This window comes from Salvelinus fontinalis, chromosome 33 (genome assembly GCF_029448725.1).
Source record: "Salvelinus fontinalis isolate EN_2023a chromosome 33, ASM2944872v1, whole genome shotgun sequence".
Lineage (NCBI taxonomy): Eukaryota > Metazoa > Chordata > Actinopteri > Salmoniformes > Salmonidae > Salvelinus > Salvelinus fontinalis.
In genome coordinates this window covers 11,638,554-11,710,642 of record NC_074697.1, presented here as the reverse complement: position 1 = coordinate 11,710,642, position 72,089 = coordinate 11,638,554, and the positions used below count along the sequence as shown (strand labels likewise).

Here is a 72,089-nt window from a genome sequence, read left to right as displayed (position 1 = left end):
CTCCAGTAGGAACACTATTCTCTCTTCACCTCCAGTAGGAACACTATTCTCTCAGTACCTCCAGTAGGAACACTATTCTCTCTTCACCTCCAGTAGGAACACTATTCTCTCAGTACCTCCAGTAGGAACACTATTCTCTCTTCACCTCCAGTAGGAACACTATTCTCTCAGTACCTCCAGTAGAAACACTATTCTCTCAGTACCTCCAATAGGAACACTATTCTCTCAGTACTTCCAGTAGGAACACTATTCTCTCTTCACCTCCAGTAGGAACACTATTCTCTCAGTACCTCCAGTAGGAACACTATTCTCTCAGGACCTCCAGTAGGAACACTATTCTCTTTTCACCTCCAGTAGGAACACTATTCTCTCAGTACCTCCAGTAGGAACACTATTCTCTCAGTACTTTCAGTAGGAACACTATTCTCTCTCCACCTCCAGTAGGAACACTATTCTCTCTTCTCCTCCAGTATGAACACTATTCTCTCAGTACCTCCAGTAGGAACACTATTCTCTCAGTACCTCCAGCAGGAACACTATTCTCTATTCACCTCCTGTAGGAACACTATTCTCTCTTCACCTCCAGTAGGAACACTATTCTCTCTTCACCTCCAGTCGGAACACTATTCTCTCAGTACCTCCAGCAGGAACACTATTCTCTATTCACCTCCAGTAGGAACACTATTCTCTCTTCACCTCCAGTAGGAACACTATTCTCTCTTCACCTCCAGTCGGAACACTATTATATCTGTACCTCCAGCAGGAACACTATTCTCTATTCACCTCTAGTAGGAACACTATTCTCTATTTACCTCCAGTAGGAACACTATTCTCTCTTCACCTCTAGTAGGAACACTATTCTCTCTTCACCTCCAGTAGGAACACTAATCTCTCAGTGCCTCCAGTAGGAACACTATTCTCTCAGTACCTCCAGTAGGAACAATATTCTCTCTTCACCTCCAGTAGGAACACTATTCTATCTTCACCTCCAGTAGGAACACTATTGTCTCAGTACCTCCAGTAGGAACACTATTCTCTCAGCACATCTAGTAGGAACACTATTCTCTCAGTACCTCCAGTAGGAACACTATTCTCTCCTCACCTCCAGTAGGAACACTATTCTCTCAGTACCTTCAGTAGGAACACTATTCTCTCAGGACCTCCAGTAGAAACACTATTCTATCTTCACCTCCAGTAGGAACACTATTCTCGCCGTACCTCCAGTAGGAACGGCAGATCTATTCTCTCAGTACCTCCAGTAGGAACACTATTCTCTCTTCACCTCCAGTAGGAACACTATTCTCTCTTCACCTCCAGTAGGAACACTATTCTCTCTTCACCTCCAGTAGGAACACTATTCTCTCTTCACCTCCAGTAGGAACACTATTCTCTCAGTACCTCCAGTAGGAACACTATTCTCTCTTCACCTCCAGTAGGAACACTATTCTCTCAGTACCTCCAGTAGGAACACTATTCTCTCTTCACCTCCAGTAGGAACACTATTCTCTCAGTACCTCCAGTAGAAACACTATTCTCTCAGTACCTCCAATAGGAACACTATTCTCTCAGTACTTCCAGTAGGAACACTATTCTCTCTCCACCTCCAGTAGGAACACTATTCTCTCTTCTCCTCCAGTATGAACACTATTCTCTCAGTACCTCCAGTAGGAACACTATTCTCTCAGGACCTCCAGTAGAAACACTATTCTATCTTCACCTCCAGTAGGAACACTATTCTCGCCGTACCTCCAGTAGGAACGGCAGATCTATTCTCTCAGTACCTCCAGTAGGAACACTATTCTCTCTTCACCTCCAGTAGGAACACTATTCTCTCAGTACCTCCAGTAGGAACACTATTCTCTCTTCACCTCCAGTAGGAACAATATTCTCTCTTCACCTCCAGTAGGAACACTATTCTCTCTTCACCTCCAGTAGGAACACTATTCTCTCAGTACCTCCAGTAGGAACACTATTCTCTCTTCACCTCCAGTATGAACACTATTCTCTCAGTACCTCCAGTAGGAACACTATTCTCTCAGGACCTCCAGTAGGAACACTATTCTCTTTTCACCTCCAGTAGGAACACTATTCTCTTTTCACCTCCAGTAGGATCACTATTCTCTCTTCACCTCCAGTAGGAACACTATTCTCTCAGTACCTCCAGTAGGAACGCTATTCTCTCTTCACCTCCAGTAGGAACACTATTCTCTTAGTACCTCCAGTAGGAACACTATTCTCTCAGTATCTCCAGTAGGAACACTATTCTCTCAGTACCTCCAGTAGGAACACTATTCTCTCTTCACCTCCAGTAGGAACACTATTCTCTCAGCACCTCCAGTAGGAACACTATTCTCTCAGTACCTCCAGTAGGAACACTATTCTCTCTTCACCTCCAGTAGGAACACTATTCTCTCAGTACCTCCAGTAGGAACACTATTCTCTCTTCACCTCCAGTAGGAACACTATTCTCTCTTCACCTCCAGTAGGAACACTATTCTCTCAGTACCTCCAGTAGGAACACTATTCTCTCTTCACCTCCAGTAGGAACACTATTCTCTCAGTACCTCCAGTAGGAACACTATTCTCTCTTCACCTCCAGTAGGAACACTATTCTCTCAGTACCTCCAGTAGAAACACTATTCTCTCAGTACCTCCAATAGGAACACTATTCTCTCAGTACTTCCAGTAGGAACACTATTCTCTCTCCACCTCCAGTAGGAACACTATTCTCTCTTCTCCTCCAGTATGAACACTATTCTCTCAGTACCTCCAGTAGGAACACTATTCTCTCAGGACCTCCAGTAGAAACACTATTCTATCTTCACCTCCAGTAGGAACACTATTCTCGCCGTACCTCCAGTAGGAACGGCAGATCTATTCTCTCAGTACCTCCAGTAGGAACACTATTCTCTCTTCACCTCCAGTAGGAACACTATTCTCTCAGTACCTCCAGTAGGAACACTATTCTCTCTTCACCTCCAGTAGGAACACTATTCTCTCTTCACCTCCAGTAGGAACACTATTCTCTCTTCACCTCCAGTAGGAACACTATTCTCTCAGTACCTCCAGTAGGAACACTATTCTCTCTTCACCTCCAGTAGGAACACTATTCTCTCAGTACCTCCAGTAGGAACACTATTCTCTCTTCACCTCCAGTAGGAACACTATTCTCTCAGTACCTCCAGTAGAAACACTATTCTCTCAGTACCTCCAATAGGAACACTATTCTCTCAGTACTTCCAGTAGGAACACTATTCTCTCTCCACCTCCAGTAGGAACACTATTCTCTCTTCTCCTCCAGTATGAACACTATTCTCTCAGTACCTCCAGTAGGAACACTATTCTCTCAGGACCTCCAGTAGGAACACTATTCTCTTTTCACCTCCAGTAGGAACACTATTCTCTTTTCACCTCCAGTAGGATCACTATTCTCTCTTCACCTCCAGTAGGAACACTATTCTCTCAGTACCTCCAGTAGGAACGCTATTCTCTCTTCACCTCCAGTAGGAACACTATTCTCTTAGTACCTCCAGTAGGAACACTATTCTCTCAGTATCTCCAGTAGGAACACTATTCTCTCAGTACCTCCAGTAGGAACACTATTCTCTCTTCACCTCCAGTAGGAACACTATTCTCTCAGCACCTCCAGTTGGAACACTATTCTCTCAGTACCTCCAGTAGGAACACTATTCTCTCTTCACCTCCAGTAGGAACACTATTCTCTCAGTACCACCAGTAGGAACACTATTGTCACGCCCTGGCCTTAGTATTCTTGGTTTTCTTTATTATTTTAGTTAGGTCAGGGTGTGACATGGGGAATGTTTTTGTTTTGTTGGTTTTGGGTGTTGTTTATGGTAAAGGGGTTGTGTATAGTATATGGGTTTGTGTGGAGTACATGTTTCTAGTATTGTCTATGTATGTTTAGTTGTCTAGGAGAGTCTATGGTTACCTGAATGAGTTCCCAATTAGAGACAGCTGATTTCGGTTGTCTCTGATTGGGAGCCTTATTTAGGGTAGCCATAGGCTCTCATTGGTTGTGGGTAATTGTCTATGTAAGAACGTTAGTAGCCTGTATGTTTGTGCACAACGTTTGTAGCTTCACGGTCGTTTTGTTGTTTTGTTAAAGTGTTTTTGTGTCGTGTTCATCTTCATGTTATAATTAAAGAAGATGGCTTATTTTCCAACTGCTGCATTTTGGTCCGTTAATCCGCCACACGATCGTGACAACTATTCTCTCTTCACCTCCAGTAGGAACACTATTCTCTCAGTACCTCCAGTAGGAACACTATTCTCTCAGCACCTCCAGTAGGAACACTATTCTCTCTTCACCTCCAGTAGGAACACTATTCTCTCTTCACCTCCAGTAGGAACACTATTCTCTCTTCACCTCCAGTAGGAACACTATTCTCTCTTCACCTCCAGTAGGAACACTATTCTCTCAGTACCTCCAGTAGGAACACTATTCTCTCAGTACCTCCAGTAGGAACACTATTCTCTCTTCACCTCCAGTAGGAACACTATTCTCTCAGTACCTCCAGTAGGAACACTATTCTCTTTTCACCTCCAGTAGGAACACTATTCTCTTTTCACCTCCAGTAGGATCACTATTCTCTCAGTACCACCAGTAGGAACACTATTCTCTCAGTACCTCCAGTAGGAACACTATTCTCTCTTCACCTCCAGTAGGAACACTATTCTCTCAGTACCTCCAGTAGGAACACTATTCTCTCAGTACCTCCAGTAGGAACACTATTCTCTATTCACCTCCAGTAGGAACACTATTCTCTCTTCACCTCCAGTAGGAACACTATTCTCTCAGTACCTCCAGTAGGAACATTATTCTCTCTTCACCTCCAGTAGGAAAACTATTCTCTCTTCACCTCCAGTAGGAACACTATTCTCTCAGTACCTCCAGTAGAAACACACATAGATAGTACAGTTTATCTGTGTATCAAACCAAGTACATGTGTCAATTTGCCGTATTAGCTATTAATTCCTTGGTTTAGAAGATGTTGACCTGATTTGAGGAATATGTATATAGGCTTACTAACACACACAACCCATTAACTAGAGATTCCACACACACACACACACACACACACACACACACAGACACACACACACACACAGACAGACAGACAGAAAGACAGACAGACAGAGACAGACAGACAGACAGACAGACAGACAGACAGACAGACAGACAGACAGACACCGTGTACACATCTATTAATATACCATCCTCTCTAGAAACATCACCTTAGTGGGGATACCCCTCTCCCCCCTCTCCCCCCTCTCCCCCGTCTCTCTCTGTCTCTCTGTCTCTCTCTCATTCTCAGGGGAACATCTTTCCTGTAATAAACCTCTGTGAATACTAAACCTCTTTTGTACTTTAACTATTTGCACATCGTTATAACACTGTACATAGCCATAATATGACATTTGAAATGTGTCACTTCCTTTGAAACTTGTGAGTGTAATGGTCACTGTTCATTTTTATTGTTTATTTCACTTCTGTTTATTATCTATTTCACTTGCATTGGCAATGTTAACATATGTTTCCATTGCCATTAAAGCCCTTTGAATTGAATTGAGAGAGAGAGAGAGAGAGAGAGAGAGAGAGAGAGAGAGAGAGAGAGAGAGAGAGAGAGAGAGAGGTGTAGTTATAGTGTGAGCTATGAGTACAGGTCTGTTTGCCCTCAGAGGGGGGTCATAAAGAACCTGAGGCCCTCGATTGATCTCATAAACTTTACAGATGAGAGAGATGAGATCGCATCACAGGGGACCGATAACACACACACACACATTCTCTCTCTATATATATCTCTCTCCTACACAAACACACACACATACACATACAGATAGCCACCATCTCACTCTCCCTCCCTCTCTGTCTCTCTCTCTCTCTCTCACTCACCCTCCCTCTCTGTCTCTCTCTCTCACTAACACTCCCTCTCTGTCTCTCTCTCTCACTCTCACTCTCCCTCTCTCAATTAAATTCAATTCAATTCAATTTGCTTTATTGGCATGACGTAACAATGTACATTTGCCAAAGCTTACTATGGATATTTACAATATGAAAAATAATGAGAATCAAAATTGTCAACGGGACAACAGTAACAACACTAACCAAGTGTCAAAATAACCATACATTGAACAATAACAATAAGCATACAGTAGAGAAGATGTGCAGGTTGACTGGTCTGTCTCTCCCTCTGTCTCTCTCTCTCACTCTCCCTCTATGTCTCTCTCACACCCTATCCCTGTCTTTCTCTCTCACTCCCTATCCCTCTCTCTCTCTTCTTCCCTCTCTTTCTTTCTCTCTCACTCTCCCTCTATCACTCCCTATCCTTCTCTTTCTCTCTCTCTCACTTTCCCTCTATGTCTCTCGCTCTCTCTCTCACTAAATCGCTCTCTCTGTCTCTCTCTCTGATTCACAGTATTTTCCTACTATCTCTCTTTCTCTTTGACACACAGACCTTCCTTTATCTCTCTCTCTCTCTCTCTCTCTCTGTCTCTGTCTCTCTCTTTCTCTCTCTCTATCTCTCTTTCTCTCTCTCTCTCTTTTTTCTTCCCCTTCAATTCCCAAGTGTTTAATTACATGCAGTCCGTTATTCTGATGTTCAGCACAGAACATATTGAATTTCCATTATTTTACAAATTAAATGACATGAATCAGCGCTACTTTAATCAAAACTAAATTAACAAGCAAATGATAACAAGCTGACTGGAGAGGAGCATTAGAGAGAAACGGCCCTGCTTAAGGTAACCTGCCTAAATGACTATCGCCCTGTAGCACTCACTTCTGTCATCATCATCCACGGACGACGCACTGCACACACACACACACACACACACAAACACACACACACACACACACACACACACTTCTGTCATCATCATCCACGGAGCACGCACTGCACACACACACACACACACACACACACACACACACACACACACACACACACACACACACACACACACACACACACACACACACACACACACTTGAGCTGAGGCTGTTAATCTCTGCTCTCACCGTCGCAGTAAAGGCTGATCTCCACTGAGGATCTTGCATTATAAGGGAAGACATTCTATGACGGTGCCACGTTGAAAGTCACTGAACATTATTCTGCCAATGTTTGGCTATGGAGATTGCATGGACATGTGCTCAATTTTATACACGGGTCTGACTGAAATAGCCGAATCCACTCATTTGAAGGGGTGTCCACAGACTTTTATATATATAGTGTACCTCCACTACATCTGCAGCTAAATATTAGCATCTGACCTTGGTAGCATATTAGCCTTACCTGTCTGGATAGCAGAAGGGAAGAGAAATTCAGAACACAACCCACTGGGCACACACTGGATGAATCAACATTGTTTCCACACAATTTCAATGAACTTTGAATTGACGTTGAATTGACGTTGAATTGACTTTGAATTGACGTCAGCGCCCAGTGGGCACTGTATCTCTCCAGACACTAACGCACAAAATGCACACACACACACACACACACACACACACACACACACACACACACACACACACACACACACACACACACACACACACACACACACACACACACACACACACACACACACACACACACACACACACACACACAAACACCGACTCACAGAAACACACACACATCCACACTGTATAACTCCAGCAGTGGTGTCAACTATCTCTCCAAATATGGAAGGTAATATTTCCATGGCAACTAAAGGGCAGAACAGAACAGAGACTCCTCAGGATGATTCTCAGATTCTTTGATTCCATCTAATCTAAAGAAATCTTTCACACACAAACACACACAAACAAACACACACACATCACACTAGTGGTGCAAGTGGTGCGAGGGTCAGCTGTTTGTTCACCCGCCCGCAATTGCTAATAACCCATCCGCAACCACCCGACTATATGTGATAAAGTGAATATCTGAGGCCCTCACCCGACCCCAACCCGCTAATATAGAAAATGTGTTGTAGACTACAGTCAGAGATGGCTGCACCTTAACCCACTAATATAGTAAATGTGTTGTAGACTACAGTCAGAGATGGCTGCACCTTAACCCACTAATATAGTAAATGTGTTGTAGACTACAGTCAGAGATGGCTGCACCCCAACCCACTAATATAGTAAATGTGTTGTAGACTACAGTCAGAGATGGCTGCACCTTAACCCACTAATATAGTAAATGTGTTGTAGACTACAGTCAGAGATGGCTGCACATTAACCCACTAATATAGTAAATGTGTTGTAGAATACAGTCAGAGATGGCTGCATCTTAACCCACTAATATAGTAAATGTGTTGTAGACTACAGTCAGAGATGGCTGCACATTAACCCACTAATATAGTAAATGTGTTGTAGGCTACAGTCAGAGATGGCTGCACCTTAACCCACTAATATAGTAAATGTGTTGTAGACTACAGTCAGAGATGGCTGTACCTTAACCCACTAATATAGTAAATGTGTTGTAGACTACAGTCAGAGATGGCTGCACATTAACCCACTAATATAGTAAATGTGTTGTAGGCTACAGTCAGAGATGGCTGCACCCCAACCCACTAATATAGTAAATGTGTTGTAGAATACAGTCAGAGATGGCTGCACCCCAACCCACTAATATAGTAAATGTGTTGTAGACTACAGTCAGAGATGGCTGCACCTTAACCCACTAATATAGTAAATGTGTTGTAGACTACAGTCAGAGATGGCTGCACATTAACCCACTAATATAGTAAATGTGTTGTAGACTACAGTCAGAGATGGCTGTACCTTAACCCACTAATATAGTAAATGTGTTGTAGACTACAGTCAGAGATGGCTGCACCTTAACCCACTAATATAGTAAATGTGTTGTAGAATACAGTCAGAGATGGCTGCACCTTAACCCACTAATATAGTAAATGTGTTGTAGACTACAGTCAGAGATGGCTGCACCTTAACCCACTAATATAGTAAATGTGTTGTAGACTACAGTCAGAGATGGCTGCACCTTAACCCACTAATATAGTAAATGTGTTGTAGACTACAGTCAGAGATGGCTGCATCTTAACCCACTAATATAGTAAATGTGTTGTAGACTACAGTCAGAGATGGCTGCACCTTAACCCACTAATATAGTAAATGTGTTGTAGACTACAGTCAGAGATGGCTGCACCCCAACCCACTAATATAGTAAATGTGTTGTAGACTACAGTCAGAGACGGCTGCACCTTAACCCACTAATATAGTAAATGTGTTGTAGACTACAGTCAGAGATGGCTGCACATTAACCCACTAATATAGTAAATGTGTTGTAGACTACAGTCAGAGATGGCTGCACCCCAACCCACTAATATAGTAAATGTGTTGTAGACTACAGTCAGAGACGGCTGCACCTTAACCCACTAATATAGTAAATGTGTTGTAGACTACAGTCAGAGATGGCTGCACATTAACCCACTAATATAGTAAATGTGTTGTAGACTACAGTCAGAGATGGCTGCACCTTAACCCACTAATATAGTAAATGTGTTGTAGACTACAGTCAGAGATGGCTGCACCCCAACCCGCTAATATAGAAAATGTGTTGTAGAATACAGTCAGAGATGGCTGCACCCCAACCCACTAATATAGTAAATGTGTTGTAGACTACAGTCAGAGATGGCTGCACCCCAACCCACTAATATAGTAAATGTGTTGTAGACTACAGTCAGAGATGGCTGCACCCCAACCCACTAATATAGTAAATGTGTTGTAGACTACAGTCAGAGATGGCTGCACATTAACCCACTAATATAGTAAATGTGTTGTAGGCTACAGTCAGAGATGGCTGCACATTAACCCACTAATATAGTAAATGTGTTGTAGACTACAGTCAGAGATGGCTGCACATTAACCCACTAATATAGTAAATGTGTTGTAGACTACAGTCAGAGATGGCTGCACCTTAACCCACTAATATAGTAAATGTGTTGTAGACTACAGTCAGAGATGGCTGCACATTAACCCACTAATATAGTAAATGTGTTGTAGACTACAGTCAGAGATGGCTGCACCTTAACCCACTAATATAGTAAATGTGTTGTAGACTACAGTCAGAGATGGCTGCACCCCAACCCACTAATATAGTAAATGTGTTGTAGGCTACAGTCAGAGATGGCTGCACATTAACCCACTAATATAGTAAATGTGTTGTAGACTACAGTCAGAGATGGCTGCACATTAACCCACTAATATAGTAAATGTGTTGTAGACTACAGTCAGAGATGGCTGCACATTAACCCACTAATATAGTAAATGTGTTGTAGACTACAGTCAGAGATGGCTGCACCTTAACCCACTAATATAGTAAATGTGTTGTAGACTACAGTCAGAGATGGCTGCACATTAACCCACTATTATAGTAAATGTGTTGTAGGCTACAGTCAGAGACGGCTGCACATTAACCCACTAATATAGTAAATGTGTTGTAGACTACAGTCAGAGATGGCTGTACCTTAACCCACTAATATAGTAAATGTGTTGTAGACTACAGTCAGAGATGGCTGTACCTTAACCCACTAATATAGTAAATGTGTTGTAGACTACAGTCAGAGATGGCTGCACCTTAACCCACTAATATAGTAAATGTGTTGTAGACTACAGTCAGAGATGGCTGCACATTAACCCACTAATATAGTAAATGTGTTGTAGACTACAGTCAGAGATGGCTGCACATTAACCCACTAATATAGTAAATGTGTTGTAGAATACAGTCTGAGATGGCTGCACCCCAACCCACTAATATAGTAAATGTGTTGTAGACTACAGTCAGAGATGGCTGCACCTTAACCCACTAATATAGTAAATGTGTTGTAGGCTACAGTCAGAGATGGCTGCACCTTAACCCACTAATATAGTAAATGTGTTGTAGACTACAGTCAGAGATGGCTGCACCCCAACCCACTAATATAGTAAATGTGTTGTAGACTACAGTCAGAGATGGCTGCACCCCAACCCGCTAATATAGAAAATGTGTTGTAGAATACAGTCAGAGATGGCTGCACCCCAACCCGCTAATATAGTAAATGTGTTGTAGACTACAGTCAGAGACGGCTGTACCTTAACCCACTAATATAGTAAATGTGTTGTAGACTACAGTCAGAGATGGCTGCACATTAACCCACTAATATAGTAAATGTGTTGTAGACTACAGTCAGAGATGGCTGCATCTTAACCCACTAATATAGTAAATGTGTTGTAGACTACAGTCAGAGATGTCTGCACCCCAACCCACTAATATAGTAAATGTGTTGTAGACTACAGTCAGAGATGGCTGCACCCCAACCCACTAATATAGTAAATGTGTTGTAGACTACAGTCAGAGATGGCTGCACCTTAACCCACTAATATAGTAAATGTGTTGTAGACTACAGTCAGAGATGGCTGCACCCCAACCCACTAATATAGTAAATGTGTTGTAGACTACAGTCAGAGATGGCTGCACATTAACCCACTAATATAGTAAATGTGTTGTAGGCTACAGTCAGAGATGGCTGCACATTAACCCACTAATATAGTAAATGTGTTGTAGACTACAGTCAGAGATGGCTGCACATTAACCCACTAATATAGTAAATGTGTTGTAGACTACAGTCAGAGATGGCTGCACATTAACCCACTAATATAGTAAATGTGTTGTAGACTACAGTCAGAGATGGCTGCACCCCAACCCACTAATATAGTAAATGTGTTGTAGACTACAGTCAGAGATGGCTGCACCCCAACCCACTAATATAGTAAATGTGTTGTAGACTACAGTCAGAGATGGCTGCACCCCAACCCACTAATATAGTAAATGTGTTGTAGACTACAGTCAGAGATGGCTGCACATTAACCCACTAATATAGTAAATGTGTTGTAGGCTACAGTCAGAGATGGCTGCACATTAACCCACTAATATAGTAAATGTGTTGTAGACTACAGTCAGAGATGGCTGCACATTAACCCACTAATATAGTAAATGTGTTGTAGACTACAGTCAGAGATGGCTGCACATTAACCCACTAATATAGTAAATGTGTTGTAGACTACAGTCAGAGATGGCTGCACCTTAACCCACTAATATAGTAAATGTGTTGTAGACTACAGTCAGAGATGGCTGCACCCCAACCCACTAATATAGTAAATGTGTTGTAGACTACAGTCAGAGATGGCTGCACATTAACCCACTAATATAGTAAATGTGTTGTAGACTACAGTCAGAGACGGCTGCACCTTAACCCACTAATATAGTAAATGTGTTGTAGACTACAGTCAGAGATGGCTGCACATTAACCCACTAATATAGTAAATGTGTTGTAGGCTACAGTCAGAGACGGCTGCACATTAACCCACTAATATAGTAAATGTGTTGTAGACTCCAGTCAGAGATGGCTGTACCTTAACCCACTAATATAGTAAATGTGTTGTAGACTACAGTCAGAGATGGCTGCACCCCAACCCACTAATATAGTAAATGTGTTGTAGACTACAGTCAGAGATGGCTGCACCTTAACCCACTAATATAGTAAATGTGTTGTAGACTACAGTCAGAGATGGCTGTACCTTAACCCACTAATATAGTAAATGTGTTGTAGACTACAGTCAGAGATGGCTGCACCTTAACCCACTAATATAGTAAATGTGTTGTAGACTACAGTCAGAGATGGCTGCACCCCAACCCACTAATATAGTAAATGTGTTGTAGACTACAGTCAGAGATGGCTGCACATTAACCCACTAATATAGTAAATGTGTTGTAGAATACAGTCTGAGATGGCTGCACCCCAACCCACTAATATAGTAAATGTGTTGTAGACTACAGTCAGAGATGGCTGCACCTTAACCCACTAATATAGTAAATGTGTTGTAGACTACAGTCAGAGATGGCTGCACCTTAACCCACTAATATAGTAAATGTGTTGTAGACTACAGTCAGAGATGGCTGTACCTTAACCCACTAATATAGTAAATGTGTTGTAGACTACAGTCAGAGATGGCTGCACCTTAACCCACTAATATAGTAAATGTGTTGTAGGCTACAGTCAGAGATGGCTGCACCCCAACCCACTAATATAGTAAATGTGTTGTAGACTACAGTCAGAGATGGCTGCACCCCAACCCACTAATATAGTAAATGTGTTGTAGACTACAGTCAGAGATGGCTGCACCCCAACCCACTAATATAGTAAATGTGTTGTAGACTACAGTCAGAGATGGCTGCACCTTAACCCACTAATATAGTAAATGTGTTGTAGACTACAGTCAGAGATGGCTGCACCTTAACCCACTAATATAGTAAATGTGTTGTAGACTACAGTCAGAGATGGCTGCACCTTAACCCACTAATATAGTAAATGTGTTGTAGACTACAGTCAGAGATGGCTGCACCTTAACCCACTAATATAGTAAATGTGTTGTAGACTACAGTCAGAGATGGCTGCACCCCAACCCACTAATATAGTAAATGTGTTGTAGGCTACAGTCAGAGATGGCTGCACCTTAACCCACTAATATAGTAAATGTGTTGTAGACTACAGTCAGAGATGGCTGCACCCCAACCCACTAATATAGTAAATGTGTTGTAGGCTACAGTCAGAGATGGCTGCATCTTAACCCACTAATATAGTAAATGTGTTGTAGACTACAGTCAGAGATGGCTGCACCTTAACCCACTAATATAGTAAATGTGTTGTAGACTACAGTCAGAGATGGCTGCACCCCAACCCACTAATATAGTAAATGTGTTGTAGACTACAGTCAGAGATGGCTGCACCTTAACCCACTAATATAGTAAATGTGTTGTAGACTACAGTCAGAGATGGCTGCACCCCAACCCACTAATATAGTAAATGTGTTGTAGACTACAGTCAGAGATGGCTGCACCTTAACCCACTAATATAGTAAATGTGTTGTAGACTACAGTCAGAGATGGCTGCACCTTAACCCACTAATATAGTAAATGTGTTGTAGACTACAGTCAGAGATGGCTGCACCCCAACCCACTAATATAGTAAATGTGTTGTAGACTACAGTCAGAGATGGCTGCACCTTAACCCACTAATATAGTAAATGTGTTGTAGACTACAGTCAGAGATGGCTGCACCCCAACCCACTAATATAGTAAATGTGTTGTAGACTACAGTCAGAGATGGCTGCACCTTAACCCACTAATATAGTAAATGTGTTGTAGGCTACAGTCAGAGATGGCTGCACCTTAACCCACTAATATAGTAAATGTGTTGTAGACTACAGTCAGAGATGGCTGCACCTTAACCCACTAATATAGTAAATGTGTTGTAGACTACAGTCAGAGATGGCTGCACCTTAACCCACTAATATAGTAAATGTGTTGTAGACTACAGTCAGAGATGGCTGCACCCCAACCCACTAATATAGTAAATGTGTTGTAGGCTACAGTCAGAGATGGCTGCACCCCAACCCACTAATATAGTAAATGTGTTGTAGACTACAGTCAGAGATGGCTGCACATTAACCCACTAATATAGTAAATGTGTTGTAGACTACAGTCAGAGATGGCTGTACCTTAACCCACTAATATAGTAAATGTGTTGTAGACTACAGTCAGAGATGGCTGCACCTTAACCCACTAATATAGTAAATGTGTTGTAGACTACAGTCAGAGATGGCTGCACCTTAACCCACTAATATAGTAAATGTGTTGTAGACTACAGTCAGAGATGGCTGCACCTTAACCCACTAATATAGTAAATGTGTTGTAGACTACAGTCAGAGATGGCTGCACCTTAACCCACTAATATAGTAAATGTGTTGTAGGCTACAGTCAGAGATGGCTGCACCCCAACCCACTAATATAGTAAATGTGTTGTAGACTACAGTCAGAGATGGCTGCACCCCAACCCACTAATATAGTAAATGTGTTGTAGACTACAGTCAGAGATGGCTGCACCTTAACCCACTAATATAGTAAATGTGTTGTAGACTACAGTCAGAGATGGCTGCACCCCAACCCACTAATATAGTAAATGTGTTGTAGACTACAGTCAGAGATGGCTGCACCCCAACCCACTAATATAGTAAATGTGTTGTAGACTACAGTCAGAGATGGCTGCACCTTAACCCACTAATATAGTAAATGTGTTGTAGGCTACAGTCAGAGATGGCTGCATCTTAACCCACTAATATAGTAAATGTGTTGTAGACTACAGTCAGAGATGGCTGCACCTTAACCCACTAATATAGTAAATGTGTTGTAGACTACAGTCAGAGATGGCTGCACCTTAACCCACTAATATAGTAAATGTGTTGTAGACTACAGTCAGAGATGGCTGCACCCCAACCCACTAATATAGTAAATGTGTTGTAGACTACAGTCAGAGACGGCTGCACCTTAACCCACTAATATAGTAAATGTGTTGTAGACTACAGTCAGAGATGGCTGCACCCCAACCCACTAATATAGTAAATGTGTTGTAGACTACAGTCAGAGACGGCTGCACCTTAACCCACTAATATAGTAAATGTGTTGTAGACTACAGTCAGAGATGGCTGCACCCCAACCCACTAATATAGTAAATGTGTTGTAGACTACAGTCAGAGATGGCTGCACCTTAACCCACTAATATAGTAAATGTGTTGTAGACTACAGTCAGAGATGGCTGCACCTTAACCCACTAATATAGTAAATGTGTTGTAGACTACAGTCAGAGATGGCTGCACCTTAACCCACTAATATAGTAAATGTGTTGTAGACTACAGTCAGAGATGGCTGTACCTTAACCCACTAATCTAGTAAATGTGTTGTAGACTACAGTCAGAGATGGCTGCACCTTAACCCACTAATATAGTAAATGTGTTGTAGACTACAGTCAGAGATGGCTGCACCTTAACCCACTAATATAGTAAATGTGTTGTAGACTACAGTCAGAGATGGCTGTACCTTAACCCACTAATATAGTAAATGTGTTGTAGACTACAGTCAGAGATGGCTGCACCTTAACCCACTAATATAGTAAATGTGTTGTAGACTACAGTCAGAGATGGCTGCACCTTAACCCACTAATATAGTAAATGTGTTGTAGACTACAGTCAGAGATGGCTGCACCCCAACCCACTAATATAGTAAATGTGTTGTAGACTACAGTCAGAGATGGCTGCACCTTAACCCACTAATATAGTAAATGTGTTGTAGACTACAGTCAGAGATGGCTGCACCTTAACCCACTAATATAGTAAATGTGTTGTAGACTACAGTCAGAGATGGCTGCACCTTAACCCACTAATATAGTAAATGTGTTGTAGACTACAGTCAGAGATGGCTGCACCCCAACCCACTAATATAGTAAATGTGTTGTAGACTACAGTCAGAGATGGCTGCACATTAACCCACTAATATAGTAAATGTGTTGTAGGCTACAGTCAGAGATGGCTGCACCCCAACCCACTAATATAGTAAATGTGTTGTAGACTACAGTCAGAGATGGCTGCACATTAACCCACTAATATAGTAAATGTGTTGTAGACTACAGTCAGAGATGGCTGCACCCCAACCCACTAATATAGTAAATGTGTTGTAGACTACAGTCAGAGATGGCTGTACCTTAACCCACTAATATAGTAAATGTGTTGTAGACTACAGTCAGAGATGGCTGTACCTTAACCCACTAATATAGTAAATGTGTTGTAGACTACAGTCAGAGATGGCTGTACCTTAACCCACTAATATAGTAAATGTGTTGTAGACTACAGTCAGAGATGGCTGCACCTTAACCCACTAATATAGTAAATGTGTTGTAGACTACAGTCAGAGATGGCTGCACCCTAACCCACTAATATAGTAAATGTGTTGTAGACTACAGTCAGAGATGGCTGCACCTTAACCCACTAATATAGTAAATGTGTTGTAGACTACAGTCAGAGATGGCTGCACCTTAACCCACTAATATAGTAAATGTGTTGTAGACTACAGTCAGAGATGGCTGCACCTTAACCCACTAATATAGTAAATGTGTTGTAGACTACAGTCAGAGATGGCTGCACCTTAACCCACTAATATAGTAAATGTGTTGTAGACTACAGTCAGAGATGGCTGCACCTTAACCCACTAATATAGTAAATGTGTTGTAGACTACAGTCAGAGATGGCTGCACCTTAACCCACTAATATAGTAAATGTGTTGTAGACTACAGTCAGAGACGGCTGCACCTTAACCCACTAATATAGTAAATGTGTTGTAGACTACAGTCAGAGATGGCTGCACCCCAACCCACTAATATAGTAAATGTGTTGTAGACTACAGTCAGAGATGGCTGCACCTTAACCCACTAATATAGTAAATGTGTTGTAGACTACAGTCAGAGATGGCTGCACCTTAACCCACTAATATAGTAAATGTGTTGTAGACTACAGTCAGAGATGGCTGCACCTTAACCCACTAATATAGTAAATGTGTTGTAGACTACAGTCAGAGATGGCTGTACCTTAACCCACTAATATAGTAAATGTGTTGTAGACTACAGTCAGAGATGGCTGCACCTTAACCCACTAATATAGTAAATGTGTTGTAGACTACAGTCAGAGATGGCTGTACCTTAACCCACTAATATAGTAAATGTGTTGTAGACTACAGTCAGAGACGGCTGCACCTTAACCCACTAATATAGTAAATGTGTTGTAGACTACAGTCAGAGACGGCTGCACATTAACCCACTAATATAGTAAATGTGTTGTAGACTACAGTCAGAGATGGCTGCACCCCAACCCGCTAATATAGTAAATGTGTTGTAGACTACAGTCAGAGATGGCTGCACCCCAACCCACTAATATAGTAAATGTGTTGTAGACTACAGTCAGAGATGGCTGCACCCCAACCCACTAATATAGTAAATGTGTTGTAGACTACAGTCAGAGATGGCTGCACCCCAACCCACTAATATAGTAAATGTGTTGTAGACTACAGTCAGAGATGGCTGCACCTTAACCCACTAATATAGTAAATGTGTTGTAGGCTACAGTCAGAGATGGCTGTACCTTAACCCACTAATATAGTAAATGTGTTGTAGACTACAGTCAGAGATGGCTGTACCTTAACCCACTAATATAGTAAATGTGTTGTAGACTACAGTCAGAGATGGCTGCACCCCAACCCACTAATATAGTAAATGTGTTGTAGACTACAGTCAGAGATGGCTGCACATTAACCCACTAATATAGTAAATGTGTTGTAGACTACAGTCAGAGATGGCTGCACCTTAACCCACTAATATAGTAAATGTGTTGTAGACTACAGTCAGAGATGGCTGCACCCCAACCCACTAATATAGTAAATGTGTTGTAGACTACAGTCAGAGATGGCTGCACCTTAACCCACTAATATAGTAAATGTGTTGTAGGCTACAGTCAGAGATGGCTGCACCTTAACCCACTAATATAGTAAATGTGTTGTAGACTACAGTCAGAGATGGCTGCACCTTAACCCACTAATATAGTAAATGTGTTGTAGACTACAGTCAGAGATGGCTGCACCTTAACCCACTAATATAGTAAATGTGTTGTAGACTACAGTCAGAGATGGCTGCACCCCAACCCACTAATATAGTAAATGTGTTGTAGGCTACAGTCAGAGATGGCTGCACCCCAACCCACTAATATAGTAAATGTGTTGTAGACTACAGTCAGAGATGGCTGCACATTAACCCACTAATACAGTAAATGTGTTGTAGACTACAGTCAGAGATGGCTGTACCTTAACCCACTAATATAGTAAATGTGTTGTAGACTACAGTCAGAGATGGCTGCACCTTAACCCACTAATATAGTAAATGTGTTGTAGACTACAGTCAGAGACGGCTGCACATTAACCCACTAATATAGTAAATGTGTTGTAGACTACAGTCAGAGATGGCTGCACATTAACCCACTAATATAGTAAATGTGTTGTAGACTACAGTCAGAGATGGCTGCACCTTAACCCACTAATATAGTAAATGTGTTGTAGACTACAGTCAGAGATGGCTGCACCTTAACCCACTAATATAGTAAATGTGTTGTAGACTACAGTCAGAGATGGCTGCACCCCAACCCACTAATATAGTAAATGTGTTGTAGAATACAGTCAGAGATGGCTGCACCCCAACCCACTAATATAGTAAATGTGTTGTAGACTACAGTCAGAGATGGCTGCACCTTAACCCACTAATATAGTAAATGTGTTGTAGACTACAGTCAGAGATGGCTGCACCTTAACCCACTAATATAGTAAATGTGTTGTAGACTACAGTCAGAGATGGCTGCACCTTAACCCACTAATATAGTAAATGTGTTGTAGGCTACAGTCAGAGATGGCTGCACCCCAACCCACTAATATAGTAAATGTGTTGTAGACTACAGTCAGAGATGGCTGCACCCCAACCCACTAATATAGTAAATGTGTTGTAGACTACAGTCAGAGATGGCTGCACCTTAACCCACTAATATAGTAAATGTGTTGTAGACTACAGTCAGAGATGGCTGCACCCCAACCCACTAATATAGTAAATGTGTTGTAGACTACAGTCAGAGATGGCTGCACCCCAACCCACTAATATAGTAAATGTGTTGTAGACTACAGTCAGAGATGGCTGCACCTTAACCCACTAATATAGTAAATGTGTTGTAGGCTACAGTCAGAGATGGCTGCATCTTAACCCACTAATATAGTAAATGTGTTGTAGACTACAGTCAGAGATGGCTGCACCTTAACCCACTAATATAGTAAATGTGTTGTAGACTACAGTCAGAGATGGCTGCACCTTAACCCACTAATATAGTAAATGTGTTGTAGACTACAGTCAGAGATGGCTGCACATTAACCCACTAATATAGTAAATGTGTTGTAGACTACAGTCAGAGATGACTATACCTTAACCCACTAATATAGTAAATGTGTTGTAGACTACAGTCAGAGATGACTATACCTTAACCCACTAATATAGTAAATGTGTTGTAGGCTACAGTCAGAGATGGCTGCACCTTAACCCACTAATATAGTAAATGTGTTGTAGACTACAGTCAGAGATGGCTGCACCCCAACCCACTAATATAGTAAATGTGTTGTAGACTACAGTCAGAGATGGCTGCACCCCAACCCACTAATATAGTAAATGTGTTGTAGACTACAGTCAGAGACGGCTGCACCTTAACCCACTAATATAGTAAATGTGTTGTAGACTACAGTCAGAGATGGCTGCACCTTAACCCACTAATATAGTAAATGTGTTGTAGACTACAGTCAGAGATGGCTGCACCTTAACCCACTAATATAGTAAATGTGTTGTAGACTACAGTCAGAGATGGCTGCACCTTAACCCACTAATATAGTAAATGTGTTGTAGACTACAGTCAGAGATGGCTGTACCTTAACCCACTAATATAGTAAATGTGTTGTAGACTACAGTCAGAGATGGCTGCACCTTAACCCACTAATATAGTAAATGTGTTGTAGACTACAGTCAGAGATGGCTGCACCTTAACCCACTAATATAGTAAATGTGTTGTAGACTACAGTCAGAGATGGCTGCACCCCAACCCACTAATATAGTAAATGTGTTGTAGACTACAGTCAGAGATGGCTGCACATTAACCCACTAATATAGTAAATGTGTTGTAGACTACAGTCAGAGATGGCTGCACCCCAACCCACTAATATAGTAAATGTGTTGTAGACTACAGTCAGAGATGGCTGCACATTAACCCACTAATATAGTAAATGTGTTGTAGACTACAGTCAGAGATGGCTGCACCCCAACCCACTAATATAGTAAATGTGTTGTAGACTACAGTCAGAGATGGCTGCACATTAACCCACTAATATAGTAAATGTGTTGTAGGCTACAGTCAGAGATGGCTGCACCCCAACCCACTAATATAGTAAATGTGTTGTAGACTACAGTCAGAGATGGCTGCACATTAACCCACTAATATAGTAAATGTGTTGTAGACTACAGTCAGAGATGGCTGCACCCCAACCCACTAATATAGTAAATGTGTTGTAGACTACAGTCAGAGATGGCTGTACCTTAACCCACTAATATAGTAAATGTGTTGTAGACTACAGTCAGAGATGGCTGTACCTTAACCCACTAATATAGTAAATGTGTTGTAGACTACAGTCAGAGATGGCTGTACCTTAACCCACTAATATAGTAAATGTGTTGTAGACTACAGTCAGAGATGGCTGCACCTTAACCCACTAATATAGTAAATGTGTTGTAGACTACAGTCAGAGATGGCTGCACCTTAACCCACTAATATAGTAAATGTGTTGTAGACTACAGTCAGAGATGGCTGCACCTTAACCCACTAATATAGTAAATGTGTTGTAGACTACAGTCAGAGATGGCTGCACCTTAACCCACTAATATAGTAAATGTGTTGTAGACTACAGTCAGAGATGGCTGCACCTTAACCCACTAATATAGTAAATGTGTTGTAGACTACAGTCAGAGACGGCTGCACATTAACCCACTAATATAGTAAATGTGTTGTAGACTACAGTCAGAGATGGCTGCACCCCAACCCACTAATATAGTAAATGTGTTGTAGACTACAGTCAGAGATGGCTGCACCTTAACCCACTAATATAGTAAATGTGTTGTAGACTACAGTCAGAGATGGCTGCACCTTAACCCACTAATATAGTAAATGTGTTGTAGACTACAGTCAGAGATGGCTGCACCTTAACCCACTAATATAGTAAATGTGTTGTAGACTACAGTCAGAGATGGCTGTACCTTAACCCACTAATATAGTAAATGTGTTGTAGACTACAGTCAGAGATGGCTGCACCTTAACCCACTAATATAGTAAATGTGTTGTAGACTACAGTCAGAGATGGCTGTACCTTAACCCACTAATATAGTAAATGTGTTGTAGACTACAGTCAGAGACGGCTGCACCTTAACCCACTAATATAGTAAATGTGTTGTAGACTACAGTCAGAGACGGCTGCACATTAACCCACTAATATAGTAAATGTGTTGTAGACTACAGTCAGAGATGGCTGTACCTTAACCCACTAATATAGTAAATGTGTTGTAGGCTACAGTCAGAGATGGCTGCACCTTAACCCACTAATATAGTAAATGTGTTGTAGAATACAGTCAGAGATGGCTGCACCCCAACCCACTAATATAGTAAATGTGTTGTAGAATACAGTCAGAGATGGCTGCACCCCAACCCGCTAATATAGTAAATGTGTTGTAGACTACAGTCAGAGATGGCTGCACCCCAACCCACTAATATAGTAAATGTGTTGTAGACTACAGTCAGAGATGGCTGCACCCCAACCCACTAATATAGTAAATGTGTTGTAGACTACAGTCAGAGATGGCTGCACCCCAACCCACTAATATAGTAAATGTGTTGTAGACTACAGTCAGAGATGGCTGCACCTTAACCCACTAATATAGTAAATGTGTTGTAGGCTACAGTCAGAGATGGCTGCACCCCAACCCACTAATATAGTAAATGTGTTGTAGACTACAGTCAGAGATGGCTGTACCTTAACCCACTAATATAGTAAATGTGTTGTAGACTACAGTCAGAGATGGCTGCACCTTAACCCACTAATATAGTAAATGTGTTGTAGACTACAGTCAGAGATGGCTGTACCTTAACCCACTAATATAGTAAATGTGTTGTAGACTACAGTCAGAGATGGCTGCACCCCAACCCACTAATATAGTAAATGTGTTGTAGACTACAGTCAGAGATGGCTGCACATTAACCCACTAATATAGTAAATGTGTTGTAGACTACAGTCAGAGATGGCTGCACCTTAACCCACTAATATAGTAAATGTGTTGTAGACTACAGTCAGAGATGGCTGCACCCCAACCCACTAATATAGTAAATGTGTTGTAGACTACAGTCAGAGATGGCTGCACCCCAACCCACTAATATAGTAAATGTGTTGTAGACTACAGTCAGAGATGGCTGCACATTAACCCACTAATATAGTAAATGTGTTGTAGACTACAGTCAGAGATGGCTGCATCTTAACCCACTAATATAGTAAATGTGTTGTAGACTACAGTCAGAGATGGCTGTACCTTAACCCACTAATATAGTAAATGTGTTGTAGACTACAGTCAGAGATGGCTGTACCTTAACCCACTAATATAGTAAATGTGTTGTAGACTACAGTCAGAGATGGCTGTACCTTAACCCACTAATATAGTAAATGTGTTGTAGACTACAGTCAGAGATGGCTGCACATTAACCCACTAATATAGTAAATGTGTTGTAGACTACAGTCAGAGATGGCTGTACCTTAACCCACTAATATAGTAAATGTGTTGTAGACTACAGTCAGAGATGGCTGCATCTTAACCCACTAATATAGTAAATGTGTTGTAGACTACAGTCAGAGATGGCTGTACCTTAACCCACTAATATAGTAAATGTGTTGTAGACTACAGTCAGAGATGGCTGCACCCCAACCCACTAATATAGTAAATGTGTTGTAGGCTACAGTCAGAGATGGCTGCACCTTAACCCACTAATATAGTAAATGTGTTGTAGACTACAGTCAGAGATGGCTGCACCTTAACCCACTAATATAGTAAATGTGTTGTAGACTACAGTCAGAGATGGCTGCACCTTAACCCACTAATATAGTAAATGTGTTGTAGACTACAGTCAGAGATGGCTGCACCTTAACCCACTAATATAGTAAATGTGTTGTAGACTACAGTCAGAGATGGCTGCACCTTAACCCACTAATATAGTAAATGTGTTGTAGACTACAGTCAGAGATGGCTGCACCTTAACCCACTAATATAGTAAATGTGTTGTAGACTACAGTCAGAGATGGCTGCACCTTAACCCACTAATATAGTAAATGTGTTGTAGACTACAGTCAGAGATGGCTGCACCTTAACCCACTAATATAGTAAATGTGTTGTAGACTACAGTCAGAGATGGCTGCACCTTAACCCACTAATATAGTAAATGTGTTGTAGACTACAGTCAGAGATGGCTGCACCTTAACCCACTAATATAGTAAATGTGTTGTAGACTACAGTCAGAGATGGCTGCACCTTAACCCACTAATATAGTAAATGTGTTGTAGACTACAGTCAGAGATGGCTGCACCTTAACCCACTAATATAGTAAATGTGTTGTAGGCTACAGTCAGAGATGGCTGCACCCCAACCCACTAATATAGTAAATGTGTTGTAGACTACAGTCAGAAAAGGCTGCACCCCAACCCACTAATATAGTAAATGTGTTGTAGACTACAGTCAGAGATGGCTGCACCTTAACCCACTAATATAGTAAATGTGTTGTAGACTACAGTCAGAGATGGCTGCACCCCAACCCACTAATATAGTAAATGTGTTGTAGACTACAGTCAGAGATGGCTGCACCCCAACCCACTAATATAGTAAATGTGTTGTAGACTACAGTCAGAGATGGCTGCACCTTAACCCACTAATATAGTAAATGTGTTGTAGGCTACAGTCGGAGATGGCTGCACCTTAACCCACTAATATAGTAAATGTGTTGTAGACTACAGTCAGAGATGGCTGCACCTTAACCCACTAATATAGTAAATGTGTTGTAGACTACAGTCAGAGATGGCTGTACCTTAACCCACTAATATAGTAAATGTGTTGTAGACTACAGTCAGAGATGGCTGCACCTTAACCCACTAATATAGTAAATGTGTTGTAGACTACAGTCAGAGATGGCTGCACATTAACCCACTAATATAGTAAATGTGTTGTAGACTACAGTCAGAGATGGCTGCACCTTAACCCACTAATATAGTAAATGTGTTGTAGACTACAGTCAGAGATGGCTGCACCCCAACCCACTAATATAGTAAATGTGTTGTAGACTACAGTCAGAGATGGCTGCACCTTAACCCACTAATATAGTAAATGTGTTGTAGACTACAGTCAGAGATGGCTGCACCTTAACCCACTAATATAGTAAATGTGTTGTAGACTACAGTCAGAGATGGCTGCACCTTAACCCACTAATATAGTAAATGTGTTGTAGACTACAGTCAGAGATGGCTGCACCCCAACCCACTAATATAGTAAATGTGTTGTAGACTACAGTCAGAGATGGCTGCACATTAACCCACTAATATAGTAAATGTGTTGTAGGCTACAGTCAGAGATGGCTGCACCCCAACCCACTAATATAGTAAATGTGTTGTAGACTACAGTCAGAGATGGCTGCACATTAACCCACTAATATAGTAAATGTGTTGTAGACTACAGTCAGAGATGGCTGCACCCCAACCCACTAATATAGTAAATGTGTTGTAGACTACAGTCAGAGATGGCTGTACCTTAACCCACTAATATAGTAAATGTGTTGTAGACTACAGTCAGAGATGGCTGTACCTTAACCCACTAATATAGTAAATGTGTTGTAGACTACAGTCAGAGATGGCTGTACCTTAACCCACTAATATAGTAAATGTGTTGTAGACTACAGTCAGAGATGGCTGCACCTTAACCCACTAATATAGTAAATGTGTTGTAGACTACAGTCAGAGATGGCTGTACCTTAACCCACTAATATAGTAAATGTGTTGTAGACTACAGTCAGAGATGGCTGTACCTTAACCCACTAATATAGTAAATGTGTTGTAGACTACAGTCAGAGATGGCTGCACCTTAACCCACTAATATAGTAAATGTGTTGTAGACTACAGTCAGAGATGGCTGCACCTTAACCCACTAATATAGTAAATGTGTTGTAGACTACAGTCAGAGATGGCTGCACCTTAACCCACTAATATAGTAAATGTGTTGTAGACTACAGTCAGAGATGGCTGCACCTTAACCCACTAATATAGTAAATGTGTTGTAGACTACAGTCAGAGATGGCTGCACCTTAACCCACTAATATAGTAAATGTGTTGTAGACTACAGTCAGAGATGGCTGCACCCCAACCCACTAATATAGTAAATGTGTTGTAGACTACAGTCAGAGATGGCTGCACCTTAACCCACTAATATAGTAAATGTGTTGTAGACTACAGTCAGAGATGGCTGCACCTTAACCCACTAATATAGTAAATGTGTTGTAGACTACAGTCAGAGATGGCTGCACCTTAACCCACTAATATAGTAAATGTGTTGTAGACTACAGTCAGAGATGGCTGCACCTTAACCCACTAATATAGTAAATGTGTTGTAGACTACAGTCAGAGATGGCTGCACCTTAACCCACTAATATAGTAAATGTGTTGTAGACTACAGTCAGAGATGGCTGCACCTTAACCCACTAATATAGTAAATGTGTTGTAGACTACAGTCAGAGACGGCTGCACCTTAACCCACTAATATAGTAAATGTGTTGTAGACTACAGTCAGAGATGGCTGCACCCCAACCCACTAATATAGTAAATGTGTTGTAGACTACAGTCAGAGATGGCTGCACCTTAACCCACTAATATAGTAAATGTGTTGTAGACTACAGTCAGAGATGGCTGCACCTTAACCCACTAATATAGTAAATGTGTTGTAGACTACAGTCAGAGATGGCTGTACCTTAACCCACTAATATAGTAAATGTGTTGTAGACTACAGTCAGAGATGGCTGCACCTTAACCCACTAATATAGTAAATGTGTTGTAGACTACAGTCAGAGATGGCTGCACATTAACCCACTAATATAGTAAATGTGTTGTAGACTACAGTCAGAGATGGCTGCACCTTAACCCACTAATATAGTAAATGTGTTGTAGACTACAGTCAGAGATGGCTGCACCCCAACCCACTAATATAGTAAATGTGTTGTAGACTACAGTCAGAGATGGCTGCACCTTAACCCACTAATATAGTAAATGTGTTGTAGACTACAGTCAGAGATGGCTGCACCTTAACCCACTAATATAGTAAATGTGTTGTAGACTACAGTCAGAGATGGCTGCACCCCAACCCACTAATATAGTAAATGTGTTGTAGACTACAGTCAGAGATGGCTGCACATTAACCCACTAATATAGTAAATGTGTTGTAGGCTACAGTCAGAGATGGCTGCACCCCAACCCACTAATATAGTAAATGTGTTGTAGACTACAGTCAGAGATGGCTGCACATTAACCCACTAATATAGTAAATGTGTTGTAGACTACAGTCAGAGATGGCTGCACCCCAACCCACTAATATAGTAAATGTGTTGTAGACTACAGTCAGAGATGGCTGTACCTTAACCCACTAATATAGTAAATGTGTTGTAGACTACAGTCAGAGATGGCTGTACCTTAACCCACTAATATAGTAAATGTGTTGTAGACTACAGTCAGAGATGGCTGTACCTTAACCCACTAATATAGTAAATGTGTTGTAGACTACAGTCAGAGATGGCTGCACCTTAACCCACTAATATAGTAAATGTGTTGTAGACTACAGTCAGAGATGGCTGTACCTTAACCCACTAATATAGTAAATGTGTTGTAGACTACAGTCAGAGATGGCTGTACCTTAACCCACTAATATAGTAAATGTGTTGTAGACTACAGTCAGAGATGGCTGCACCTTAACCCACTAATATAGTAAATGTGTTGTAGACTACAGTCAGAGATGGCTGCACCCCAACCCACTAATATAGTAAATGTGTTGTAGACTACAGTCAGAGATGGCTGCACCTTAACCCACTAATATAGTAAATGTGTTGTAGACTACAGTCAGAGATGGCTGCACCTTAACCCACTAATATAGTAAATGTGTTGTAGACTACAGTCAGAGACGGCTGCACATTAACCCACTAATATAGTAAATGTGTTGTAGACTACAGTCAGAGATGGCTGCACCCCAACCCACTAATATAGTAAATGTGTTGTAGACTACAGTCAGAGATGGCTGCACCTTAACCCACTAATATAGTAAATGTGTTGTAGACTACAGTCAGAGATGGCTGCACCTTAACCCACTAATATAGTAAATGTGTTGTAGACTACAGTCAGAGATGGCTGCACCTTAACCCACTAATATAGTAAATGTGTTGTAGACTACAGTCAGAGATGGCTGTACCTTAACCCACTAATATAGTAAATGTGTTGTAGACTACAGTCAGAGATGGCTGCACCTTAACCCACTAATATAGTAAATGTGTTGTAGACTACAGTCAGAGATGGCTGTACCTTAACCCACTAATATAGTAAATGTGTTGTAGACTACAGTCAGAGACGGCTGCACCTTAACCCACTAATATAGTAAATGTGTTGTAGGCTACAGTCAGAGATGGCTGCACCTTAACCCACTAATATAGTAAATGTGTTGTAGTCTACAGTCAGAGATGGCTGCACCTTAACCCACTAATATAGTAAATGTGTTGTAGACTACAGTCAGAGATGGCTGCACCTTAACCCACTAATATAGTAAATGTGTTGTAGACTACAGTCAGAGACGGCTGCACCCCAACCCACTAATATAGTAAATGTGTTGTAGACTACAGTCAGAGATGGCTGCACCCCAACCCACTAATATAGTAAATGTGTTGTAGAATACAGTCAGAGATGGCTGCACCCCAACCCACTAATATAGTAAATGTGTTGTAGACTACAGTCAGAGATGGCTGCACCCCAACCCACTAATATAGTAAATGTGTTGTAGACTACAGTCAGAGATGGCTGCACATTAACCCACTAATATAGTAAATGTGTTGTAGGCTACAGTCAGAGATGGCTGCACCCCAACCCACTAATATAGTAAATGTGTTGTAGACTACAGTCAGAGATGGCTGCATCTTAACCCACTAATATAGTAAATGTGTTGTAGACTACAGTCAGAGATGGCTGCACCCCAACCCACTAATATAGTAAATGTGTTGTAGACTACAGTCAGAGATGGCTGCACATTAACCCACTAATATAGTAAATGTGTTGTAGACTACAGTCAGAGATGGCTGCACCCCAACCCACTAATATAGTAAATGTGTTGTAGACTACAGTCAGAGATGGCTGCACCCCAACCCACTAATATAGTAAATGTGTTGTAGACTACAGTCAGAGATGGCTGCACCCCAACCCACTAATATAGTAAATGTGTTGTAGACTACAGTCAGAGATGGCTGCACCTTAACCCACTAATATAGTAAATGTGTTGTAGGCTACAGTCAGAGATGGCTGCACCCCAACCCACTAATATAGTAAATGTGTTGTAGACTACAGTCAGAGATGGCTGTACCTTAACCCACTAATATAGTAAATGTGTTGTAGACTACAGTCAGAGATGGCTGCACCTTAACCCACTAATATAGTAAATGTGTTGTAGACTACAGTCAGAGATGGCTGTACCTTAACCCACTAATATAGTAAATGTGTTGTAGACTACAGTCAGAGATGGCTGCACCCCAACCCACTAATATAGTAAATGTGTTGTAGACTACAGTCAGAGATGGCTGCACATTAACCCACTAATATAGTAAATGTGTTGTAGACTACAGTCAGAGATGGCTGCACCTTAACCCACTAATATAGTAAATGTGTTGTAGACTACAGTCAGAGATGGCTGCACCCCAACCCACTAATATAGTAAATGTGTTGTAGACTACAGTCAGAGATGGCTGCACCCCAACCCACTAATATAGTAAATGTGTTGTAGACTACAGTCAGAGATGGCTGCACATTAACCCACTAATATAGTAAATGTGTTGTAGACTACAGTCAGAGATGGCTGCATCTTAACCCACTAATATAGTAAATGTGTTGTAGACTACAGTCAGAGATGGCTGTACCTTAACCCACTAATATAGTAAATGTGTTGTAGACTACAGTCAGAGATGGCTGTACCTTAACCCACTAATATAGTAAATGTGTTGTAGACTACAGTCAGAGATGGCTGTACCTTAACCCACTAATATAGTAAATGTGTTGTAGACTACAGTCAGAGATGGCTGCACATTAACCCACTAATATAGTAAATGTGTTGTAGACTACAGTCAGAGATGGCTGTACCTTAACCCACTAATATAGTAAATGTGTTGTAGACTACAGTCAGAGATGGCTGCACCTTAACCCACTAATATAGTAAATGTGTTGTAGACTACAGTCAGAGATGGCTGCACCTTAACCCACTAATATAGTAAATGTGTTGTAGACTACAGTCAGAGATGGCTGCACCTTAACCCACTAATATAGTAAATGTGTTGTAGACTACAGTCAGAGATGGCTGCACCTTAACCCACTAATATAGTAAATGTGTTGTAGACTACAGTCAGAGATGGCTGTACCTTAACCCACTAATATAGTAAATGTGTTGTAGACTACAGTCAGAGATGGCTGCACCTTAACCCACTAATATAGTAAATGTGTTGTAGACTACAGTCAGAGATGGCTGCACCTTAACCCACTAATATAGTAAATGTGTTGTAGACTACAGTCAGAGATGGCTGCACCTTAACCCACTAATATAGTAAATGTGTTGTAGACTACAGTCAGAGATGGCTGCACCCCAACCCACTAATATAGTAAATGTGTTGTAGGCTACAGTCAGAGATGGCTGCACATTAACCCACTAATATAGTAAATGTGTTGTAGACTACAGTCAGAGATGGCTGCACCCCAACCCACTAATATAGTAAATGTGTTGTAGACTACAGTCAGAGATGGCTGCACCTTAACCCACTAATATAGTAAATGTGTTGTAGACTACAGTCAGAGATGGCTGCACCTTAACCCACTAATATAGTAAATGTGTTGTAGACTACAGTCAGAGATGGCTGCACCCCAACCCACTAATATAGTAAATGTGTTGTAGACTACAGTCAGAGACGGCTGCACATTAACCCACTAATATAGTAAATGTGTTGTAGACTACAGTCAGAGATGGCTGCATCCCAACCCACTAATATAGTAAATGTGTTGTAGACTACAGTCAGAGATGGCTGCACCCCAACCCACTAATATAGTAAATGTGTTGTAGGCTACAGTCAGAGATGGCTGCACCCCAACCCACTAATATAGTAAATGTGTTGTAGACTACAGTCAGAGATGGCTGCACCCCAACCCACTAATATAGTAAATGTGTTGTAGACTACAGTCAGAGATGGCTGCACCCCAACCCACTAATATAGTAAATGTGTTGTAGACTACAGTCAGAGATGGCTGCACATTAACCCACTAATATAGTAAATGTGTTGTAGACTACAGTCAGAGATGGCTGCACATTAACCCACTAATATAGTAAATGTGTTGTAGACTACAGTCAGAGATGGCTGCACATTAACCCACTAATATAGTAAATGTGTTGTAGAATACAGTCAGAGATGGCTGCACCTTAACCCACTAATATAGTAAATGTGTTGTAGACTACAGTCAGAGATGGCTGCACATTAACCCACTAATATAGTAAATGTGTTGTAGGCTACAGTCAGAGATGGCTGCACCCCAACCCACTAATATAGTAAATGTGTTGTAGACTACAGTCAGAGATGGCTGCACATTAACCCACTAATATAGTAAATGTGTTGTAGACTACAGTCAGAGATGGCTGCACCCCAACCCACTAATATAGTAAATGTGTTGTAGACTACAGTCAGAGATGGCTGCACATTAACCCACTAATATAGTAAATGTGTTGTAGACTACAGTCAGAGATGGCTGCACCCCAACCCACTAATATAGTAAATGTGTTGTAGACTACAGTCAGAGATGGCTGCACATTAACCCACTAATATAGTAAATGTGTTGTAGGCTACAGTCAGAGATGGCTGCACCTTAACCCACTAATATAGTAAATGTGTTGTAGACTACAGTCAGAGATGGCTGCACCTTAACCCACTAATATAGTAAATGTGTTGTAGACTACAGTCAGAGATGGCTGCACCTTAACCCACTAATATAGTAAATGTGTTGTAGGCTACAGTCAGAGATGGCTGTACCTTAACCCACTAATATAGTAAATGTGTTGTAGACTACAGTCAGAGATGGCTGCACCCCAACCCACTAATATAGTAAATGTGTTGTAGACTACAGTCAGAGATGGCTGCACCCCAACCCACTAATATAGTAAATGTGTTGTAGACTACAGTCAGAGATGGCTGTACCTTAACCCACTAATATAGTAAATGTGTTGTAGGCTACAGTCAGAGATGGCTGCACCTTAACCCACTAATATAGTAAATGTGTTGTAGAATACAGTCAGAGATGGCTGCACCCCAACCCACTAATATAGTAAATGTGTTGTAGAATACAGTCAGAGACGGAATGATTCTTTAACTGGGGGGGTGCAGATTCTATTTGGCTGATTTAAATATGTTTCTGTTTATAATTTCCAACATTTTAGGAGGCTATTTGTTAGTTCTCACCAGAATAATAATAACTCAAAAAAATTAAAAACAATGACCAATGACAATGAATTTTTCTCTGTCATCTCTGTCATCAAAGACGTTTAGGGACCGGGGAGAAAATACTATAAAGCAGCACAACAACAAAAAACGTGAAAGATTTTCTGTGCAAAATGTCCAAATGACATCAGTTTGACCGGTTGTAAGGAAATAGAAAATTGTCAGATTTTCAGTTCGACTTGGATCCATATTTTATGTGTTTGAAATACTATCAGTTTTTATGATGTTGATAAAGAAAGCACCTTTACAGACGGTCCCTAACTACACATTCACATTCTCTCAAGATGCTGAACGAAATCATATTTCTCCATCGTGTTCCCGAGCCAAAATTGATTCTACATTTGGTGTATCATTTTACTGCAAGAAATGCTTAATTCTGCAGGAGTTAATATTAAGGCTACGTGAGAGGTTATAAACCTACAGTTAGTGTCCAGATTTCAGTTTCCACTTAAGCCATCTAAACAGTAGGCTACAGTTCCCTTGACGTGCAACAGGCCTATTTGAAGTCCTGTGTTGTGACTGTTGAATTTGTACAGAGCCTCACAATCATCACAACACTGCTATCACCCTCTTCTACCACTTCACCTGATCTTTCCCAAACATAACTTTTCTGGTCCTCCATTCTCATTATTTTAAACTCTCCATTTCACAGCTTTTCTCTTATTGAATTAAAGTCTGACATTGTCCTTTTTTCCTCCGTGGTAGGACATTAACTTTTTCTGCCTGTTCCCAAAAGCATTATTTGCCGATTGGCTGTGTAGGCTATTTAGCGCCCATACAGTTAACCCCTAAAGTTTAGGTTTGTGCACTAATACCAGACAGCCTAAAATAATGAAGGAAATGTAGCCTATAGATATACATTTCACAGGAATGATACATTTATGGATTATTTAAGGTATTGTTTTCTCTTTAGTCAACCCTTCCTCCCATAAGATACTGTATAACAGCGGGGACTGCAGGTTATGAGTCAACCCTCCCATAAGATACTGTATAACAGCGGGGACTGCAGGTTATGAGTCAACCCTTCCATAAGATACTGTATAACAGCGGGGACTGCAGGTTATGAGTCAACCCTCCCATAAGATACTGTATAACAGCGGGGACTGCAGGATATGAGTCAACCCTCCCATAAGATACTGTATAACAGCGGGGACTGCAGGTTATGAGTCAACCAGCGCTTCACTCGTGTGTGTGTGTGTGTGTGTGTGTGTGTGTGTGTGTGTGTGTGTGTGTGTGTGTGTGTGTGTGTGTGTGTGTGTGTGTGTGTGTGTGTGTGTGTGTGTGTGTGTGTGTGTGTGTGTGTGTGTGTGTGTGTGTGTGTGTTCTTGTGAGTGTTTATTTTAGGGTTGCAAAGGGAGGTTATATTACTGGTAACTTTCAAAGTTTACCAGTAAACTACCAGAATTGTATATCTTTCAAGGATTTTATGTAATCTATCACAAGACGTCTAGTGGACCTTTTGTCCTTCAGATTAGGTGTCTAAGAGTCTCTGGCCTTATCGCATGATAATTTGGGGCAACAGGTAGCCTAGTGGTTAGAGCATTATGCCAGTAACCGTAAGGTTGCTAGATTGAATCCCCAAGCTCACAAGGTAAAAATCTGTTGTTCTGCCCCTGAACAGGGCAGTTAACCCACTGTTCCTAGGCCGTCATTGTAAATAAGAATTTGTTCTGAAATGACTTGCCTAGTTAAACAAAGGTTAAATAAAAACTTTTTAAAATAGAAAATAGAATGACGAAGCTGTAAAACATCCTTAATATAAACCATCAACTAGTGACAACATCAAAACTATGAAATAACACAGATGGAATCATGTAGTAACCAAATAAGTGTTAATCAAATCCAAATATATTTTATATTTGAGATTCTTCAAAGTAGACACCCTTTGCCTTGATGACAGATTTGCAAACTTTTGGCATTCTCTCAACCAGCTGCATGAGGTAGTCACCTGGAATGCATTTCACTTAACAGGTATGCCTTGTTAAAAGCTAATTTGTGGAATTTCTTTCCTTCTTAAGGCATTTGAGCCAATCAGTTTTGTTGTGACAAGGTAGGGGTGACCAAGTCCATATTATGGCAAGAACAGCTCAAATATATAAAGCGAAATGACAGTCCATCATTACTTTAAGACATGAAGGTCAGTCAATACAGAAAATGTCAAGAACTTTGAAAGTTTCTTCAAATGCAGTCGCAAAACCCATCAAGCGCTATGATGAAACTGGCTCTCATGAGGACCGCCACAGGAAAGGAAGACCCAGAGTTACCTCTGCTGCAGAGGATAAGTTGATTAGAGTTACCAGCCTCAAAAGTTGCAGCCCAAATAAATTCTTCACAAAGTTCAAGTAACAGACACATCTCAACATCAACTGTTCAGAGTAGACTGAGTGAATCAGGCCTTTATGGTCGAATTGCTGCAAAGAAACCACTACTAAAGGACACCAATAAGAAGAGACTTGCTTGGGCCAAGAAACACGAGCAATGGACATGAGACCGGTGGAAATCTGTCCTTGGTCTGATGAGTCCAAATTTGAGATTTTTGGTTCCAACTGCCGTGTCTTTGTGAGACACAGAGTAGGTGAACGGATGATCTCCGCATGTGTGGTTCCCACCGTGAAGCATGGAGGAGGAGGTGTGATGGTGTGGGTGTGCTTTGCTGGTGTGAGGGTGGTTTGCTGTCTGTGATTTATTTAGAATTCAAGGCACACTTAACCAGCATGGCTACCAAAGCATTCCGCAGCAATACGCCATCACATCTGGTTTGTGATTAGTGGGACTATACTTTGCTTTTCAATAGGACAATGACCCAACACACCTCCAGGCTGTGTAAGGGCTATTTGACCAAGAAGGAGAGTGATGGAGTACTGCATCAGATGACCTGGCCTCCACAATCACCCGACCTCAACCCAATTTAGATGGTCTGGGATGAGTTGGATCGAGAGTGCGCAAAGCTGTCATCAAGGCAAAGGGTGGCTACTTTGACAAATTTAAAATCTAAAATATATTTTGATTTGTTTAACACTTTATTGCTTACTATACAGTACATGATTCCATCTGTGTTATTTAATGGTTTTGATGTTGTCACTAGTTGATGGTTTATCTATTATTCTACAATGTAGAAAATAGTAAAGATTAGGTGTTAGGGTAGGGTAGGTGTGTACAAACTTTAGACTGGTACTGTATATTTTCTTTTTTTTTACACACTTATTTATTTGACTATGTCAGTACGTATTTGTTGTCAATGTTTTGACGTCAAACTGCTGGCAGTTGTGCAAAAAGTAAATAGTTGGAAAAGTAGCTGCAGAGTTCTAGCCGTTGGCATGGCGACGGCAGGATAGTGGGTTCGATTCCCGGGACCGCCCATACATAAAATGCATGCCTGTGAGTCGCTTTGGATAAAAGCGCAAATATTATAAAATAATGCCATTGTTGATTACATGCCGTTTTCATTAATTAGGCTTGAACCATACGGTCTATCTACTAGAAACTCATGGACAATATGGATTCAGATAAATTAATACTATATATGAATACATTTCAAAATTTTAAAGTTATTCAAGTATAAAATACAAAAGTTACGATAGATTGCCATAGATTTTCTGTTAATTACCCAAACTGCTGACGATTGCGTTAACTTTGGTAAACTTGTGGTAGCTTTGCAACCCCAGTTTATTTATAATGAACCACAGAATCCACTGCAGCCCAATGAGCCGTAACTCCTCGGGGAGTAGAAACACAAAAACACACATACTGTACACACACACCTAAACACTGACGGAGTACACATGCACACTGAGACAATTTAGTGGCGTGACGAAGCATTTAGGAAAACCCATAACAACAGACCAGAGCGAGGCAGAAAGCATTGACAGACACTGAGAAACGCAACTCATATTCCCAGGGTTGGGGAGGAAGTGATTACATGTCATCTGATTACATTTTTTTTTAACTGTAATCGGTTACGTTACCAGCTAAAATATTGTAATCAGATTACAGATACAGTACCTTTGGAAAGTATTCAGACCCCTTGACTTTTTCCACATTTTGTTACGTAACAGCCTTATTCTAAAATGGATTAAATAAATTCAAAATCCTCAGAAATATAGACACAATAACCCATAATTACAAAGCAAAAACAGGTTTCAGTCATTTTTGCGAATGTATTAAAATTAAAAAACAGAAATAACTTATTTACATAAGTATTCAGACCCTTTACTATGAGACTCGAAATTGAGCTCAGGTGCATCCTGTTTCCATTATCATCCTTGAGATGTTTCTACAACTTGATTTGTGGTAAATTGTGGTAAATTCAATTGATTGGACATGATTTGAAAAGGCACACACCTGTCTATATAAGGTCCCACAGTTGACAGTGCATGTCAGAACAAAAACCAGGTTGTAGGAATTGTTTGTAGAGCTCTGAGACAGGATTGTGTCGAGGTACAGATCTGGGGAAGGGTACCTAAACAATTCAGCAGCATTGAAGGTCCCCAAGAGCACAGTGGCCTCCATCATTCTTAAATGGAAGAAGTCTGGATCCATCATTATTAAATGGAAGAAGTTTGGAACCCCCAAGACTCTTTCTAGAGCTGGCAAACTGAGCAATCAGGGGAGAAGGGCCTTGGTCAGGGAGGTGACCAAGAACCCAATGGTCACTCTGACAGAGCTCTAGAGTTCCTCTGTGGAGATGGGAGAACCTTCCAGAAGGACAACCATTTCTGCAACACTCCACCAATCAGGCCTTTATGGTAGAGTGGCCAGACGGAAGCCACTCCTCAGTAAAAGGCACATAACAGCCGAGCCCGGACTTGAACCCGATTGAACATCTCTGGAGAGAACTGAAAATAGCTGTGTACCAACGCTCCCCATCCAACCTGACAGAGCTTGAGAGGATATGCAGAGAAGAATGGGAGAAACTCCACAAATACAGGTGTGCCAAGCTTGTGGCATCATACCCAAGAAGAGTCGAGGCTGTAATCGCTGCCAATGGTGCTTCAACAAAGTACTGAGTAAAGGGTCTGAATACTTACGGAAATGTGATATTTAAGTTTTTTTTCTTTTTTTCTTTGCAAAAAAATCTAAAAACCTGTTTTTGCTTTGTCATTATGGGGTATTGTGTGTAGATTGATGAGGAATATTGTTTGTTTTTTTTATCCATTTTAGAATAAGGCTGTAACCTAACAAAATGTGGAAAAAGTCAAGGTGTCTGAATACTTTCTGAAGGTACTGTACTTAAAAAATAACTAGATGATTACTTCTTTGATTACTTTTAAATTCAGAAAGAATGTTTGCCAAAAAATACATTGATCTGTTTTCTCAATTACATCAATTCAGCATTAATGATGCATTATGATGTCAGAGACCACCATGATGTCAGAGACCACTATGATGACAGAGACCACCATGATGTCAGAGGCCACTATGATGTCAGAGGCCACTATGACGTCAGAGACTACTATGATGACAGAGACCACCATGATGTCAGAGGCCACTATGATGTCAGAGGCCACTATGATGTCAGAGGCCACTATGATGTCAGAGACTACTATGATGACAGAGACCACCATGATGTCAGAGGCCACTATGATGTCAGAGGCCACTATGATGTCAGATGCCACTATGATGTCAGAGGCCACTATGATGTCAGAGGCCACTATGATGTCAGAGGCCACTATGATGTCAGAGACCACTATGATGACAGAGACCACCATGATGACAGAGGCCACCATGATGTCAGAGGCCACTATGATGTCAGAGGCCACTATGATGACAGAGACCACTATGATGTCAGAGGCCACTATGATGTCAGAGGCCACTATGATGTCAGAGGCCACTATGATGACACAACAAATGTATTTGATGATAATTTGTGTCTTCTAATGTCTCTTCAGGGGACAGTTTTCCAAAAGTAACTGAAAGTAATCAGATCACGTTACTGAGTTTGGGTAATCCAAAAGTTACGTTTTGGACAGGTAACTAGTAACTGGAATGGATTACATTTAGAAAGTAACCTACCCAACCCTGCACACACACACTCTTTCTCTCTCTCGGTCTCACTCTCTCTCTCTTTCTGCATATACCAACACTACAGTATAGGCTACTCTGAAAGTGTGTATGTGTGTGTGCATGCACGTGTATGTGGTGTTTTGGACCTTAATCTCAACAGTACTATTCATTACTGGGTTTGTAGCTGGCTGACGCCACGAGGGACGGTGGGAGAGAGGGAATCAATACTAACAGACTGCAAACACACACACAGGTGTACGCAAGAGTCTCTGTGTGTGTGTGTGTGTGTGTGTGTGTGTGTGTGTGTGTGTGTGTGTGTGTGTGTGTGTGTGTGTGTGTGTGTGTGTGTGTGTGTGTGTGTGTGTGTGTGTGTGTGTGTGTGTGTGTGTGTGTGTGTGTGTGTGTGTGTGTGTATATAGACGTAATGCAATTATACCGAGTTAAATGGAATGTGTGAAGGTTTCATGGGGGAATCCAAAGCTTCCACCCCTGTTTGGAGCATCGGACAGAAATGTGTCAACCTGGAACAGTCTTTAATTTGGGGATATCACCCATTTTCACAGAGCGAGGCTAACGAACGCTGATATTCAATTAACAAGCGTAATTATAATCAACTCTGGTGAGTTTGACAGGTTGGATGGTTACTGAGGAGTGACTGGGATGGTGTGTGAAGGAGAGAGAAATAGTTTGTACATCTTCACATTAAGTAGATTGATTCCCTGTGTCCTACCCTCTCTGTCTCCTACCCTCTCTGTCTCCTACCCTCTCTGTCTCCTACCCTCACTGTCTCCTACCCTCACTATCTGTCTCTTACCATCTCTGTCTCCTACCCTCTCTGTTTCCTACCCTCTCTGTCTCCTACCCTCTCTGTCTCCTACCCTCACTGTCTCCTACCCTCACTATCTGTCTCCTACCATCTCTGTCTCCTACCCTCACTCTCTCCTACCCTCACTATCTGTCTCCTACCATCTCTGTCTCCTACCCTCGCTGTCTGTCTACTACCCTCACTGTCTGTCTCCTACCCTCTCTGTCTCCTACCCTCTCTGTCTCCTACCCTCTCTGTCTCCTACCCTCACTGTCTCCTACCATCTCTGTCTCCTACCCTCTCTGTGTCCTACCCTCGCTGTCTGCCTCCTACCCTCGCTGTCTGTCTCCTACCCTCGCTGTCTGTCTCCTACCCCCGCCATCTGTCTCCTACCCTCGCTGTCTGTCCCCTACCCTCGCTATCTGTCTCCTACCCTCACTATCTGCCTCCTACCCTCGCTATCTGTCTCCTACCCTCGCTATCTGTCTCCTACCCTCGCTGTCTGTCTCCTACCCTCGCTGTCTGTCTCCTACCCTCGCTGTCTCCTACCCTCACTGTCTGTCTCCTACCCTCGCTGTCTGTCGCCTACCCTCGCTGTCTGTCTCCTACCTTCGCTATCTGTCTACTACCCTCTCTATCTGTCTCCTACCCTCTCTATCTGTCTCCTAACCTCGCTGTCTGTCTCCTACCCTTGTTGTCTGTCTCCTACCCTCGCTATCTGTCTCCTACCCTCGCTATCTGTCTCCTACCCTCTCTCTGTCTGTCTCCTACCCTCTCTGTGTCACCTAGCCTCTCTGTGTCTCCTACCCTCTCTGTGTCTCCTACCCTCTCTGTTTCTTCTATCCTCTCTGTGTCTTCTATCCTCTCTGTGTCTCCCAACCTCTCTGTCTGCCTCCTACCCTCTCTGTCTGTCTCCTACCCTCTCTGTCTGTCTCCTACCCTCTCTGTCATCTACCGTCTCTGTCTCTCTCTCTCTCTCTCTCCCCCCTCTCTGCCTCACTCTCTTCCTCTTCCTTTCCACAATGGAGGGACATAAACACACTTACAGCACCCACTCACTCTTTAGTTACATCCTGTTAGCGTGATAGCATTAGCAGCCTGCCTGGCTGTTGCCATGGTGATTGGAACCATGAGATGAGTGACATGTGGGAGGGGCCAGTGTGATGGGATAACGTGAGTCACTATAGATCCCTGTCAGGAAACAGGTGCAGGTTGCAGGTGGTAATAATGCTGGGAGGTTGAGGTCCTTCAGAGTGCGAGGCAGTGATCCCATCTAGTGGGTCGGGTTGCTGTTCAACACTTAGTGACAAATGGATTGGTAAAAACAGTTATACAAGTGACTGAATGACTTTCCTCCTGATGTGTTTACATACCTGTCTCCCAGTTACTAAGTGAATGAAGAGCATGGTATCGATGAGGATGATGATGATGATGATGATGATGATGATGATGATGATGATGATGATGATGATGATGATGATGATGATGATGATGATGATGATGATGATGATGATCACGCTGCTATTCAGGTAAGGTTACTGAAGGGATAAATAGAATGGAATAGAAATTAAATGTAATGACTTTAACATTAGATAGACTCATATGTCATGTTATCCTATCTCTATTCTTCATGGTGCTGAAATGATTAGGACTATGTTAATTAAAAGGTTGGCATGGCAACACGAGGCCAGGGCGAGCTTGGCATGCACACACATACACACACACCTACTCTGCCTGTCTGCCTCACACCCACACACACATACACACACACCTACTCTGCCTGTCTGCCTCACACCCACACACACATACACACACATGCATATACACACACACATGCAGAGGAAGCAGTTGTCCCCTAGTGCATTGTGGGATGGTGTGGGGTCTGTGCCTCGAGCAGAAACACCTCGGAACTCTTGGGGGGGGGGGGCACAAGAGAGAAGTAGAACAAAGCAGTGCTGCTAGGGGCAGAGAGGAAGACAGATAACGTGGTAGATAGAAGAGACATACAGAGAGGGAGAGAGATATAGAGAGGAGAGAGATATAGAGAGATAGAGAGAGAGAGGAGAGAGAGAGGAGAGAGAGAGAGAGAGGAGAGAGAGAGGAGAGAGATATAGAGAGATAGAGAGAGAGAGGAGAGAGAGAGAGGAGAGAGATAGAGAGAGAGAGAGGAGAGAGATATAGAGAGATAGAGAGAGATATAGAGAGATAGAGAGAGAGAGGAGAGAGAGAGGAGAGAGAGAGAGAGAGAGAGAGAGAGGAGAGAGAGGAGAGAGAGAGAGAGAGAGGAGAGAGAGAGAGAGAGAGGTCAGAGAGAGAGAGAGAGAGAGAGAGAGAGAGAGAGAGAGAGAGAGAGGACAGAGAGATAGAGAGAGAGAGGAGAGAGAGGACAGAGAGAGAGATAGAGAGAGAGAGGAGAGAGAGGACAGAGAGAGAGATAGAGAGAGAGAGGAGAGAGATATAGAGAGATACATATGTATTATCCTACCCTCCTATCTAATCCATACCCTCACACCACACACAAACACTCAATATGTACAGTGTGTGTCTGCGTATCAGTATGTGTTTGTGTGTATCTCTGCAGTTCCAGTGTCCACTGACCTGCCGACCAATAGGAACTCCCCCACCAGTCCCTGTCGTCTCATGGCCATGAGGATGTTCCTGACCGTCATGCCCTCACAGAAGCAGGCTACCACCCTGGCCTTGGGCAGGTGGGCTCTAAGACGCTCCAGCAGCCTATCAAAACTCTTCTCCCCTGCGTTGCTCCAGATCTTACCTATCATAGGACACATCAGGAGATGAGGTAAGTGATCAAGGAGCTTTAGAAGTCATTTAATTGTCCCTGTTTCACTTCATGTAATTTCCCCAAGGGAAACTTACCTAATATCTTATTCACCACATAGTGCACTATTTTTGCACATGGCTGGAGATTAAACTAGTGCACTAAATAGGGTGTAATCTGCCCGAGGAGGTTCCATGTGGCACTAGGACTAGATGTACTTCCTGGTTAATGACATCACCAGTAGGAGCTTACCAGAGTGGGCGATGCAGATGCCCTCCTTGGCAGCCATATCCTTGAACGCCTCCATCCCACTCTCCCCGTAGTTACCTAGGAGACAGGAGAGAGGGCGGTGAGTGACAGGAAGAGAGGGGTGGTGAGTGACAGGAAGAGAGGGGCGGTGAGTGACATGAAGAGAGGGGCGGTGAGTGACAGGAAGAGAGGGGCAGGGGAAAGAGAGAAAGAGATGAACAGATTACGTGTTTAATGTGTAGAATGCTCAACGAGAGGAAGTCTCAGTTCTAAATGAAGACACACAGAGAGAGAAAGAGAGAGAGATAGAGGGAGATAGAGGTTGAGAGAGAGAGAGAGAGAGAGAGAGAGAGAGAGAGAGAGAGCGAGAGAGAGAGAGAGAGGAGAAAGAGGGAGACAGAGAGAGAGAGAGAGAGAGAGAGAGAGAGAGAGAGAGAGAGAGAGAGAGAGAGAGAGAGAAATAAGGTTCTTAACTGACTTGCCTCGTTAAATAAAGGTTAAATAAAATAAATATAAAATAAGAAGAGGAAGTGGATGACCTGGAATTGATGCAAATGAAAGGGAGAGCATGGTGACAGTGTTTGATAGGATTCCCTTCTCTTTTTTCTCTCTCTTGTTCTCCGTCTTTCCATCTCACCGTCTCCTTCATCTCTCCTTCTATTTTATTCCCTCCTTCATCTTCATCTATTTTTTCTTATCAGTTTTTTCACAAGATCATTAATCTCCCAGCTCTGATCCCCTCACAAGTCCCAGTGGGCTCCTAACACCAAATGATACGCAGAGAACTTACCATGTAATAGTATCAGGTCTGTGTTGATGTAGTTAGCAAGAGCAGAACCCATGTAGCCATGTGTCAAATCCTGTGTGTGTGTTATGTCAGAGGAGGCTGGTGGGAGGAGCTCTTGGAGGACAGGCTCATTGTAATGGCTGGAATGGGATCGATAGAATGGTACCAAACACATTAAACAGCTCAGTACATCACTAGGGCTGAGCTCCCTGACGTCCAGAACCTCAATATCAGGCGACGGGAAAGGAAGGCCCAGGAAAATCATTAAAGATTCCAGCCACCCAGGAAATAGACTGTTCTCTCTGCTTCAGTACCGATGCATCAAGTCTGACATCCACAGGCTCCTGAACAACTTCTATCCCCAAGCCATGACCGTTAAATAGCTAACAAAATGGCTACACTGACTGAGTTGACCCGTGTATTTTATTTTTACACTATGCACAGTCACAGGACTTCACACACACACTTTCTTATTTCACCTTTATTTCACCAGGTAGGCTAGTTGAGAACAAGTTCTCATTTACAACTGCGACCTGGTCAAGATAAAGCAAAGCAGTGTGACACAGACAACAACACAGAGTTACACATGGAAAAACATGGAATAAACAATAAACAAGCCAATAACACAATAAACAAGTTAATGACACAGTAGAAAAAAAAAGAAAATCTATATGGTAGGCAATAAATAGGCCATAGGAGCGAATAATTACCATTTAGCAGATTAACACTGTAGTGATAGATGTGCAGATGATGATGTGCAAGTCGAAATACTGGTGTGCAAAAGAGCAGAAAAGTAAATAAAAACAATATAGGGCAAGAAATCACTAAAAGCGTGCAGTTGGGCTCCAATTACAAAGAAAGCTCCTCTGTTTTTGAATGTAGTATTTTGGCTTCATCTTGGATCAAGGCCCTTCATTATTCGCTCCACTTTACATTTCTATACCCTAGTAGGTAGATTGGATGGGCTATTTACAGATGGGCTATGTACAGCTGCAGCGTTTAAAGTTAGTGAGGGAAATATAAGTCTCCAGCTTCAGTGATTTTTGCAATTCATTCCAGTCATCGGCAGCAGAGAACTGGAAGGAAAGGCGGCCAAAGTAGGTGTTTGTCAGGCGGTGGATGTAGCTGGTGCATGAAGTCAGGTGCAGGAGAGCAAAGATAAGTCAACAACGCACTTTTAATAAAGGCAATAGCACAAAGTAACGGTGGTCCTGGTCAGTCCCTGGATGGGAGACCAGATGCTGCTGGAGGTGGTGTTGGAGGGCCAGTAGGAGGCACTCTTTCCTCTGGTCAAATAATATCCCAATGTCCTAGGGCAGTGATTGGGGACACTGCCCTGTGTAGGGTGCCGTCTTTCGGGTGGGACGTTAAACGGGTGTCCTGACTTTCTGTGGTCACTAAAGATCCCATGGCACTTATCGTAAGAGTAGGGGTGTTAACCCCAGTGTCCTGGCTAAATTCCCAAACAAACCCAATGTGCGAACAAAATAACGGTTGTCACTAAATACGGGTAAAACAGCACCCGGGAATAAACCAGCCAGAAACGTACCGACCTAACAATAAACATTCACAAAGACACGGGGGAAACAGAGGGCTAAATACACAACACGTATTGAGGGAAATTAAACCAGGTGTGTGGGAAAACAAGACAACACAAATGGAAAATGGATCAGCGATGGCTAGAGGGTCGGTGACGTCGACCGCCGAACGCCGCCCGAACAAGGAAAGGGACGACCTCGGTGGAAGTCGTGACAGTGTTGGCTTTGGGGATGACCAGTGAGATATACCTGCTGGAGCACGTGCTACGGGTGGGTGTTGTTACCGTGACCAGTGAGCTGAGATAAGGCGGAGCTTTACCTAGCAAAGACTTATAGATGACCTGGAGCCAGTGGGTCTGGCAACAAATATGTAGCAAGGGCCAGCTGATTAGAGCATACAGGTCGCAGTGGTGGGTGGTATATGGGGCTTTGGTGACAAAACGGGTGGCACTGTGATAGACTGCATCCAGTTTGGTGAGTAGAGTGTTGGAGGCTATTTTGTAAATGACATCACCGAAGTCAAGGATCGGTAGGATAGTTATTTTTACTAGGGTATGTTTGGCAGGGTGGGTGAAGGAGGCTTTGTTGCGGAACAGAAAGCTGATTCTAGATTTAATTTTGTTTACAGTCTAGCCAGATACCTAGGTATTCGCAGTTGCCCACATATTCTAAGTCAGAACCGTCAAGAGTAGTGATGCTAGGCGGGCGGGCAGGTGCGGGCAGCAAACGGTTGAAAAGCATGCATTTAGTTTTACTAGAGTTTAACAGCAGTTAGAGGCCACGGAAGGAGTGTTGTATGGCATTGAAGTTTGGAGGTTTGGAAGTTTGTTAACACAGTGTCGAAAGAAGGGACAGATGTATACAGAATGGTGTCGTCTGCGTAGAGGTGCATCAAGGACTCACCAGCAGCAAGAGCAAAATCATTGATTTATACAGAGAAAAGAGTCAGCCCGAGAATTAAACCCTGTGGTACCCCCATAGAGAATGCCAGAGGTCCGGACAACATGCCCTCCGATTTGACACACTGAACTCTGTCTGAGAAGTAGTTGGTGAAGCAGGCGAGGCAGTCATTTGAGAAACAAAGGCTGTTGAGTCTGCCAATAAGAATAGGGTGATTGACAGAGTCAAAAGCCTTAGCCAGGTCCATGAAGGCGGTTGCACAGTACAATCTTTTATTGACTTAATTTGCTCACACACAAATGCTATCGAGACACACACGCACATACAATCCTCATCTATGCTGCTGCTACTCTGTTTATCATATTTCCTGATGCCTAGTCAACTTACCACTATAGATGTCTACCTCTATCACATTGTTAATATGGTACTGGAACTGACCCTGTATATATACAGTATAGCTTCTTACTTTCTCGTGTTTTTCTTATTTCTTATAGTGTGTTTGAGTATTAGGTTGATATTGATTAGTGCATTGTTGGGGTTAGAGCTGGCCAGAAAGGCATTTCACTGTCCTTCTGCACATGATATTAAAACTGGAAAACAACATGAAAACACATGAAAACAACATGAAAACAACATAAAAACACATGAAAACAACATAAAAACACATGAAAACAACATGAAAACAACATAAAAACACATGAAAAAAACATGAAAACACATGAAACAACATGAAAACAACATGAAAACACATGAAAACAACATGAAAACAACATAAAAACACATGAAAACAACATGAAAACACATGAAAACAACATGAAAACACATGAAACAACATGAAAACAACATGAAAACACATGAAAACACATGAAAACAACATGAAAACAACATAAAAACACATGAAAACAACATGAAAACACATGAAACAACATGAAAACAACATGAAACACATGAAAACAACATAAAAACACATGAAAACAACATGAAAACACATGAAAACAACATGAAAACACATGAAAACAACATGAAAACAACATGTTTGACTCCGTTCCACTGATTCCATTCCAGTTATTACAATGAGCCCGTCCTCTTATAGCTCCTCCCACCAGCATCCTCTGGTGTGTGTGTGTGTGTGTGTGTGTGTGCGTGTGCGTGCGCGTGTGCGTGTGCGTGTGCGTGTGCGTGTGTGTGTGTGTGTGTGTGGTCTTGGGTAGCAGGGCAACGTGTAAAGTCCTGTAATTAGTGTCTCAGTGAGAGGAGCAGGCGACAGATGGCACAGACAGCCCAACCCCTTACACACACACACACACACACACCCTCACACCCTCACACACACACACACACACACACACACACACACACACACACACACACACACTAACACACACACTAACACACACACACACTCACATACACTCACACACGCTCACACCATACCACACATACATACACACTCAAACACACGTATGCCCATGTCCAAGCCAACAGACACTTAATAAGCGCAAATTCACAGACATACATTGTGTCCAGGGCCAGGCTATGTGATGTGTCTGACGCTGTAAGTTCCTGTGACAGAGAACAGATGTTGACGGTGAGATCAGAGGAGACAAGATTCTTCAGACCCTCCCCCTGAAATCAACTCAACACCAGTTACAGGATACACACACATAATTACACTCAAATCACCACATGAAAAAATGCTACAGTTTACTATAGAATACTATAGTACTTACTATAGAAATCTATATAATGCTATAGTGATACCGTTGAAGTCGGAAGTTTACATACACTTAGGTTGGAGTCATTAAAACTTGTTTTTCAACCACTCCACAAATTTGTTGTTAACAAACAATAGTTTTGGCAAGTCGTTTAGGACATCTACTTTGTGCATGACACAAGTACATTTTCCAACAATTGTTTACAGACAGATTATTTCACTTATAATTCACTGTATCACAACTCCAGTGAGTCAGAAATGTACATACACTAAGTTGACTGTGCCTTTAAACAGCTTGGAAAATTCTAGAAAATTATGTCATGGCTTTAGAAGCTTCTGATAGGCTAATTGACATCATTTGAGTCAATTGGAGGTGTACCTGTGGATGTATTTCAAGGCCTACCTTCAAACTCAGTGCCTCTTTGCTTGACATCATGGGAAAATCAAAAGAAATCAGCCAAGACCTCATAAAAAAATTGTAGACCTCCACAAGTCTGGTTCATCCTTGGGAGCAATTTCCAAATGCCTGAAGGTACCACGATCATCTGTACAAACAATAGTACGCAAGTATAAACACCATGGAACCACGCAGCCACCATCCCGCTCAGGAAGGAGACTCGTTCTGTCTCCTAGAGATGAACGTACTTTGGTGCGAAAAGTGCAAATCAATCCCAGAACAACAGCAAAGGACCTTGTGAAGATGCTGGAGGAAACAGGTACGAAAGTATCTATATCCACAGTAAAACGAGTCCTATATCGACATAACCTGAAAGGCCGCTCAACAAGGAAGAAGCCACTGCTCCAAAACCGCCATAAAAAAGCCAGACTACGGTTTGCAACTGCATATGGGGACAAAGATCGTAATTTTTGGAGAAATGTCCTCTGGTCTGATGAAACACAAATAGAACTGTTTGGAGGAGAAGGGGGATGTTTGCCAGCCGAATAACACCATCCCAACCTTGAAGCTCGGGGGTGGCAGCATCATGTTGTGGGGGTGCTTTGCTGCATTAGGGACTGGTGCACTTCACAAAATAGATGGCATCATGAGGATATAAATTATGTGGATATATTGAAGCAACATCTCAAGACATCAGTCAGTATGTGGTAGTATACTGTAGAATACTATACTACACACTGTAGTATCCCTCGATTGTGTTGTACTTACTATAGTATGTGGTAGTATACAAGAGCAGAAGCTTTGAAATATCTGTTCAGACTCCAGTTCTACCTACTTACAGGTCATGGAAAATGTGCTCTTTTAGTATTTCTCCACTTCCATGTCAAAGATAATACATTTTTAAAAAACACTAATAAAACTACAGTAATTTATTGAGGGCATATATTTTCAATGCTAAGTATCAATATTAAGTATGAAAATGTATGCAAGTCGCTCTGGATAAGACTGTCTGCTAAATGACATATGTTAAATGCTAAAATGTACAGTGAATACTACAGTCATACTACAGTCATACTACAGTAAAGTCCACAAAAACACTACAGTGAATACTATAGAATATAAATATAGTAATACTACACTATTTACAGTATACTATAGTATTTTTTTATGTGGGTAAACACACACATTCCAGCCTGATAGCACGTAACCAGTCAAACTGGGAATCATTTGTGAAACACACACATCTATGCACAAAGACACAGTGAGAGAGCTAAGAAGAGCCTGCTTCCTGGCAGGATAGAGGAAAATAGAGAGCAGAGAAAAACATATCTCTATACACAATATAATAGCTTTAGAGACACAGAAGTGAGCAGAGCGGAACAGCAGCCAACAACACATAATGTGCTCTCCATTCGGGCTCAGCTGTGTCACAGCCGTTCCCATCACAATGGCAATTATCTGCTCAGGACAAACCAATTCTCACCAGGACTCTGGCTCACACCAGAAACACCTAACCACCCCTCGCCTCTTCTCCGCTCATTCTCCTCCACTCAGATCTCCTCATCTTCTCGGTCAGTGTTATTTCCTCTCTGGTTTCTCCGTCATCCGTAGTATTCACTTGAAGTCATGGGGGTGATGTAAGAATATTTTGAAGATAAATACACAACGCAGAGGACGAGAGGTCAATAGATGACTAATGATCAAAGGAAATTGTGTTTTGTTCTGTAATAGGGAAGTATTGGGTCAATAGGTCAGACACATGGGAGGAATTTCAGTTCGGGACTCATAGCTACATGGCAAGTTCTCATTGGTCCAACTTGTTTTTACATTGAACCTGAAATAGGATACTTGTTATTTGGCCATTGGTCCAGTGTTATTGCAAGGAATTCTAATTGATCAACCACAGGCTAGTGCTGGGTTATAAAACGACATCCTGTCCCTTTGTTCTATGGAGAGAATCACTGAGGACAGGGGAGCATGAACATCTACCATCTACCTCCCCGCATGATTTGTTCTCTTTGAATAAACCTATTTTCCTCCCCTGATTTTCTTTGGCGTCTGTGTTATTGAAGAATAACATCAACTGCTAACAGCGAGGTATAACATAGATGTCAAATAGGAAATACCGTCCACCAGTTCAGTTATTTAACACAGGAAAGGGCACCAGGAGACCACTTTAGACTGTCGAGACGCATGGCCTGTATGGTCCAGTGGTTAGTACCACAGCCACTTTGGGTTTCAATCTGACCCGTGTCCTTCTGACAATTTCTCCTGCCTTTCCTTTCTCCTCTTCACTGTCCTATCTCAATAAAAACACAAAGCCCTAGAACAAATATACAGTACCAGTCAAAAGTTTGAACACACCTACTCATTCAAGGCTTTTTCTTTATTTTTACTATATTCTACATTGTAGAATAATAGTGAGGACTCAAAACTATGAAATAACACATATGGAATCATGTAGTAACCAAAAAAGTGTTTAGCAAATCAAAATATATTTGAGATTTGAGATTCTTCAAAGTATCCACCCTTTGCCTTGATGACAGCTTTGCACAATCTTGGCATTCTCTCAACCAGCTCCATGAAGTAGTCACCTGGAATGCATGTCAATTAACAGGTGTGCCTTGTTAGAAGTTAATTTGTGGAATTTCATTCCTTTTTAATGTGTTTGAGCCAATCCGTTTTATTGTGACAAGGTAGTGGTGGTATAAAAAGATAAGATAAGATAAGAAGATAGCCCTATTTGGTAAAAGACCAAATCCATATTATGGCAAGAACAGCTCAAATAAGCAAAGAGAAATTAAATTAAGGTCAGACAATCCAGAAAATTTCAAGAACTGAAAGTTTCTTCAAGTGAAGTCGCAAAAACCATCAAGCGCTATGATGAAACTGTCTCTCATGAGGACCGCCACAGGAATGGAAGACCCATAGTCACCTCTGCTGCAGAGGATAAGTTCATTAGAATTACCAGCCTCAGAAATTGTAGCCCAAATCATTTCTTCACAGATGTTAAGATGCACCCCGACTTTATACCACTGTCAAGAAGAATTACGTCCATCCCGTGTAACTTTACTTGGACTAAGAAAATACACTTTATGACACTGTTATGAAACATTATGACCATCATAATCATATAAGCCAGATAGGCCCTTATGTCAGTCATCATTCACAAAGAGGGTGTCTTGTCCTGCTCCTGGAATCTGCTCCTGCATTCATCCCAGTCATCAGCAACAGATCATTGGGGTAGTTGCATGTCTGACGTCAATGTGTGCATTTAATATAGTCTATTAAAAACTTGACATAAAAATACTGTTGACAAGTAGGCTATGGTGTAATGGAATGTTTTGCCTTGTGTGGTAGGTTTTATGGGTTTTGACACTCTTATGTAGGTGTCATAACCAGCCATAAAGTAACACAATATATGTCGCAACAGGTGTAAATCTATGGGTCATGACAGTGTTCTGACCATATTATTAACAGGTTATGACAAGTTACGTCAGCTGTTATGACTTATTATTTCATGGTTATGACCGTGTCATAACATATTATGACACTGGGCGTCAAGTAAAGTGTTACCGAACATTCTATCTATGTTAACAAAAACCTTCTGAGAACCTATTGGCGTTGGAGTTAGAGTTAGGTTAACATTCCCTTAATAATGTCAAACGGAACATACCCAGAACGTGGTTACCATGTTCTCAGAATATACCATATTAAATGTTCAAGACATGTTTCCTAGGCCGTTGCAAGAACATTCACGTGTCCAGTTTTCAGTGGGTCAGGAGAATATTCCATCAACGTCCCACCAAACATACACAGGACAAGGTTGCAATGATCTCAGAATATAAGATATTCATTTTCTAGGCACGTTTCATGGGAACTTTGCAAGAACATTCATGTGTCCAGTTTTCTGAGGGTCAGGAGAATATTCCATTAAAGAAATGTTTTGGTTTCATTACACATCACGCCTTGTTACTGTTGTCAAGTAAACCAAGGCCCTGAAACACTGAACCATTCAGAACTCTTTGTCTGTTGTCAAGCCAACCAAGGCCCTGAAACACTGAACCATTCGGAACTCTTTGTCTGTTGTCAAGCCAACCAAGGCCCTGAAACACTGAACCATTCAGAACTCTTTGTCATTTGTCAAGCCAACCAAGGCCCTGAAACACTGAACCATTCAGAACTCTTTGTCTGTTGTCAAGGATACTCAAACACAAAGTTGCTTTTAATATACAGTGTTTTTCAATTTAAATATTTGACAAATGATTACATTTTGCATGTTGATTTATACAGTAATTATTATTCAACAGTCCTCACGTGGGATGTGATCTCACAACCTCCCGGGACTCCGATCTTCCTTCAACGCCACCATGTCTATGCCATGCATTAGTCATTCTGACTGTCATTGATTGACTTATTTCAGCAATTGAAGGGTTTTCAGTATAGTTGTCTTATGTTGGTAGGCCTTGTTAACCTGTTAAAATGACTTGACAGGTGTAAGCAATTGGGTGTTTTTGTGAGTATCCTTAACCTTGCCAACAGGCAAACAGCTATGAATGGATCAGTGGTTTATCAATAAGGGCCTTGATTGGCTTTTTCAGAAGTAACAAGGCGTGATGTGTAATTAAACTTTTTTTAATATATATTTAAAAAATAATTGTACCATGAGGCTACATCCTGACAACTGATAAACAGAAATGTTCTGGCAACGTTCCCATGAAACGTGTCAAGAACATGAATATATTATATTCTGATAACATGGTGATCATGTTCTGTGTATGTTTAGTATGACATTGGTGGAATATTCTCCTAACCCACAAAAAACGGGACACATTAATGTTCCTGCAATGTTTCCATGAAACGTGTCGAGAACAATATATTGCCATGTTTGCCATGTTCTGAGAACACGTTTGCCATGTTCCCAGAACACGGCAAACGTGTTGTGTGCATGTTTGGTGGGAAGTTGATGTAATATTCCCCTAAGTGGAAGCCAGGGACAGACAGATGGGTTAGGCCTCAGTAATAACAACCATTATCTGTCACTGTAATGGACATCAATTCATTCTAAGTGAAATGGTCTCTCTACATCTCGCTCTCTCTCCATCTCTCTCTCTCTCTATCGTTCATTACCTCTATCTCCCTCCTCCTCTTTCACATTAATCCTGTGCTGCTTAAGATTTGTAATAACATGTCAAACATAGAATTGCCTGGCATAGAATGGCAGAAGGACATAGAAATGCCTAGGGTAGAATGGCAGAGTGACAGCCTATCATGTTTCAGAGAGACAGTTCAACATAACAACAACATTTACACCTCAAATAGTGAGAGGTGGCAAGACAGGTCAATACTCTCCAACACACACTAACACACACACGTTAGAGTCTGGCGAGGATATGTCTCTCCTACAACCTTAATGTATTACACACACTAACACACACACACACCCATACACACACATATGTTGTATTTCCTAAATACATTTTAACTCCAACCAGATTATTTTGACCCTGTTAACCATGGCAACAACCCTGACATATCCCATTAATCACACACACACACACAAGCACATCCACACACATAGACACTACCCCTCACACACACACAAGCACATCCACACACATAGACACTACCCCTCACACACACAGACACACACACATACTCTCTCTCTCTCTCCCACACACTCCAATCCAACAGTTTTAATCTCCTGAGAGGTATCATCTCTGCTCAAATAAGCACCGTCCATTTAATGTTCCCTCTCAGGAGACCAGACAGACAGCTCTGTCACTCAGTACTGGGGGGGAGGGGGAGAGGGGGGGGGGTAGAGAGGGGGGGCAGTGGGATATAGAGAAGGAAAGGGGTAGAGAGAGAGGGATATAGAGAGGGAGAGGGGGGGAATAGAGAGTGGGAAGGGGACAGTGGGATAGAGAGAAGGCTCAGAGAGAGGGATATAGAGAGGGAGAGGGGTTGAGAGAGGGGGGAATAGAGAGTGGGAAGGGGACAGTGGGATAGAGAGAAGGCTCAGAGAGAGGGATATAGAGAGGGAGAGGGGTTGAGAGAGGGGGGAATAGAGAGTGGGAAGGGGACAGTGGGATAGAGAGAAGGCTCAGAGAGACGTGGTTGGTTAAACAGGATGTATTTAGAAGTTAGGGTTTGTCAGAATGTGTCAGTATGTATGATGCACAAAGCTCAGTCTCTCTCAATAGCATTTGAATTGAAGCAATGATGTGAACAATCCACTTAGAAAAAAACTATGCTCTGAATAGCTTGGAGTTGACGTGGAGTTGAACTCAGGTGTGGTGCAAGGTAAATCCCCACCGGGTTAGTCTCCTCAGCTATGCCCAGTTGAGGAGCACTTTAACTGGGCTGTCTGAGAAGACACACTGGGTCTAGGAAGCAAATAACCCCTCATTCTCTCATTCTCTATTTCACACGTCCTTTTTCTCCTATTTTATCCTCTCCATCTTTTCCTCCCTGTGCAGGCTACAGACTACAGACTACAGGCTTCAGACTACAGGCTACAGACTACAGGCTTCAGACTACAGGCTTCAGACTACAGACTACAGGCTACAGACTACAGACTACAGGCTTCAGGCTACAGGCTACAGGCTACAGGCTACAGGCTACAGGCTTCAGACTACAGGCTACAGGCTACAGGCTACAGGCTACAGGCTACAGACTACAGGCTTCAGACTACAGGCTTCAGACTACAGACTACAGGCTACAGGCTACAGACTACAGGATTCAGACTACAGACTACAGACTACAGACTACAGGCTTCAGACTACAGGCTTCAGAGTACAGACTTCAGATTACAGACTTCAGAGATCAGACTTCAGAGATCAGACTACAGACTTCAGACTTCAGAGTACAGACTTCAGACTACCTAATGCCTCTTTCATCTGTTGCCCTTGGCGGCTCCCCTCCTCATCCTCCATCTCTCCCCTACCTATCCCTCCTCCCCATCCTCCATCTCTCCCCCTACCTATCCCTCCTCCCCATCCTCCATCTCTCCCCGTACCTATCCCTCCTCCCCATCCTCCATCTCTCCCCTACCTATCCCTCCTCCCGATCTTCCATCTCTCCCCCTACCTATCCCTCCTCCCCATCCTCCATCTCTCCCCCTACCTATCCCTCCTCCTCATCCTCCATCTCTCCCCCTACCTATCCCTCCTCCCCATCCTCCATCTCTCCCCCTACCTATCCCTCCTCCTCATCCTCCATCTCTCCCCCTACCTATCCCTCCTCCTCATCCTCCATCTCTCCCCTACCTATCCCTCCTCCCCATCCTCCATCTCTCCCCTACCTATCCCTCCTCCCGATCTTCCATCTATCCCCCTACCTATCCCTCCTCCCCATCCTCCATCTCTCCCCCTGCCTATCCCTCCTCCTCATCCTCCATCTCTCCCCCTACCTATCCCTCCTCCCCATCCTCCATCTCTCCCCCTACCTATCCCTCCTCCTCATCCTCCATCTCTCCCCCTACCTATCCCTCCTCCTCATCCTCCATCTCTCCCCTACCTATCCCTCCTCCTCATCCTCCATCTCTCCCCTACCTATCCCTCCTCCCCATCCTCCATCTCTCCCCCTACCTATCCCTCCTCCTCATCCTCCATCTCTCCCCCAACCTATCCCTCCTCCCCATCCTCCATCTCTCCCACTACCTATCCCTCCTCCCCATCCTCCATCTCTCCCCGTACCTATCCCTCCTCCCCATCCTCCATCTCTCCCCTACCTATCCCTCCTCCCGATCTTCCATCTCTCCCCCTACCTATCCCTCCTCCCCATCCTCCATCTCTCCCCCTACCTATCCCTCCTCCTCATCCTCCATCTCTCCCCTACCTATCCCTCCTCCCGATCTTCCATCTATCCCCCTACCTATCCCTCCTCCCCATCCTCCATCTCTCCCCCTACCTATCCCTCCTCCTCATCCTCCATCTCTCCCCCTACCTATCCCTCCTCCCCATCCTCCATCTCTCCCCCTACCTATCCCTCCTCCTCATCCTCCATCTCTCCCCCTACCTATCCCTCCTCCTCATCCTCCATCTCTCCCCCTACCTATCCCTCCTCCCCATCCTCCATCTCTCCCCCTACCTATCCCTCCTCCTCATCCTCCATCTCTCCCCCTACCTATCCCTCCTCCCCATCCTCCATCTCTCCCACTACCTATCCCTCCTCCCCATCCTCCATCTCTTCCCCTACCTACCCCTCCTCCTCATCCTCCATCTCTCCCCCTACCTATCCCTCCTCCCCATCCTCCATCTCTCCCACTACCTATCCCTCCTCCCCATCCTCCATCTCTCCCACTACCTATCCCTCCCCATCCTCCATCTCTTCCCCTACCTATCCCTCCTCCTCATCCTCCATCTCTCCCCCTACCTATCCCTCCTCCCCATCTTCCATCTCTCCCCCTACCTATCCCTCTTCCTGATTCTCCATCTCTCCCCCTACCTATCCCTCCTCCCCATCCTCCATCTCTTCCCCTACCTATCCCTCCTACTCATCCTCCATCTCTCCCCCTACCTATCCCTCCTCCCCATCCTCCATCTCTCCCCTACCTATCCCTCCTCCCGATCTTCCATCTCTCCCCCTACCTATCCCTCCTCCCCATCCTCCATCTCTCCCCCTACCTATCCCTCCTCCTCATCCTCCATCTCTCCCCCTACCTATCCCTCCTCCTCATCCTCCATCTCTCCCCCTACCTATCCCTCCTCCCCATCCTCCATCTCTCCCCTACCTATCCCTCCTCCCCATCCTCCATCTCTCCCCCTACCTATCCCTCCTCCCCATCCTCCATCTCTCCCCTACCTATCCCTCCTCCCCATCCTCCATCTCTCCCCTACCTATCCCTCCTCCCCATCCTCCATCTCTCCCCCTACCTATCCCTCCTCCCCATCCTCCATCTCTCCCCTACCTATCCCTCCTCCCCATCCTCCATCTCTCCCCCTACCTATTCCTCCTCCCGATCTTCCATCTCTCCCCTACCTATCCCTCCTCCCCATCCTCCATCTCTCCCCCTACCTATCCCTCCTCCTCATCCTCCATCTCTCCCCCTACCTATCCCTCCTCCCCATCCTCCATCTCTCCCCTACCTGTCCCTCCTCCCCATCCTCCATCTCTCCCCCTACCTATCCCTCCTCCCCATCCTCCATCTCTCCCCTACCTATCCCTCCTCCCCATCCTCCATCTCTCCCCCTACCTATCCCTCCTCCCGATCTTCCATCTCTCCCCTACCTATCCCTCTTCCTGATTCTCCATCTCTCCCCCTACCTATCCCTCCTCCCCATCCTCCATCTCTCCCCCTACCTATCCCTCCTCCTCATCCTTCATCTCTCCCCTACCTATCCCTCTTCCTGATTCTCCATCTCTCCCCCTACCTATCCCTCCTCCCCATCCTCCATCTCTCCCCCTACCTATCCCTCCTCCCCATCCTCCATCTCTCCCCCTACCTATCCCTCCTCCCGATCTTCCATCTCTCCCCTACCTATCCCTCTTCCTGATTCTCCATCTCTCCCCCTACCTATCCCTCCTCCCCATCCTCCATCTCTCCCCCTACCTATCCCTCCTCCTCATCCTTCATCTCTCCCCTACCTATCCCTCTTCCTGATTCTCCATCTCTCCCCCTACCTATCCCTCCTCCCCATCCTCCATCTCTCCCCCTACCTATCCCTCCTCCCAATCTTCCATCTCTCCCCTACCTATCCCTCCTCCCCATCTTCCATCTCTCCCCCTGCCTATCCCTCCTCCCCATCCTCCATCTCTCCCCCTACCTATCCCTCCTCCTCATCCTCCATCTCTCCCCCTACCTATCCCTCCTCCTCATCCTTCATCTCTCCCCTACCTATCCCTCCTCCCCATCTTCCATCTCTCCCCCTACCTATCCCTCCTCCTCATCCTCCATCTCTCCCCTACCTATCCCTCCTCCCGATCTTCCATCTCTCCCCCTACCTATCCCTCCTCCCCATCCTCCATCTCTCCCCCTACCTATCCCTCCTCCTCATCCTTCATCTCTCCCCCTACCTATCCCTCCTCCCCATCCTCCATCACTCCCCCTATCTATCCCTCCTCCCGATCTTCCATCTCTCCCCTACCTATCCCTCCTCCCCATCCTCCATCTCTCCCCCTACCTATCCCTCCTCCCCATCCTCCATCTCTCCCCCTACCTATCCCTCCTCCTGATCCTCCATCTCTCCCCCTACCTATCCCTCCTCCTCATCCTTCATCTCTCCCCCTACCTATCCCTCCTCCCCATCCTCCATCACTCCCCCTATCTATCCCTCCTCCCAATCTTCCATCTCTCCCCTACCTATCCCTCCTCCCGATCTTCCATCTCTCCCCCTACCTATCCCTCCTCCCCATCCTCCATCTCTCCCCCTACCTATCCCTCCTCCTCATCCTCCATCTCTCCCCTACCTATCCCTCCTCCCGATCTTCCATCTCTCCCCCTACCTATCCCTCCTCCCCATCCTCCATCTCTCCCCCTACCTATCCCTCCTCCTCATCCTCCATCTCTCCCCCTACCTATCCCTCCTCCCCATCCTCCATCTCTCCCCCTACCTATCCCTCCTCCTCATCCTCCATCTCTCCCCCTACCTATCCCTCCTCCTCATCCTCCATCTCTCCCCCTACCTATCCCTCCTCCCCATCCTCCATCTCTCCCCCTACCTATCCCTCCTCCTCATCCTCCATCTCTCCCCCTACCTATCCCTCCTCCCCATCCTCCATCTCTCCCACTACCTATCCCTCCTCCCCATCCTCCATCTCTTCCCCTACCTACCCCTCCTCCTCATCCTCCATCTCTCCCCCTACCTATCCCTCCTCCCCATCCTCCATCTCTCCCACTACCTATCCCTCCTCCCCATCCTCCATCTCTCCCACTACCTATCCCTCCCCATCCTCCATCTCTTCCCCTACCTATCCCTCCTCCTCATCCTCCATCTCTCCCCCTACCTATCCCTCCTCCCCATCTTCCATCTCTCCCCCTACCTATCCCTCTTCCTGATTCTCCATCTCTCCCCCTACCTATCCCTCCTCCCCATCCTCCATCTCTTCCCCTACCTATCCCTCCTACTCATCCTCCATCTCTCCCCCTACCTATCCCTCCTCCCCATCCTCCATCTCTCCCCTACCTATCCCTCCTCCCGATCTTCCATCTCTCCCCCTACCTATCCCTCCTCCCCATCCTCCATCTCTCCCCTACCTATCCCTCCTCCTCATCCTCCATCTCTCCCCTACCTATCCCTCCTCCCCATCCTCCATCTCTCCCTCTACCTATCCCTCCTCCCCATCCTCCATCTCTCCCCTACCTATCCCTCCTCCCCATCCTCCATCTCTCCCCCTACCTATCCCTCCTCCCCATCCTCCATCTCTTCCCCTACCTATCCCTCCTCCTCATCCTCCATCTCTCCCTCTACCTATCCCTCCTCCCCATCCTCCATCTCTCCCCCTACCTATCCCTCCTCCCCATCCTCCATCTCTCCCCTACCTATCCCTCCTCCCCATCCTCCATCTCTCCCCTACCTATCCCTCCTCCCCATTCTCCATCTCTCCCCCTACCTATCCCTCCTCCCCATCCTCCAACTCTCCCCCTACCTATCCCTCCTCCCCATCCTCCATCTCTCCCCTACCTATCCCTCCTCCCCATCCTCCATCTCTCCCCCTACCTATCCCTCCTCCCCATCCTCCATCTCTCCCCTACCTATCCCTCCTCCCCATCCTCCATCTCTCCCCCTACCTATTCCTCCTCCCGATCTTCCATCTCTCCCCTACCTATCCCTCCTCCCCATCCTCCATCTCTCCCCCTACCTATCCCTCCTCCTCATCCTCCATCTCTCCCCCTACCTATCCCTCCTCCCCATCCTCCATCTCTCCCCTACCTATCCCTCCTCCCCATCCTCCATCTCTCCCCCTACCTATCCCTCCTCCCCATCCTCCATCTCTCCCCTACCTATCCCTCCTCCCCATCCTCCATCTCTCCCCCTACCTATCCCTCCTCCCGATCTTCCATCTCTCCCCTACCTATCCCTCTTCCTGATTCTCCATCTCTCCCCCTACCTATCCCTCCTCCCCATCCTCCATCTCTCCCCCTACCTATCCCTCCTCCTCATCCTTCATCTCTCCCTTACCTATCCCTCTTCCTGATTCTCCATCTCTCCCCCTACCTATCCCTCCTCCCCATCCTCCATCTCTCCCCCTACCTATCCCTCCTCCCAATCTTCCATCTCTCCCCTACCTATCCCTCCTCCCCATCTTCCATCTCTCCCCCTGCCTATCCCTCCTCCCCATCCTCCATCTCTCCCCCTACCTATCCCTCCTCCTCATCCTCCATCTCTCCCCCTACCTATCCCTCCTCCTCATCCTTCATCTCTCCCCTACATATCCCTCCTCCCCATCTTCCATCTCTCCCCCTACCTATCCCTCCTCCTCATCCTCCATCTCTCCCCTACCTATCCCTCCTCCCGATCTTCCATCTCTCCCCCTACCTATCCCTCCTCCCCATCCTCCATCTCTCCCCCTACCTATCCCTCCTCCTCATCCTTCATCTCTCCCCCTACCTATCCCTCCTCCCCATCCTCCATCACTCCCCCTATCTATCCCTCCTCCCGATCTTCCATCTCTCCCCTACCTATCCCTCCTCCCCATCCTCCATCTCTCCCCCTACCTATCCCTCCTCCCCATCCTCCATCTCTCCCCCTACCTATCCCTCCTCCCCATCCTCCATCTCTCCCCCTACCTATCCCTCCTCCTGATCCTCCATCTCTCCCCCTACCTATCCCTCCTCCTCATCCTCCATCTCTCCCCCTACCTATCCCTCTTCCTGATTCTCCATCTCTCCCCCTACCTATCCCTCCTCCTGATCCTCCATCTCTCCCCCTACCTATCCCTCCTCCTCATCCTCCATCTCTCCCCCTACCTATCCCTCCTCCCCATCCTCCATCTCTCCCCTACCTATCCCTCCTCCCCATCCTCCATCTCTCCCCCTACCTATCTCTCCTCCTGATCCTCCATCACTCCCCCTACCTATCCCTCCTCCCCATCCTCCAACTCCCCCTACCTATCCAACCCCTCCTCCCCATTTAAGAGGAAGACAAGCACACAGCCACACACACACACACACACACACAGCCACACACACACAGAGACACACAGCCACTCACACACAGAGACACACAGCCATACACAGGGTCAGCGCTGTATCTCCAGTTGCCACAGTGACGCGATGTCACTCCCAGGAGACCTATGGAAGGAAATACCATCTGTAATAGGTGTAGTTAATGACAGGGCCCCTTACTCAGTTTCCATGCTCATCACTGTCACTGGTATACACACACACCCTGTCGCTGTAGGACAGACAGAGAGCATAAGATGTGATCAAACGTCTCTCATTCCGGTGGTTTATTCATCCTTCTGACTCCTTCTCCTCCTCCACAGCTCAGAGTTTACCACACCATTCACTGAGGGGAGCCAAGAAAGACAAAAGGCCTTCACAACAACAACAACAACAACAACACACACACGTCAACACATCATCAAACATCTATAAACCTTGCTGACAGACAGGTGTGTCAAAAATCAGCACGCCAAAAATCTGAGGGGGCACAAAATACGTGAGAATTTTGTTTTTTTCAAACACCTGAAATTGTTTTTTCCATCCAATCTAGAGCTATAATCATTATGCTTAATTCTATATAAAAATGTATACTTTTTATCTAAGCATACTTCCTGAGCTGTCTGCATCTGGTTCCTGGTGATGTCCTGCAATAATTGGCGGATGAGAATGCTCTGTTATTTTTTATTATTAATGGAAATGCACTCCAAAGCTGATCCCCCTTTCTCCTTTATCTCTCTCTCGCCTCATTGTATCACTTTCCCCTTCGTCCTTCTCTCTCTCTCCTTCTCTCTCTCTAGATGAGACAGAGTAGTTGTCCTTAAGAAATGAGACATGACCAGACGAGACAAGACCAGACAAGACCAAACCAGACCAGACAGGACCAGACCAGATAAGACAAGATACGGCGAGACAAGACAAGTCAAGACACGACCAGACAAGGCGAGACAAGACCAGACCAGACAAGGCGAGACAAGACCAGACCAGACAAGGCTAGACAAGACCAGACCAGACAAGGCGAGACAAGACCAGACCAGACAAGGCTAGACAAGACCAGACCAGACAAGGCGAGACAAGACCAGACCAGACAAGGCCAGACCAGACAAGACCAGACTAGACTAGACTAGACCAGACTAGACCAGACTAGATAAGACCAAACCAGACCAGACCAGACAAGACCAGATCAGACCAGACATGACAAGACCCGACCAGACCAGACCAGACCAGTAGAGACCAGACCAGTAGAGACCAGACTAGTAGAAACCAGACAAGTAGAGACCAGATCAGTAGAGACCAGACCAGTAGAGACCAGACCAGTAGAGACCAGAGCAGTCTAACACTACTGTTTCAGTTCCTCCCTTCCTTACAGTGACACTCCCATAGCCTCATATTCACAACACAGAGTGTGTGTGTGTGTGTGTGTGTGTGTGTGTGTGTGTGTGTGTGTGTGTGTGTGTGTGTGTGTGTGTGTGTGTGTGTGTGTGTGTGTGTGTGTGTGTGTGTGTGTGTGTGTGTGTGTGTGTGTGTGTGTGTGTAAGGTGTAACTCTGATTAACAGTTCAGCTAAAGACCTACTTCCCTTTGTGGCTAAACCACAGATTAATTACAGCCAGTCATCAGCGCCCAGAGAGAGAGAAAGAGAGAGGGCCAGAGGAGGAAGCAATATAGTGGAGAAAAGAGGCATGGATGTGAGTGGGAAGAGGGAAACACACATTCTCAATACCAAAAACACATTCTCTCAAATGTTCTTGTTTGTGTGAATGACCACAGAGCAGCGAGACAAAAAGACAGACAGACAGACAGACAGACAGACAGACAGACAGACAGACAGAGTTCTGTTCTTACCCTCTGTGTGTATGGCAGAGACGTAGCTCCAGTTGTATCTCTTGACAATGTCCACCATGGCTCTGGCCTGCTGAGCATCTGATGGCACCACCCTCATAAAGTACTTATACAAACTCTGTTGGAGATAAACAGTACTCATTAAGTACTTATACAAACTCTGTTGGAGAGAAACAGTACTCATTAAGTACTTATACAAACTCTGTTGGAGTGAAACAGTACTCATTAAGTACTTATACAAACTCTGTTGGAGAGAAACAGTACTCATTAAGTACTTATACAAACTCTGTTGGAGATAAACAGTACTCATTAAGTACTTATACAAACTCTGTTGGAGTGAAACAGTACTCATAAAGTACTCATACAAACTCTGTTGGAGAGAAACACAGTAGACTACTAATAAAGTACTAATAACCTAGAATAGAATGGAGTAGAGTAAAGTAAAATAGAATAGAGTAAAATAGAATAGAATTGTGTGCCTACTTTGTCACTGAGGTCCATGCTGGTAGCAGAGTAGGCAATCTGGGGTATGTTGAAGAGCTGTAGGAGGTTCTGGACCTGAATGGCCACAGAGCTGGAACCTGGTCCTATCAGCCCGACGATGGGCTTCTTCCCCCGCATGGGGGTTGCAGCAGGGTCCGCACACCTCGGCCCTCCCCTCCCGTCGGCTCCTCCCCCGCCCCCCCCCCACACACTGCCTCCCCCCACCTCGGCCTCGTCGGAGGACACCAGGGAGTCTCGTATGAACTCAATGCTCTGCTCCAGGGCCACAGCAGAGTGCCAGCAGGAGTCTCTTATCTCACAGCCCAGGCTGATGTTGGGGAGGATACGGGGGTCAGCGTTAATACGGTCTAGAGTGTGCAGCATGGCCTCAACACGCTGGATACCGTACTGCTCGCGCACCGAGCCGCATTTACGTTCGTGTACCTGGGTGAGGAATACACACACACACACACACACACACACACACACACACACACACACTGGATACCACTTTGCTCACGACACGCACTGAGACACTCTTACACTTATGAGACTCTTACACTTATGAGACTCTTACACTTATGAGACTCTTACACTTATGAGACTCTTACACTTATGAGACTCTTACACAAATGAGACTATTACACTTATGCAGCTGGGGATGGATACAGTGGGGTCGGAAATTATTGACACCCTTGATAAAAATGAGCAATATTGACCATATAAAATGAATCATTCAAATACTGAGCTATATTGTATGCAACAACAACAAAAAAGGGAAATTATATAATTTTATACTAATACAATTGCTCAGAGAAAGAGATTTAGTAGGAGTTTAAAGGGAACAAATTATTGACACGCCTGTTTTCAATACCTTTCAATAATTCACCTTGTGAGGATACTGTTTTCTGAGTTGGAGAACACATTGGGAGGATCATAGACCATTCCTCCACACTGAATCTGTGCTTATAGTGTTTACTAAACAGCATTGGCACTTGGATAAAAAAATAAAAAAATGGCATACAATATAGCTCAGTTTTTTTTATTATTTATTTTATACAGTCATTTTGTCTCATCTTTATCAAGGGTGTCAATCATTTCAGACCACACTGTACAACTTCCCCACACCATCAGTCATTCATGTGGACATAAAGGCTGCTTTGGTCTCAGAGGGTTGTACCTTGTCCGCTGTCGGCTGGTGATGGACAGAGAACAGGGCTCCTATGATGATGTCACCGGGGATGTGTGCCACGACTCGCCGCTCGTTAGACTGGGCATCGCCAACAGTCCCACGCCACGCCCACATGGGCAGGGCCAGGATGACCCAGATCATCTTATTGGTTAATTTGTTAACAAAGATAATGTCTTGATGATGTGTCTTGACGGTGTCCAGTTTGGTCAAGCACTACTACCCTTCATAAGAGTTAAGTTCCTCTCCATTGTGAGGAGTGATGGCAAGCCAAAAGAAAATAGCAAAAATGTGGACTTCCTCTTCCTCCTCCTGCTGTGGAAGTCAGGGAAAGGCCATTGCCACGTTACCAATTAGGATTGCCAGAGAGAAGCAGTGTATGTTGGGAAATACTTTAGACTCCTTCTGGTCGAAACTGGACTCCACTCTGATTGGTTGAGGAATATCCTCCTCTATGGTGAAGCGGTGGTCTCCATGGTAACGGGTAACAGACCGGTAAAGGGGCTGGTCATTACCTGTAAACAGAGAGGTAGTGGGGGGTTAGGGTCTGAACGCAGCAGGGGACATCAATCCTTTATAGTGGCTTACTTTGCTGTTTTCACATCAATCTGTTATCTACCTGTGACACATCAGGGAGCAGGGAAGGCTGCCAGAGGGGAGGGAGAACAATAACATTCAACACCATACCAAGTCTCAGAGCACTGGAACCAAACCCAGTGGGAACCTATCCAAGCAGTTTATACCCTCACATGAATCCTACCACAGCTTCACACCACTGCCTCATCAGAATATAATACTACATTTGCATGCTTGAGGTCTTGTGTAGCTTCTCAAAGGATCAGAGACACATGAACAACACTCTCACTCTCCCTCATGTCATATAGGCCTTGGAAACTAGAACTAAAGCGCTTGTGTATTTCAAACCAATATATTTAACCTCAATTATGCATAACAACATATCGTAACCACAGGTAGAACATATTTCAATAGATGTCAGCAGCTGGAAGCACTAAGCAAATTAGTTTGAATGGGATGGGTTCAACTTTATGCAAATAAACTTGATCAAGGTCGTCGGAATATTAGCAGAGTTGGGGACTCAACAGTACGAGCCCGGCCGGTGTCCCCTCGAGCGGTAGGCGAGAAACGAGGGGGTCAATGGAAGTAATTAATATGACAGCGTCATTACAGCGCCGTTAACGGGAGAGCTGTTCGCTCGGGATCCATTCTTCCTAAGAGCCATTCATCCTGCAGCTCGCTAGACCGATTTATCACGATACAGACTCCTCCACCCCCACCGTCTTTCTCTCTCTCGCGCTCTCTCTCTTTCTCACCAAGGCTGCGGGCGGTATTACATACCTGTCGCTCTGTATGTGCTCAAGTGTAGGTCACATTTCACTTTATTACGGAACCGAATTCATTTATCCTCTTCTCTATCACAGAAACATAAATCTGCTTAAATAGGCATGCACATTGTTCAGCCCGTTGGCTACAGAGGTCACTTCGCTTCTCGCCGGTATAAATTGTCATTAGGCTAGCCTGCCACATTCAACACACCACGGTTATCCCGTTAAATAAACCGCGTTAATACGCCGGACAATCAACAGTCTGGGAGATTCGAGTTGCCCATAGATGTCGTCATTGATTGGTTGAGTAAACAACGGGAGATGATAGCAGGATTTTCACATGATGTGCCTGTGCCCATTGAATAGGATATATGTGCCTTTGTAGCCTATGGATGCAAAGGGGCAAATGCCAGATGGGCTGGTCCATTTTTAGCACAGTGGGCCTAACTAACTTGTTCTTTTCTCAGCAAAATGATCATTATCTGGCTAATAATGATGGCATTAAGGGAAAAATGGGCCGGTGTGTTAGAAATGTCAGGGACGATTTCTGGTCCCAGTCTGCTCCTGGATCCACGGCTAAACAATGTCAAATAAGGAGACACGGCAATGGTCTGTCTGTCTTTCTGTCTGCCTCATAGCTTGTGTAAACGGGACGGATCTGGTAGCTGCATGCGCTTGTCCTCCAGAGCTGTCCGCGGTGCTGAAATTGATCCATAACAACATTCGTAAAGGGCATCACCATTTGCCCAGACAACCATCGCAGAGAAGAGAGTTCTGTAACTTTTATCTTTCCCTTGACAATGTTAACATCAAAACCCTCACCGGTCAAAAAGACAGAAGGCTGGCTGCCACACGGAACGATGTGTGTGTGTGGGGGGGGGGGGGTGTAAATAGAGCGGAGGCTATCCGCTGCGTCTCACTGTTGCATCCACAGGCTGAACGCGCCGTTACGTTACATCCAAATGTACACACATAGAGCCTTACCGTGTCAATCTGCGACCTCGTTCATTTCCACCGGATAAAGGCAGAACACGCACCGGCTGCTCGAGACCAAGGCCACAGCTCGAGCTCTTCTCGTCTTCATGTCACGCACAAACTCTGCGGGTGCGATGTCTGCTCACGCATCGCGCGCCAAACCCCTAGTCTAACCCCCTCCTCTCAACCAGTATGTCTCGCGACAGGGCAGGTTACCTGACAGCTCTCTATATCCTCACACTGTGCTGAGGAGTGACTATCATGTCAGTCTGTCTATCGGACACAACTCCACTCAGGGAGAACTGCAGTTGGCGAGCTTGTGTTTTTTGTTTGGGTTATTTCCTGCGGCGCGTGCCGCTTTCAGACCGCAAGGTGACTGCCTCACGTCCTTCGAAACCCCGCTCAGCGCGCGCCCTCCCTTCCAGCGAAGATGTTTGTGAATGAATTCCCGCATCGAACCTGTGACACTAGTCTGAATCACCAAACACACACTGATCACCAGATCCTGTGTGTGTGTGTGTGTGTGTGTGTGTGTGTGTGTGTGTGTGTGTGTGTGTGTGTGTGTGTGTGTGTGTGTGTGTGTGTGTGTGTGTGTGTGTGTGTGTGTGTGTGTGTGTGTCATTTCAAACGGATTCCACCCGATGGCCATCCTGAGGCATTGATGGAATGAGCGACTAGGTGCGTTTATCGATCCATGACACTGTCACTAATCTCTCTCGCTCTCTCTCTCTCTCACACACACAGGCATTAGGCTCAGTAGCACAAACAGCAGTCTGAACCCGGACGCAACACACAGAGGCGGGCTATTACCTACCTTATAAGCTCTCTAATAGTAGTATCGCCCCTCACACAAAGCTTTGAAGGTTGTATTGCAGGCAGTCAAAATATACTTTGGTGCTAAAACGTTCCCGATATCATATATTATTTACAATTAATAGAAACATGAATATCGTCCACGAAAGGACCGTTTTGTGTTATAAACACTAATTCCAGAATGACACAAATAGCGCGGGAATCGAATCAGACCAACCGGGCTCTGACACAATGGCCGTTAATGCACGGTAAAGCTCGAGTAAACAGCCGTCTGCCCTCTGCTGGCCTGCCCGCCTCTCAACGTGAATACACACATCTACCATGTTCATCATTCGTTTAGAACAAAATAATAAAACTCAACCGTATCAAAGCAAAAGCTTAAAAGTAAATGAAAAATGAATAACTTTGCATTTGTTTCTTTTTACAGATTGACTGTTCTGTTGATAACCTGTTATTCCTGAATGTAAGACTAACCCAAAAGTTATATGGGAAAAGCAAATTGAATAGGCCTACCTCAACTAGACCACCGTGCATGTTTTGGAGAAACCCCACACTCCACGTACTGATCAGAGCATCATGGTCGTGATGAATCCACTTTTTCACTATGGCAACGATGGAACACCGAGTCTGTTCCTGCGCTCTTTCGCTCGCTTGCTGTCTGTCGCGCTTGCACTGCGCGGCTCCAATATGGGGGCTTCATCGCGGCCACGCTCTGCGCGTCACAGGCCAACCACCGATCTGACACTGTCTCCTCTCTATCTCTCTCTATATATATCCCTCTCTATCTATCTCTCTCTCTGTCTATCACTCTACACTATGTGTGCTCTCTCTTTTGAATACAGTATGTAAAGGCTAAGTGTGTTTGTGTTAATGGATGAATAGATGTGCATATACATATTCAGGGGGAGTGTTTAGGGGCTTGGCCATAAACAAGGCCAGAATTAAATCGCCAGCCAAATGCAAGAGGGATTAGAAGACACACACACGCACACGCACACGCACACACACACACACGGCAGCGCTGGGTAGGGTGCACCTTTTGCAGGCTCCCTAGACTTTGCTATTTAGTGTGTATTTCTGTGTTAATTCTTTGTTTACTTAAAACATTTGTGCTTGCTAAACTACTATTCTATTTTTATCTCATTATTATTAGTATATCTTTTTTATGCCTTTCTTTACTCATTAATTTATTTTATTGTTGCTGAACTGTTGAGAGGTGAGCCCGTCGAGAGGTGAGCCCATCGAGAGGTGAGCCCGTCGAGAGGTGAGCCCGTCGAGAGGTGAGCCCGTCGAGAGGTGAGCCCGTCGAGAGGTGAGCCCGTCGAGAGGTGAGCCCGTCGAGAGGTGAGCCCGTCGAGAGGTGAGCCCGTCGAGAGGTGAGCCCGTCGAGAGGTGAACCCGTCGAGAGGTGAACCCGTCGAGAGGTGAGCACGTCGAGAGGTGAGCCCGTCGAGAGGTGAGCCCGTCGAGAGGTGAACCCGTCGAGAGGTGAGCCCGTCGAGAGGTGAGCCCGTCGAGAGGTGAGCCCGTCGAGAGGTGAACCCGTCGAGAGGTGAACCCGTCGAGAGGTGAGCCCGTCGAGAGGTGAGCCCGTCGAGGGGTGAACCCGTCGAGGGGTGAGCCCGTCGAGAGGTGAGCCCGTCGAGAGGTGAGCCCGTCGAGAGGTGAACCCGTCGAGAGGTGAACCCGTCGAGAGGTGAGCCCGTCGAGAGGTGAACCCGTCGAGAGGTGAACCCGTCGAGAGGTGAACCCGTCGAGAGGTGAACCCGTCGAGAGGTGAACCCGTCGAGAGGTGAACCCGTCGAGAGGTGAACCCGTCGAGAGGTGAACCCGTCGAGAGGTGAGCCCGTCGAGAGGTGAACCCGTCGAGAGGTGAACCTGCAGGTAAGCATTTCATTACCAGCCAAGTCACCCATGATACAAGTCAGTATCTGACATCGAGCCATGTCTGAGGACGTCAGGAGATGACGTGGACACCGGACAGTAGGGGCAACAGAGAGCGTTGTTACCTTCAAGTAGGTTTCAGTTTTGCTTGTGCGTTGTGGATCAAGGATGGTGGATAGGCGTAAGCATCTGCCTCTGGTTGCAAGTTCAAATCCAGCAATAGAAAGTTGCTTATCAGATGTTTGTTTTAAGCCAATCACAAACCTTAACCCTAACCGTAAACATTGGGAGTTAATGCATAAACGTAACATTATCTATTTTGAAAATTGACGTTTGCAACAACTTTTCAATTTGACGTTTAAGAAACATGGATGAACGTCTAATTCTGACGAGAGACTGTGAGAGCTAGTTGTTCATTGCACTGTGTACTCCATGTACTGTATATAGGACAAATCAACTAACTGTGTACTCCATGTACTGTATATATGACAAATCAACTAACTGTGTACTCCATGTACTGTATATATGACAAATCAATTCAATCAATCAATCAAGTTTATTTTATATAGCCCTTCGTACATCAGCTAATATCTCGAAGTGCTGTACAGAGACCCAGCCTAAAACCCCAAACAGCTAGAATGCAGGTGTAGAAGCACGGTAGCTAGGAAAAACTCCCTAGAAAGGCCAAAACCTAGGAAGAAACCTAGAGAGGAACCAGGCTATGAGGGGTGGCCAGTCCTCTTCTGGCTGTGCCGGGTGGAGATTATAACAGAACTATGCCAAGATGTTCAAAAATGTTCATAAGTGACAAGCATGGTCAAATAATAATCATGAATAATATTCAGTTGGCTTTTCATAGCCGATCATTAAGAGTTGAAAAACAACAGGTCTGGGACAGGTGGCGGTTCCATAACCGCAGGCAGAACAGCAGCAAGGCCAGGCGGACTGGGGACAGCAAGGAGCCACCACGCCCGGCAGTCCCGACGTATGGTCCCAGGGCTCAGGTCCTCCGAGAGAAAGAAAGAGAGAAGGAGAAAATTAGAGAGAGCCAAGATTTTCAAAATGTTCATAAATGACAAGCATGGTCAAATAATAATCAGGAATAAATCTGTTGGCTTTTCATAGCCGATCATTAAGAGTTGAAAACAGCAGGTCTGGGACAGGTAGGGGTTCCGTAACCGCAGGCAGAACCGTTGAAACTGGAATAGCAGCAAGGCCAGGCGGACTGGGGGCAGCAGGGAGTCGTCATGCCCGGTAGTCCTGACGTATGGTCCTAGGGCTCAGGTTCTCAGAGAGAGAAAGAAAGAGAGAACGAGAGAATTAGAGAAAGCGTACTTAAATTCACACAGGACACTGGATAAGACAGGAGAAGTACTCCAGGTATAACCAACTGACCCTAGCCCCCCGACACAAACTACTGCAGCATAAATACTGGAGGCTGAGACAGGAGCGGTCAGGAGACACTGTGGCCCCATCCGAAGAAACCCCCGGACAGGGACAAATAGGAAGGATATAACCCCACCCACTTTGCCAAAGCACAGCCCCCGCACCACTGGATATCTTCAACCACCAACTTATAATCCTGAGACAAGGCCGAGTATAGCCAACAAAGATCTCCACCACAGCACAAACCAAGGGGGGGCGCCAACCCAGACAGGAAGATCACGTCAGTAACTCAACCCACTCAAGTGACGCACCCCTCCCAGGGACGGCATGAAAGAGCACCAGTAAGCCAGTGACTCAGCCCCTGTAACAGGGTTAGAGGCAGAGAATCCCAGTGGAGAGAGGGGAACCGGCCAGGCAGAGACAGCAAGGGCGGTTCGTTGCTCCAGAGCCTTTCCGTTCACCTTCACACTCCTGGGCCAGACTACACTCAATCATATGACCTACTGAAGAGATAAGTCTTCAGTAAAGACTTAAAGGTTGAGACCGAGTCTGCGTCTCTCACATGGGTAGGCAGACTGTTCCATAAAAATGGAGAAAAAAATTAACTTTGTTTTCCATGTACTGTATATATGACAAATCAACTAACTGTGTACTCCATGTACTGTATATAGGACAAATCAACTAACTGTGTACTCCATGTACTGTATATAGGACAAATCAACTAACTGTGTATTCCATGTACTGTATATAGGACAAATCAACTAACTGTGTACTCCATGTACTGTATATAGGACAAATCAACTAACTGTGTACTCCATGTACTGTATATATGACAAATCAACTAACTGTGTACTCCATGTACTGTATATAGGACAAATCAACTAACTGTGTACTCCATGTACTGTATACAGTGGGGCAAAAAAGTATTTAGTCAGCCACCAATTGTGCAAGTTCTCCCACTTAAAAAGATGAGAGAGGCCTGTAATTTTCATCATAGGTACACTTCAACTATGACAGACAAAATGAGAAGAAAAAATCCAGAAAATCACATTGTAGGATTTTTTATGAATTTATTTGCAAATTATGGTGGAAAATAAGTATTTGGTCACCTACAAACAAGCAAGATTTCTGGCTCTCACAGACCTGTAACAACTTCTTTAAGAGGCTCCTCTGTCCTCCACTCGTTACCTGTATTAATGGCACCTGTTTGAACTTGTTATCAGTATAAAAGACACCTGTCCACAACCTCAAACAGTCACACTCCAAACTCCACTATGGCCAAGACCAAAGAGCTGTCAAAGGACACCAGAAACAAAATTGTAGACCCGCACCAAGCTGGGAAGACTGAATCTGCAATAGGTAAGCAGCTTGGTTTGAAGAAATCAACTGTGGGAGCAATTATTAGGAAATGGAAGACATACAAGACCACTGATAATCTCCCTCGATCTGGGGCTCCACGCAAGATCTCACCCCGTGGGGTCAAAATGATCACAAGAACGGTGAGCAAAAATCCCAGAACCACACGGGGGGACCTAGTGA

General features: G+C 44.1%; 1 protein-coding gene across 1 annotated transcript; it reads right to left on the bottom strand.

Moving 5' to 3' along the window:
• Positions 1–41,447: 41,447 nt before the first annotated feature.
• LOC129832523 (metabotropic glutamate receptor 5-like) lies at positions 41,448–68,017 on the bottom strand. Its single transcript, XM_055896642.1, has 6 exons — positions 67,794–68,017; positions 64,141–64,664; positions 62,961–63,404; positions 62,481–62,595; positions 42,199–42,273; positions 41,448–41,940 (listed from the first exon to the last, which is right to left on the bottom strand). The coding sequence occupies exons 2-6, from the start codon at positions 64,291–64,293 to the stop codon at positions 41,720–41,722; spliced, it is 1,008 nt and encodes a 335-aa protein (XP_055752617.1). The 5' UTR covers positions 64,294–64,664; positions 67,794–68,017; the 3' UTR covers positions 41,448–41,719.
• Positions 68,018–72,089: the final 4,072 nt, after the last annotated feature.

What these genes read in the sequence shown, in the direction of transcription:
- LOC129832523 (XM_055896642.1), bottom strand. Translation starts at nt 64,293, where the DNA reads ATGATCTGGGTCATCCTGGCCCTGCCCATGTGGGCGTGGCGTGGGACT. An exon ending in ACCAGCCGACAGCGGACAAG is followed by an intron (nt 63,405 to 64,140) that starts GTACAACCCTCT and finishes TTCCTCACCCAG; the next exon opens with GTACACGAACGTAAATGCGG. An exon ending in CTCTGCCATACACACAGAGG is followed by an intron (nt 42,274 to 62,480) that starts GTAAGAACAGAA and finishes CCTGTCTCCTAG; the next exon opens with GTAACTACGGGGAGAGTGGG.